Source organism: Pygocentrus nattereri, chromosome 12 (assembly GCF_015220715.1).
Source record: "Pygocentrus nattereri isolate fPygNat1 chromosome 12, fPygNat1.pri, whole genome shotgun sequence".
Classification (NCBI taxonomy): Eukaryota; Metazoa; Chordata; class Actinopteri; order Characiformes; family Serrasalmidae; genus Pygocentrus; species Pygocentrus nattereri.
The window spans coordinates 7020086-7092174 of record NC_051222.1 but is presented as its reverse complement, the minus strand read 5'-3'; the positions used below and the strand labels follow the sequence as shown (position 1 = coordinate 7092174).

The 72089-nt window shown below is 41.0% G+C and overlaps 2 protein-coding genes across 4 annotated transcripts in view; one reads left to right on the top strand and one right to left on the bottom strand.

Annotated features, from left to right (window-relative positions):
- The window catches only part of LOC108414747 (GDP-L-fucose synthase-like), a 38077-nt gene extending 12253 nt beyond the window's left edge, over positions 1-25824 (bottom strand). Inside the window, exons 1-9 of the mRNA XM_037543769.1 lie at positions 25783-25824; positions 13283-13452; positions 8787-8901; positions 8575-8703; positions 8412-8485; positions 7069-7202; positions 6541-6672; positions 3844-3923; positions 1623-1816 (exon numbers count right to left, since the gene is read on the bottom strand). Of these exons, the coding sequence (XP_037399666.1) occupies positions 1623-1816; positions 3844-3923; positions 6541-6672; positions 7069-7202; positions 8412-8485; positions 8575-8703; positions 8787-8901; positions 13283-13431 (1007 nt within the window). The 5' untranslated portion in view covers positions 13432-13452; positions 25783-25824. The remainder of the gene's footprint in view (positions 1-1622; positions 1817-3843; positions 3924-6540; positions 6673-7068; positions 7203-8411; positions 8486-8574; positions 8704-8786; positions 8902-13282; positions 13453-25782) is intronic.
- Positions 25825-31226: 5402 nt separating this feature from the next.
- Positions 31227-70046, top strand: LOC108414980 (NACHT, LRR and PYD domains-containing protein 12-like). Of its 3 annotated transcripts, none has more exons than XM_017687920.2 (11): positions 31227-31338; positions 39947-40041; positions 40183-40290; positions 43827-43940; positions 46028-47944; positions 49060-49233; positions 53537-53710; positions 54520-54693; positions 55954-56127; positions 68515-68561; positions 68647-70046. In XM_017687920.2, exons 2-11 carry the CDS (start codon positions 39998-40000, stop codon positions 69174-69176), a joined length of 3456 nt encoding a protein of 1151 aa, XP_017543409.1. In that variant the 5' UTR covers positions 31227-31338; positions 39947-39997; the 3' UTR covers positions 69177-70046. The 3 variants fall into 3 exon arrangements, with proteins under 3 accessions (XP_017543409.1, XP_017543408.1, XP_017543410.1); XM_017687919.2 differs by having other exon boundaries at positions 43824-43940; XM_017687921.2 differs by lacking the exons at positions 31227-31338; positions 39947-40041; positions 40183-40290 and adding an exon at positions 40320-43145 and having other exon boundaries at positions 43824-43940.
- The last annotated feature ends 2043 nt before the right edge of the window (positions 70047-72089 follow it).

Here is a 72089-nt window from a genome sequence, read left to right as displayed (position 1 = left end):
ATGAACAGCCACATGACCCACACAAAGTGGAAGCTCTATGAAGGCAGATGTTTTGTTACTTGCCTAAACAGACAGTCTATGTGGCTCCTTATTTAATACCAGTGAAGAGGCTTTCAAGCAGAATTTTCATGGCCACTTTATTAGTTTTTCAATGCAGAAATCCCAAAAAAACTTCTAAAGGATCCTTGGCATGGGATCAAAAAGAAATGACCCCTCCCTGTTGAAAAGCTTTCGCTCAGACTCGTTGCTGGTTGAGCAGTTTCACTGATCTTCAACTCATCTCCCCGAGTACCGCTAGACCTGCTTGTTCTACAGATCAGCTCTTCTGCTTCTGTGGTAATAGACCCGTTTTAAATGAGGAGATTGAGGCATTCGAGCCGTTTTTAAACAGTGAAATGTAAAATAATGACTGTTACGCTGCTTGTAGATGACTGTGCTCCAATAAAGCCTGACGTTTAGATTTACAGGCCTCGGAAATTTAACTAGGCCCCATTTTCCACAGCCAGCTGCACTCGATAAACTCCCGGCTGAAACACACTGGATGCACTTCAAGTCTCATGTCGACATTATTTCGACGTCGTGTTCTCAAGCAGAACCTCGGGTTCCTCTTTGATGGTTAAAAACGGGGTTCGGCCGCTCGTTTGACGCCACGACACACCAACAAAAGGTTTTCTTCATTTATTCATGAAAACAAACCGAGTCTGGCTGGAAAGTGAGGCTCCCGCAGCTACTCGCTCAAACAAACCCGTTTAACGGATAAACAGCATGTTTACATCGACGTGTTGGCACAGGACGTCATTCTGTGGCTCGGCCGGGAAGTTACATGAAACATCGAGCGTGGAGTTTAACACCATTAAACACCAGTTCTGTCGCCGTGTGTGGACATAAGCTGGTGTTTTTAAGCTACAGCGCCAGAATCGCCTGTTTAGGGTGTTAATTCTCTCACCAAACTCGAGCCCGTGGTCCTCCCTCCGCTTCCTCAGCAGCTGGAGGCGCTGTTTCTCGCTGAGCTCCTTTCAGTTTAACTTTCATGAACCCCTCCGGCTCCCACCGCAGAGCGGGTTTGGCCTATATGGAGCTGTACGGAGCCCCGCTGGCGACTTCCTGGAGAAATAAAAATAATACGCGGCCACGACTTAGTAAGGCGTGGGAACGAGATCGTTAAGTCGCGGGCACGCCTTATCAACGCGTGGGAACGAGATCCTAATCCGTCGCCATGACTCAGTAAGCCGCGATCTCGTTCCCATGCCTTACTAAGTCACGGCCACGACTTAGCAATCTCGTCCCCACGCGTTAATAAGGCGTGGCCGCGCATTAGGGTCTCACAGTCGTGTGGATAAGAAATGCCGTCATGACTCTATTAAAGTCTGTCGTTTCAGGACATGTCCGCCCCCCTGGGCTCCTTCTGTAGGACGGAGGATGAAACGGGTCCGCACTGATCTTAAAGACCCGCTCACTCACATTTGAACGGACCTCGCCGTTTTCTCAGTTTACTGTTTGAATAAACCACACAAAGAGTTCCTCCTCGTTTCAGTCTCGGGCTCATCACTTTTCACTATGAAAACCTCGTATCTCCGCCGTGGCCGTGTGAAGGTGCCGGTTGCCGTTTACATTGTGTGAACGTTTCATAACGAATGGACCAGAAGAAGCGGCCTCGAGCTGCTTGGAAAGCCGTCTGGTTCCACTGACTTACACGGTTTTCCTCCTCCTGTAAAGACGTCGCCATTGTGGAGATACGAGGTTTTGCTCCGACGGTCCGGAACAGATGAGACAGGCTGGTGTCGAACCGCCCGTGGGAGAATAAACCGGTGCGATTCTGAAAAGCAGAAAAACTCCGTCAGAATTAAATCAGTCTCAGTAGTTTATGGGTTACGGGTCCGGGTCCGGACAGGGCAACGTCTGGGTCCAGACCCGGACCGCGGTCCGCCTGTTAGGGACCTCTGCTCTACAGCCTTTACCGAGTCCCAGGGTCGACCTTCACAGCGGCTCAGGCGGAGCACTTTTTAGACGCTCCCTTAAACAGTGACGCCTCAGTGTTTCTCTGTTCGGAGCTTTTATGGCCAGTAAATTTCACTGAAGGACACTTTAGAAATATTTCTGTTTGTAATTTGAGCTGTGTCATCCATCAGTGCTATGACATCACTGTCAATCTACAGAGAAGAAGAAAGAAAAGAATACTTTTCTTCAAAGTTCACATTGCAAAACAATTCAATTCTATTTATACACCACCAAATCACAACAAAAAGTCACCTCAAGCTGTGTCAGTGTCTCCAATTAACAGGAAAACCATGTATTCTGGGACAAATACAATAATGGGATAAGAGAGCTACAGTATGGCCTTTAAGCAAACAAAAGAAAGTATAAATCAAACTCTCTCACTGCATCCAGCAGTAAATAGTCATGTGTACACAGAATTCCATTGAGCGAATGGTTTAGTGTTTGCTGGCCGGTGTTATTCTGTTATTTATTTATTTATATTTGTCTTCATGTGTACAATACGCCCGGTAACAGTCATTCTACATTTCCATTGGTCGTGCGGTCAAAGTTCAGGGTGCTTAAAACAGCCAACATCAAGCTTGTTTTTTAGTTGTAGTGCAGCGAGAGTGTAGCCTCCTATTTCCATCTTCTACAGAACTGACACAGAATTCTAGCTAGAAGAAGTTCACGCCCCGGTGGTACAACGATCGGCTGATGAAGGACGGGATACAACCGCTTGCTAACCGCTAGGTCCCCGCTTGCTAACTGTGGTCATAGCGATCACTTCCAATAGCGAACCAGTGAAATTCTCAGCCCGGGTCTAGTCAGCAGCCTGGCGCTGCACCGGGCTGAGAATTAGTTCGGCTAGCATAGAGCAGAAATTGTGATTTCAGTCTCGAACAGTCTTAAACTGATATTAGCAGGCGGCTAGCGCTCATAACGTGCTGCTGAACTGCCGTAGTAAACATACTCAGTTCAAACTGAAAAGAAGTACAATAATACTCGAAAACCCATCAATTCACCGACTTTGATGTAATGTGAGACGTGGCCTATTTGCCTAACATTATAAGATAACAAACATGCTAACAAGTAACGGTAACTTGCTGAGAAAAAGGTGCCAGACGACAAACTGTCTTAGTTACTCACCTAATGCTCTTCCACTACTGAAATGGGGTCTTCTGGCGCCCCTCGCCCACGTAGAAACTCACTTAAATCAGACATTTTCCATCCACAGGTTGGTTCACCAACTGCTCGCCTCTACATGTCTCTGTCATTAATATGATGACTTCCAAGTACCCACAATTCCGAGAAAAAACTCAGAATTGTGAGATTAAAGTCAGAATTGTGAGATTAAAGTCAGAATTGTGAGAAAAAAGTCAGAATTGTGAGATTAAAGTCAGAATTGTGAGAAAAAAGTCAGAATTCTGACTTTAATCTCAGAATTCTGGCTGCCCTTTTTTTCCCAATGCCCCATTTTTATTTTTTTTTTTATAGTGGCCCTAATCCTCTTCCGTAGTTTAGAACATTAAAAAAGAGTGAAAGAAATCTTAGTGCTGGCCTAGGCTACATTAGAATGTTCATTTCAGATGTGCGAAGCTATTTTATTGTTGTGTATGTGTTTTGTTGTTTTGTTTGTTTATTGTTGTTGGTTTTGTTTGTTGTTCACATGTTTCCCATTTTAAGTTGAAATTTACTGTGTATGCAGCAAACTTTTAGAACTGACATCAACACCCCAAATTCCCAGTAAAAGGCAATATCAGTTGCTATTGCTCCTTTTCGTTTAATACTTGGCCATGAATAGATCAATTTAAAATTAATTAATAGTTAATAATACATCTTTATGTGGGAGTAAGGCTAAAAGGATACAATCACAGGTCCTGTGAATCCAAAGGCTTCAACTATGGCATCAACAACATCCTTAATTGTTATCTCCTCCTCCTGTCCAACTGGAATAAAATGTATAGGTGTATAAGAGAGGGAGAGAGAGAGAGAGAGAGAGAGAAACATACAAAGCACTTATGATTTCATTCCATGACCATTGTGGCAAAAGTGTCAAACAGGATTAATTCCAGGCCAAGTAAAAAAATAAAGAATAGAATTTTACCAGGTCTAAAGTTCTGACATGAGTTCATGAAGTTCATGCTAAATAGCTTATGAGTTGAAATACATGTGTTTAATGAGGTAGAATGCTGAAGTCTGCTGCTGTGGCCCAGAAGGGGCACATCAACATTAACTGTCACACTTAGTTGCCTCAGATCTTTAAAACAAATTTGATATATGACAAAGACAATAAGCCTCATTCACCAACCATTCTTAAGAAATGTCAGTAACACTTTCGATGAATGCCTTGTCTATAACAATAACGCATTCATAAGGCATCTTAAAAATGTAAATATTTATAAAAAAAACCCGTTACACTTTATAGCCATGCTTATTATGCATTATGCATTGTTAACATAATGCATTTTAAGTAGTGATGATAAAATGATATATGAGATATATTGGGAAGTCAAGGTACAGCACTTTTAGCTTGACCCTAATGTAACACTGAATATCCAATAACTGCTAGCAGAAATTAGCATTACTGTAGCGTAGTGATGTTACAAAGTGAAGGTTTCTGGTGGTTAATGTTGGAACAAGTGAGGGAGCAAATTACAATGAAAGCAATCTACTAACATGTTTCTCACTCTTCATACCTTCACTCCACAGTAACTTCATGCTCAGTGTGATGTTTCAGGGAAGTGGGCTGATGGGTACTTGGATTGCTGGGATGTGAATAGTATTTAAAGTAAGAGTGATGGTTAATAAAAGTGCATTGTAAAGATTCTGGGCTGGACAACTTGTATGGGGCTAGCGTATATAAATATATATATATATATATATATATATATATATATATATATATATACACATATATATATATATTCGGGACCTAGGCACCAAAGGTCCAGCCCCAACAACACCCATGGTTTGAATTCAGATATTGGAAAAGCCTTGGTCATGCTACATTGCCCCTAGGTGTGAGTGAGTGTGTGAGTGACTGTCTGTGTCTGTCTGTCTGCCCTGCGATGGACTGGCGACCTGTCCAGGGTGTATCCTGCCTTCTGCCCGAAGACTGCTGGGATAGGAACCAGCACCCCCTGTGACCCTGACGGAGAAGCGGCTTAGAAATGGATGGATGCATGGATGGATGGAAAAGCCTTGGCATAAAATAGTGGCAATATAACATGTTATTAACAGGACCTATAATGCATTATGACAACAACTCATAATGCACAGGAAATGGCTATAATTTTTATGAATATTTATAATAATATCTTTAATGCCCTATGAATGCATTATAACATCTTATTAACAAGCGTATAGTTGCTCATAGACATAGTATTCATATAAAGTGTTATTGAAATATCTTCTTAAAACCCACTTATTTCATGAAGATTCTCACACTGACTAATAATAGAATCTGTGCACACTCAAGAGTACAAAGGTGTAAACAGCAGTTCATTAATCTGATGTAGACTTTTTCTTAGGATTTTCTCAAGAACTAATTTAAGGAAAAATTTAAGAAGATATGAGTGAATGAGGCCCAGTGACGACAGGAGTAAATGAAGCTGGACATATCCAGGCTTGATTACTGCCAGCACAGTTGAAACCAAAAATCACTTAGAGACAACCTTTCCAGCAATGTGAAGTAGGCTAAATAACATCAACAAGCAGTATATTATAACACTGCTAAACTAAATTCTTGAAGAAATGAAAAAGAAACAAAGAATGACAGAATGAATGTTTTAGAATAACAGTGGAAAGGCCTGATTGAACCCCATTCAGATGCTGTGGTAGAACCTTAAAAGGGTGCCCTCCAGTATTACTTAATTAAAGCAAGAATTGAACAAGTTTGTGTTTATTGGAACAGAAACTGAAACTAGGGACTGATGGCACTCTGAGAAACAGCAGGGGGCACTGTCACAATAGTCCAAACCATATTTTAGTTTTGTTTTGATCTTTTTTACATCGGTAACAATAGCTGTCTAAACAACCTTTGCTTGGACAGTTGACTGTCGACTAGTAATTAAAAGTTTAGGATTTCTGAACTTAAGATGCTGTAAGACAAGATAAAGCTTCCAATAAAAAATAAGATCTGGTTCTGTAATACAAATTTGAGGAAAAGTCTTATCTAGACCTTGTCAGGTCTTAATTTAATACAAAAGAAAGGAAGTTTCTGTAATTCAGCTCTTGAATTACACTTACAGGAAGGTGTTTGGTTGTAGTTGTTGCTGCTAAAGTTGTTGCTGCTAAAGGCACAAGTAATTAAATATAGGGGGCAAATACCTTTTCACATGGGCGATACAGATGTTGCAAAATTATTCTTTCAACAAATATAATTTAAAAGTTGAGTTTCCTCATGGTCTTCTTGTCTTATATTACACTGTATATGAGGAGCTTAAACCACTTATTTTGAAAAATAATCAAAAATAGAGAAAATCAGGATGGGGCAGTTAATTCACAGCACTGTATGCGTTGTTAAGCAAAGATTCATTCCTAAATTTTGGAAAAAGTGAGTACCTGATAATATTATAGGCTCCACCTCATCATATTCTCTCAAGACCCACAGATAGAGACGAGCCAGGTCTAGAGAGTAGATGAATTCCCGCAGTGCATGTCCAGAACCCCAAACCTCCAGAGCTGTGCCATCTCCTTACACATATATTTAGACATGTCAAATAGAGAAAATGAGAACTAGTACTTTGAAATGGGGCTATTCAAAAGACAGAATCTCAAACAGTTTAAATATGCAAGACCGCTCAAGGATATAGAAGCATTCTGTGAGGAGAAGTGGGTGAAAACTGAATAAACTGAAATAACTGAATGGTAATGAACAGGAACAAGTCAACTGAACAAGTTCAGTTCAGCTGAAATCATGCCACTCGCAATTCATATAAATATATATATTGTTAAGCTACTATATGAATATATATTTTTTGGCTGTAAAACTTAATGTGTGTATTTGACTGTTTAAAGACAAGAAAATGTAGGGAGATCAAACAAAAGTCTAAGGTAGCTGTGTGAGAATTTTTTTTCATTATTCCTTACTCTTTGCCTTGTAGGTCTTGTGAACCAGTGCTGGTAGAACATGAGCATCCTCTATGTTAAAGTTATCATGGGGACCAAAGATATTTGTGGGGATAACAGCTGTGTATCTCCGTCCATACTGCGTCCAACAGGCACTATTCAAACACACATTCTAGTTTTTATAACTATAAACCATTACCATTACCAACGGAAACACAGTCCTGGCAGAAGAGCTCAACAGAATTTAACCTTTTCCTTTTCTAAAGTTACTGAACACCAGAAAGAATTACTAGATTTGTTCATTAAATGGAGAAACTGAGTAAATCAGAACTCTAAGGAGTGTTGTTTTGTGGTCCTTTAACTCGATAGTAACTGTGCTAAGCCAGACAAATTGTGTCTTATTCATAAAGCCACCTTGGTGCATAATTTACCTTGCATGCATTTTCAGTTTTTATTAATGCATTTGAAATTGCTTTATCAAAGAGAACTCCAAGCTAGAAAGAGTTTGCATCGACATTCTTGCCTGTTGCACTCATTCTCTGCTAAGATGCCTTTAAAAAGGTAATTAACCTGGTAGAGTTAAAATTTTTGTGGTCTTCCCAACCTGCCAGTCATCCTGTCAGGACAGGGCCAACAGCACTGCTCAGTGGATAAGACTATGAATAAAATCGAAACGATTGAAGAGTTAACAGCTATTCTTATTGTAGCAGATGAGGTGAAGAAGTGCATATGACGCTTACTGTCTTTATAAATGACCCGATGAAAGCATTTCATCAAAAGTGTGGCCAAGTTCTCTAGTTTTTCAGTCTGGTTGATGAACATGCACATCCAGTTCACCAGCTAAAATATTCATGTCCAGGTTCTTTTTCAAAATTTTTATCCACCTTAACCAGCGCTATGCTAAGTTCCCAAAAAGGACTGATCTACGGTTTTTAACAGCTGGCTAACATGAAACAGCTCATATTATTTTTTTAACGAAAGCAGAGCGTTCAAGACTAGTGGAATTTGTCTGATATACAACACTGTACCCTCACAATACAGTGACTGTTATCATCAATTTACTAGGTGGTTGTGTGACTTGCATGTGTACCATTACACCTACAAGTACAATTACAACTGAAAAGCAATTTGATGTGCACATTTTTGGTATTAGTAATATATCCACATCTGAGGAAAGCAATGTTTCTCAGGAAGAACAAACGGATGTTAATCCAGCAAACTTTCTTGAGAAAATCACATTCATTGTGTACCTCCTATGCTTCCTGCTTAAAATATCATAAACTCTGGCTCAAACTGTTTCCTGTTTCCCATTTTATATAAGGTACAAAGATAGTCAGTACAGCCAGTACATAGTGATTTCTAACCTGTTGTGGACATCAACCATTCGTTTGGCATACGCATATCCAGAGTTAGACTCATGAGGGGGACCATTATGGATCTGAGAAAGAATACTGAAAACGGTTAATTTTATAACAATGATTTTAAATGTGTGTGTGTGTATGTGTGCATAAAGATGTCACTGTGTACCATAGTCTCATCAATAGGATAGGTGGTCTTGTCTGGGAAGATGCAGGTAGACAGACAGGAGACCACTTTCACCACACCAAACTCATGTGCTGTTTGCAGCACGTTGTCATTGATACACACATTATTCCTCTGAAAGGTAATGCAGGCAGTGTTTACATTCGCTAACAAAACAAAGACTTACTTACATGTGTAAGCGTGTTTGTGTGCATTACCCAGAAATCCAAGTTCTGTCTCAAGTGTCGGAAGAGGCCTCCCACCATTGCCGCAACATGAACAACGCGTGTTGGACGATGTTTCTCAAAGATTGCCCTCGTCTCAGCTGCGTTTCTAAAACAGCAACATTAATGCATATGAAACACAACTACCATCAGAAAGACACTAAAGTTCCACCCAAGAGATACAAATCATGTAGTGTGGGCCAGATGTAATGTATAATTACATGCTTAATGCAACCACAGTATGAGGCCACGCCCACGACCCCCAAGGACAAGTGGCTTAGATGATGAATGAATCAATATTCTCTGACAAATAAAACAGAGTTTTTTGAACCCAAAGATGGAATTTTCTTGTTAAATGACCTTTCACTCTGCATTTCCTGCTTTACGCAAACTACTCATTACTTTGTTATTGGCAAAAAATGTCACAGCCATTGTTTGATCTACAGTCAAAGCCATATAGCCTAGTTCTTAAACACCCGGTGTACACTCAAATAATTGAAACAGAAATGTAAACAATTTCACACGGTTTCCAAATGCACTCGGTACGGAACTCAACTCAGACATTCAGGTCACCCCCACTAGCTGTAAATGACCACATTTCAAAACAGGGAGTGAAAAGTAATGACTTGATTTCTGACAAATTAAGATTTCCCCAAAATAAGTCATTACTCAGAAATAGTCACTTGCTTTCTTAGCTAATAATAATTAATTGTCTTCATATTCGTCATTATTTCTAAGCTCTTTACTAAGTTAAAATCAGTAGTTATTTCAATCTAATCAGTAAAGGTTTTCATCTCCATCCATCCATCCATCCATCCATTATCTTCCGCTTCTCCGGGGTTCGGGTCGCGGGGGCAGCATCCTAAGCAGTGAAGCCCAGACCTCCCTTTCCCCAGCCACTTCCACCAGCTCTCCAAGGGGGATTCCGAGGCGCTCCCAGGCCAGCTGGGCGATATAGTCACGCCAGCGTGTCCTGGGTCTTCCCCGGGGTCTCCTCCCAGGTGGACTTGCCTGTGACACCTCCCGAGGGAGGCGTCCAGGAGGCATCCTAACCAGATGCCCGAACCACCTCAGCTGGCTCCTCTCGACATGAAGAAGCAGCGGCTCTACTCCGAGTCCCTCCCGAATGACTGAACTTCTCATCCTATCTCTAAGCGAGAGTCCAGACACCCTGCGGAGGAAACTCATTTCGGCCGCTTGTATTCGCGATCTTATTCTTTCGGTCATTACCCAAAGCTCATGACCATAGGTGAGGGTGGGAACGTAGATTGACCGGTAAATCGAGAGCTTTGCCTTATGGCTCAGCTCTTTCTTTACCACAACAGACCGGTAAAGAGCCCACATCACTGCTGACCCAGCATCAATCCGCCTGTCAATCTCCCGCTCCCTTGTACCATCACTCGTGAACTCGAGCCTATCCCCGACCCAGAGAGGGCTCTCCACCCTTTTCCGCCTGAGAACCATGGTCTCGGATTTAGAGGTACTGATTCTCATCCCAGCCGCTTCACACTCGACTGCAAACCAATCCAGCGAAAGCTGAAGTTCGCGGCCTGATGTCCCCAATAGGACCACATCATCTGCAAACAGCAGCGATGTGACCCTGAGGTCACCAAACCGGACACCCTCCATCCCCTGACTGCGCCTAGAAATTCTATCCATAAAAATTATGAATAGAATCGGTGACAAAGGGCAGCCCTGACGGAGTCCAACTCTCACTGGGAATGAGTCTGACTTACTGCCGGCTATGCGAACCAAACTCCAGCTTTGTTTGTACAGGGCCTGAATGGCTCGTAGTAAAGAGCCATGTACCCCATACTCCCGAAGCACCTCCCACAGAATACCCCGGGGAACACAGTCGAATGCCTTCTCCAGATCCACAAAGCACATGTGGACTGGTTGGGCAAACTCCCATGAACCCTCCAGAATCCTGGAGAGGGTGAAGAGTTGGTCCAGTGTTCCACGACCAGGGCGGAACCCGCACTGTTCCTCCTGGATCCGAGGTTCGACTATAAGCCGGACTCTCTTCTCCAGTACCCCTGCATAGACCTTGCCAGGGAGGCTGAGGAGTGTGATTCCCCTGTAGTTGGAACACACCCTCCGGTCCCCTTTTTTAAAAAGAGGCACCACCACCCCAGTCTGCCAATCCAGTGGCACCGCCCCCGATGTCCACGCAATGTTGAAAAGGCGTGTCAGCCAAGACAGCCCCACAACATCCAGAGCCTTGAGGAACTCAGGGCGGATCTCATCCACCCCTGGAGCCTTGCCACCAAGGAGCTTCTTAACTACCTTAGCGACTTCGGCCTCAGTAATGGACAAGCCTATTCCCATGTCCCCAGACTCAGCCTCCTCACTGGAGAACGTGTCGGTGGGATTGAGAAGGTCCTCAAAGTATGCCTTCCACCGCCCAATGACGTCTTCAGTCGAAGTCAGCAGCACACCATCTCCACTATATACAGTGCTAGTGGCACACTGCTTTCCCCTTCTGAGTCGCCTGACGGTTTGCCAGAATCTTTTCAGAGCCGACTTAAAGTCAGTTTCCAAGGCCTCACCAAACTCCTCCCATACATGGGTTTTTGCCTTGGCGACGACTGAAGCCGCAGATCGCTTGGCCTGTCGATACCTGCCAGCTGCCTCTGGTGTCCCACAGGCCAACCATGCCCGGTAGGACTTCTTCTTCAGCTTGACGGCATCTCTCACCTGGGGTGTCCACCACCGGGTTCGAGGATTACCGCCCCGACAGGCACCAACTACCTTACGGCCACAGCTACAGTCAGCCGCTTCAGCAATGGAGGAACGGAACATGGCCCATTCTGAGTCAATGTCCCCCACCTCCCCCGATATCTGGTCAAAGTTCTGACGGAGGTGTGAGTTGAAGATCAATCTGACAGGTTCTTCTGCTAGACGTTCCCAGCAAACCCTCACTATACGCTTGGGCTTGCCTGGTCTGACCGGCATCTTCCCCCACCACCTGATCCAACTCACCACCAGGTGGTGATCAGTTGACAGCTCAGCTCCTCTCTTTACCCGAGTGTCCAAAACACATGGCCGCAAGTCCGATGACACGACTACAAAGTCAGTCATTGAACTGCGGCCTAGGGTGTCTTGGTGCCATGTGCACTTATGGACATCCTTGTGTTCAAACATGGTGTTCGTGATGGACAAACTGTGGTTTGCACAGAAGTCCAAAAACTGAACACCACTCAGGTTCAGATCAGAGAGGCCATTCCTCCCAATCACACCCCTCCAGGTCTCACTGTCATTGCCCACGTGAGCGTTAAAGTCCCCCAGTAGGACAATAGAGTCTCCAGGAGGAGCACTTTCAAGCACCATTTCCAAGGACTCTAAGAAGGCTGGGTACTCTGAACTGCTGTTCGTTGCATAAGCACAGACAACAGTCAGGACCCGTTCCCCAACCCGAAGGCGTAGGGAAGCTACCCTCTCGTCCACCGGAGAAAACCCCAACATACAGGCACCGAGTCTAGGGGCTATGAGAAAGCCCACGCCTGCCCGCCGCCTCTCACCATGGGCAACTCCAGAAAAGAATAAAGTCCAGCCCCTCTCAAGGAGATTGGACCCAGAGCCCAAGCTGTGTGTTGAGGTGAGCCCGACTATATCTAGCCGGTATCTCTCAACCTCGCGCACCAACTCAGGCTCCTTCCCCGCCAGTGAGGTAACGTTCCAAGTTCCAAAAGCCAGTTTCAGCAACCGAGGATCAGAACGCCAAGGCCCACTCCTTCGGACACTGCCCGATCCACAACGCACCGAAGGTTTTCTTCTATCAGGTGGAAATAGTCTTTCATACATAAAGCTGTTGCACCTGTGTTCATTTGCATGGAAGTTCATAACCCACTCAACAGACCACCGAAAGCATAAAGTGTCAGTAGACTGTGCTACTTAATGCCTCTCTTACTACATCTGCATGCATACTGAACTTGTTTATGGCGACATTATTTCAGTGCACCATTTACATTCTGTGACTATTGAGCACACACAGCTAATAGACTATCTTGCATGCCACCTTAGCTAATTTAAATCTGTGCTTGTGCATACGTCTAGACCACTGTGTTATTAGGGCATGCAGACTGACAGTTACTGGATTTGAAATAAGTCAATTCACTCCTCACTCCAATCGCAACTTACTGGAGCAAAGCTACATTTGATTTTAAGTTCCATTTGTTTGTAGGTGGGGGTTAAATTCTTATAATACTAAATGCTTGATGCTTTTCTCCATCAAGTCAGCCTGAGTGGGTGAGGCCAATAGTTAAACATCAGTCATTTATCATCAGAGCCAGTCAACTGGAACAACTTTTATCTTTTGATTGTTGCCATAGCAAATTCCACACCAACTCACCTTGGCATGACCTTCCAGGGTCTAGATTAGCTAATGTGGAAGAACAGCATTCAAAGGCATATGGGCAACATCACTTTCTGTTCAAACTAGATGTGAGTGACCTCATGTAATTGACAGTGAGATGGACAGCGTGACTTACGTTAGGTCAGCATCTTTAGATGAAAGGAAGATCCATTCTTCTCCTTCCCTCGCACCTCCTTCCTCCTTCACCACATGCTGTATGGCTTTCCCCACCAGGCCACTGCCCCCTGTCACCAGTACACGCATTGTCCCAATCTGCTTCTCCATCTGACAGGAAAAAGGTAGCAACTGCAACACAGTGAATAATGGCAAATGGTGGCTTCAACCAGCAAACATTAGCTTAATTCCAGGAGATGAACTGTAAACACTGCTTTACGTTTTTCTGACATGGCATAGTTGAATTACTTCTCAAAGAAGAGAGAGGAGACTGCTAACTTTTGACGTCAGCAAGTACAAAATGTAAACAGAGAAATCCCAAGCTTAAATGCAAGCTGTAACTTTTTTTAAACAATGTTTTATTCTGTTTTATCTGCTGAACCATTCCTTGTGGAAAATGTAGACAACTTAATGGAAAAGGAAGAAAAGTCCTGTAGAGTAAAATAAAAAAGGGGAAAAAAAAGAATAATGAGAATAATCTCAGTAATAATGAGATGTCTCAGATGGTTAACATATTAAAAAAATAAATAAATGGCATGTTACACCTGCTTTGATTAGCAGGGGTGGCTGTTTTTCTCCCTACCCTTCAGGGACCTGGTGACCATGTTCTACAGGGGGACTGTGGAGAGCTTCTTGAGCATTATCGCCTGGTTTGAGAATTTTAATGCCTCTGAGCGCAAGACCCTACAGTGAAAAGTGAGAACAGCTGAGAAGAACATCAGGGGTTCTCCCCCCTCCATCATGGATTTTTACACCACCAGCATTGTGGATGACCCCATCCATTCTTCACACAGACTTTTTTGATTGCTGCCATCTGGCAGAAGGTACCAGAGCATCCGTGCCACCATTGCCAGACTCTGCAACAGCTTTGTTCCTAAAGTGATCAGATTTTTAAACTCACAAGGACTGAACTAACAGCCCCCCCCACCCCCACCCCCACCCCCACCCCCACCCCCAAACCCCAAACCCCCCCACACACATACTCTACACACACACCTCTTTAGAAGCTCTACTTACAATACCTGGAACTTTGCTGCTAATACTTACATTTTTTTTTGCATTTACGGCATTTTGCTGACGCTCTTATCCAGAGCGACTTACAACTTGATCATTTTACACAGGGGGGGGCCAAGGTGGTGTTAGGAGTCTTGCCCAAGAGCCCTTAATGGTATAGTGTAGGGTGTTTGCCAAGGTGGGGATTGAACCCCAGTCTGCAGTGTAGAAGGCAAAGGTGTTAACCACTACACTAACCAACCAACAATACTGTGTTCCATCTCAGTAACTGATGTTGTAATCTGACCATATCACAGCATGTTTAATATCTCTGCACCTTATTCTCACTTCTTCATGCTCAGAAATGTGTGCTGTGTCGGTGCTGCACTGTCCTGTCTTTTTTCTGTGTCTAATGTCTGTTTAATTTATTGTATTGTTTCTAGTTTAAGGTTTTGCACACTTACATCTGCATGTTTGCACTTTGTCTGTATTGTCTATTTTGTTCCATGTTGCACCATGTTGATCCTGGAGGAACGTAATTTTGCTCCACTGTGTACTTGCACATAGATGAAATGACAATAAAAGCCTCTTGACTTGAAAAGATGACACTATATTTTGAGTGGTCCTTTTTAAATGAAACACCCAACGGACTATTAGTAACACGTCAAAAACATATGAGGGTTGGGATTAGGTTTCGGGTAAGGTTTGGTAACATTAGGTTTTACATAATGAAAGTAACATATGAACAATACAATACAATAATATATCAACAGAACATCTACAAGATATTTTCTTCAGTGTATTCAGATGCTTCACTACTGCTACTTACTGATATGATGTTGATGTGTTACTGATAATCCATTAAGAGTTTATTAATCATCTACAAAGGACCACTCCAAATAAAGTGTTATCAAAAAAAAATGTGGAGCTATCTGGGTAACTAAAATGCTAAAGCTTTTTTTCACCTGGTCTCCTAGAAGTAGCAGTGAAAACAAAAACATCCATGCCCTACTGATTAACACTGGTATAGCACGTTAATTGCTGTATGTTAAATCACTATGTTATGTACGGTATTTGACTAAAAATTAAAAGTGCACTATGTCAGATTTGTTTGTTAAAACTGAAAGAATTTGCATTACTATGTCAAGTAACTGTCTACTGCCATCAAGTTTTCTCTGTCATTCCAACCCTGATTGATTCTGGAGCAGAGAGAAACTTCATCCATGCTCAACTTATTGAACAGCTGTAGATTCTTGTGGAACCTCTGAAGACCCCATTGCGAATGACCGTTTTAGATGGAGATCCAGTAGGAGCTAAATACATAAACCAAAAGACTAAATGTCACGATTAGCTCCTCCCAATCCTCTCCATGTGTTAGTGTTTTGGTTTAGCCCATATGCGTTTGTTTTGGTTTAGCCCCCTTGTTTTGGTTTAGCCCCTGATTGTCTCCACCTGTTTTCCACCTGTTCCTCATTTTCCCTGTTTATTTAAGCCTTGTGTTTGCCCCTTGTGTTTGCTGGTCTTTGTTGGTGTTATCTGCTGTTGTTTGTACTGATCTATGTACTGTTGCTTGTTCTGTTGGATTCTGGTGTCTGTAATATCTACCCCCCGATCTATCCATGTTGGCTCTATGACCCTGGACTGTTACGGCTATGACCCTGGATTTGCCCTTAATAAATCTCGCTTATCTCCGCATATGCGTCCGCCTCCTCGCCCCCTGTTACACTAAAGCAGCTGGATTAAGTACTAGTGCTTTACGCTCTGAATCTCCTTTTTGGCCCTAGACTATTGTGTGTCTTATGTACAAAATATTATATATATATACGACCACAAGGTTGATGCTGTGGTGAAATGGCCCACTCCCGCTTCAGTCAGAGTTATAACTTTTTCTACGATTTGCCAACTTCTACTGATGCCTTATTTGAAGCTTCAGCTGCATTGCTGCGCCTCTCACTGCCCTTCTCAAAGGTCCCCCTAGAAAACAGGTACTTACTTACTTTTTAGTCACACAAACTCACAACCATGCAAAATAATAACAGAGATTGTGAACTCTTGGCCATTGTGCTTAATGCTCAAAAGATTCTAGAGTACCTGCATACAGCTAAACATCTCAATCCTCGACAAGCACACTGGTCATTATTCTTTTCTAAGTTCATCTCAACACAAATGCTTTGTCTAGAGTTTATCAAGATAACAAGGAATGAAAGAAAAGTCAGAACCTGGAGAAAATCCCTCCCTCAATTTTAGCATTTCTTCTATTTGTTGGGAGATTAATAAGGAAAGTCTGCTTGTTTGGTCTGCTTTCTTTGAGCACATAGGAGTTTCAGGTAGTCTAGCTTTGGGGTATCACCTGCAATCTAATGGCCAGTGTGAACGTGTGAATGAAGAATCTCAGTTCTGAATCTCAAATGTGATATAGGCAGAAATGTCTCAGAAGTCTTTGATAAGCTCAGCTACTGGTATTACCCCATATCAGTGTTTTCAACTCCAGTGGCTTCTTGGACAGGAATCTTGTTGGATGTTTCCACTGTGGACAAGTGCATGCAATGTAGTGAGGCAGTTTGGGAGAAAACTCACCAAGAATTGAGACTGTCCTTTAACGAAAGTCAGGCAGATTGTCACTGTGGAGACCAGGTTTGTCCACTAGGGGGTGTGCAGAAGGAAGTAGGACATTGAACCATAAATATGAGGTCATGTACGTCTAGGTTGTTGATGACAAACACGCATACAGACACCTGACAAGACAAGGTGTTTACTGTTTCAATATCTCAATCTCGATCTTGTAAAGACAAGATGTTGTTTCATGACGTGCACCCATTGGCTGCATGCCTTCAACTTGGACTGATATACGCACTGTGCCTAAACTTGTCCAGGTGCATGAACAGCACTTTTAATTCCTCTTAGGAAAGGCTTAAATGTCTGTTTGTTAAGCCATTATTTTTCCTTGTTTTAATGGGAAAAATAGGATTAGCACCTACATTTATGAAGTCATTGACTGCATGATTATAAACGATCACCTGTTGAGCTTTTTCATTTGAATGCTTTACAGCTGTTTAGTTTCTGTAAGTAAGTAACAAAGTACTTAAGTACATAGAAAACCTAGAAGATGAAGTCAAAAATGTGATCACTTCCCAAATACACAGTCTGAATAAAGGTACTGTGCAGGTACAGTTCTGTTCGCCAAGATACAAACAATGTTAATGTTTCTTCAAAGGTATTTTTTGTGGTTTTAAGGTCCAATTGTGTAACTTCAATACTTTTTTTTCAAGAAGAAGTACATATTTGTACCTTTTTATGAACTAATTTCTTAAAACAAAACAACAAAAAACTTGGAGACATGACAAGGGTGTGTGGCAATAACACAGTAAAAAATCTAACAGCAAATTAATGCGGCACAATTATGTTCCCTACTTAAAGGCACTGAAGACGTATGACGAGTGATAGAAAACAATGTCTTAAAACTGAATAGTAATTATTTTGAAGCATGATAAGATGAACTATTAGTTTACATCGATGGACTTGAATGTGTAAACGGTCAGTTTATCTCTTTCTCAGAAGAGGCAGTTATAGCAGTTACAGCCAGTCATACAGAATTACGTGTTCCCGAAAGCCTGAGGATCACTCAGTATGAAACCTCTAAGCTTTCACATTGCTTTCTCATTGAAAAGGTTACAACTGCTCAACTTGGATAGCAGCCTAGGCAAACTTGAAGTGGCTTGGGTACTAAAACATTGACCTGGGATCATCATATGTTATAATCTAATTGTACATGTTTTAATTTAATCTTTAATCCTAACCTATTAAAACAGTGTGAAACAATCAATCAGTTCCTGTTGCAGTTACAAATTGCAGAAAATATTTGGGATCATATCTGGGGAAAAAAATTTAATAATAATCAGTCTAAAAATACACACAAATAAGTACAATTACAATATATTTGCATGCAGCCCCTGAAACAATTTGTGATCTAGAACTGACCATCCAGCATCAGACCTTACCTGTCCTCGCTTATGCCCTTGTGTCTGAATTTCATCAAATCCTCACAGCAATGTTCCAACATCTACTATAAAGGTTTTGTGATTTTAACCTTGGAACACAATTTTAGACATGTACACTACCAGTAATCTTGTTGGTGATTACTTGATGCGTGAAAACCTTCACAAACACACGTTGGTATTTTTTTTTTTTGATTGACGCACTCAGTGCTACTCACAATTTTATATGCAATAATACTGTACTTCTGCTTTTGGGGCAAATATAGAAAATAAATGCATATAACTCCTCTCCATGGATCACCACCTTATCGTGGTGGAGGGGTTTGCGTGCTTGAATGATCCTAGGAGCTATGTTGTCTGGAGCAAAAGCTCCTGGTAGGGTCTCCCATGGCAAACTGGTCCTAGGTGACAGGTCAGACAAAGTGTGATCCATAATAACCCCTATGAGAAGACAAGAACAGGATTTGTGTACCCTGCCCGGATCAGGGTTACCGGGGCCCCACCCTGGAGCCAGGCCTGGGGGAGGGGCTCACCAGCGAGCGTCTGGTGGCCGGGCATTTACTCATGGTGCCCGGCCGGGCCCAGCCCGAAGGAGTTACATGAGTCCCCCCTCCCATCGACCCACCACCAATGGGAGGGGCAGTAGTAGGGGTTCGGTGCGTTGTGGATCGGGCAGTGTCCGAAGGCGTGGGCCTTGGCGTTCTGATCCTCGGTTGCTGAAACTGGCTTTTGGAACTTGGAACGTTACCTCACTGGCAGGGAAGGAGCCTGAGTTGGTGCGCGAGGTTGAGAGATACCGGCTAGATATAGTCGGGCTCACCTCAACACACAGCTTGGGCTCTGGGTCCAATCTCCTTGAGAGGGGCTGGACTTTATTCTTTTCTGGAGTTGCCCATGGTGAGAGGCAGCGGGCAGGTGTGGGCTTTCTCATAGCCCCTCGACTCGGTGCCTGTATGTTGGGGTTTTCTCCGGTGGACGAGAGGGTAGCTTCCCTACGCCTTCGGGTTGGGGAACGGGTCCTGACTGCTGTCTGTGTTTATGCACCAAACAGCAGTTCAGAGTACCCAGCCTTCTTAGAGTCCTTGGAAATGGTGCTTGAAAGTGCTCCTCCTGGAGACTCTATTGTCCTACTGGGGGACTTTAACGCTCATGTGGGCAATGACAGTGAGACCTGGAGGGGTGTGATTGGGAGGAATGGCCTCTCTGATCTGAACCCGAGTGGTGTTCAGTTTTTGGACTTCTGTGCAAACCACAGTTTGTCCATCACGAACACCATGTTTGAACACAAGGATGTCCATAAGTGCATATGGCACCAAGACACCCTAGGCCGCAGTTCAATGATTGACTTTGTAGTCGTGTCATCGGACTTGCGGTCATGTGTTTTGGACACTCGGGTAAAGAGAGGAGCTGAGCTGTCAACTGATCACCACTTGGTGGTGAGTTGGTTCAGGTGGTGGGGGAAGATGCCGGTCAGACCAGGCAAGCCCAAACGTATAGTGAGGGTTTGCTGGGAACGTCTGGCAGAAGAACCTGTCAGATTGATCTTCAACTCACACCTCCGTTAGAACTTTGACCAGATATCGGGGGAGGTGGGGGACATTGACTCAGAATGGGCCATGTTCCGTTCCTCCATTGTTGAAGCGGCTGACTGTAGCTGTGGCCGTAAGGTAGTTGGTGCCTGTCGGGGCGGTAATCCTCGAACCCGGTGGTGGACACTCCACGTGAGAAATGCCATCAAGCTGAAGAAGTAGTCCTACTGGGTATGGTTGGCCTGTGGGACACCAGAGGCAGCTGGCAGGTATCGACAGGCCAAGCGATCTGCGGCTTCAGTCGTCGCCAAGGCAAAAACCCGTGTATGGGCTCCGAAAAGATTCTGGCAAACCGTCAGGCGACTCAGAAGGGGAAAGCAGTGTGCCAATAGCACTGTATATAGTGGAGATGGTGTGCTGCTGACTTCGACTGAAGACGTCATTGGGCAGTGGAAGGAATACTTTGAGGACCTTCTCAATCCCACCGACACGTTCTCCAGTGAGGAGGCAGAGTCTGGGGACATGGGAATAGGCTTGTCCATTACTGAGGCCGAAGTCGCTAAGGTAGTTAAGAAGCTCCTTGGTGGCAAGGCTCCAGGGGTGGATGAGATCCGCCCTGAGTTCCTCAAGGCTCTGGATGTTGTGGGGCTGTCTTGGCTGACACGCCTTTTCAACATTGCCTGGACATCGGGGGCGGTGCCACTGGATTGGCAGACTGGGGTGGTGGTGCCTCTTTTTAAAAAAGGGGACCGGAGGGTGTGTTCCAACTACAGGGGAATCACACTCCTCAGCCTCCCTGGTAAGGTCTATGCAGGGGTACTGGAGAAGAGAGTCCGGCTTATAGTCGAACTTCGGATCCAGGAGGAGCAGTGCGGTGGTAGGAGCAGTCCCTGGTCATGGAACACTGGACCAACTCTTCACCCTGGAGGGTTCATGGGAGTTTGCCCAACCAGTCCACATGTGCTTTGTGGATCTGGAGAAGGCATTCGACTGTGTTCCCCGGGGTATTCTGTGGGAGGTGCTTCGGGAGTACGGGGTACATGGCTCTTTGCTACGAGCCATTCAGGCCCTGTACAAACAAAGCAGGAGTTTGGTTTGCTTGGCCGGCAGTAAGTCAAACTCGTTCCCAGTTAGAGTTGGACTCCGTCAGGGCTGCCCTTTGTCACTGATTCTATTCATAATTTTTATGGATAGAATTTCTAGGCGCAGTCAGGGGATGGAGGGTGTCCGGTTTGGTGACCTCAGGGTCACATCGCTGCTGTTTGCAGATGATGTGGTCCTATTGGGGACATCAGGCCGCGAACTTCAGCTTTCGCTGGATCGGTTTGCAGCCGAGTGTGAAGCGGCCGGGATGAGAATCAGTACCTCCAAATCCGAGACCATGGTTTTCAGGCAGAAAAGGGTGGAGAGCCCTTTCTGGGTCGGGGATAGGCTCTTGCCTCAAGTGGAGGAGTTCAAGTATCTCGGGGTCTTGTTCACGAGTGATGGTACATGGGAGCGGGAGATTGACAGGTGGATTGGTGCTGGGTCAGCAGTGATGCAGGCTCTTTACCGGTCTGTTGTGGTAAAGAAAGAGCTGAGCCATAAGGCAAAGCTCTCGATTTACCGGTCGATCTACGTTCCCACCCTCACCTATGGTCATGAGCTTTGGGTAATGACCGAAAGAATAAGATCGCGAATACAAGCGGCTGAAATGAGTTTCCTCCGCAGGGTGTCTGGACTCTCCCTTAGAGATAGGGTGAGAAGTTCGGTCATCCAGGAGGGACTCGGAGTAGAGCCACTGATTCTTCACATCGAGAGGAGTCAGCTGAGGTGGTTCGGGCATCTGGTTAGGATGCCTCCTGGACGCCTCCCTCGGGAGGTGTCACAGGCAAGTCCACCTGGGAGGAGACCCCGGGGAAGACCCAGGACACGCTGGCGTGACTATATCGCCCAGCTGGCCTGGGAGCGCCTCGGAATCCCCCTTGGAGAGCTAGTGGAGTGGCTGGGGAAAGGGAGGTCTGGGCCTCATTGCTTAGGATGCTGCCCCCGCGACCCGAACCCTGGAGAAGCGGAAGCTAATGGATGGATGGAACTTTAATAACTGTTCATGTATAGCAATAATAGTAGACACAAATTAAGATTTGCCTGATTTACCTATGTTCTGTTTTCCTTTATGAGTTTGACCCTGTGTCAACGTCATATCTAACTGATTTAATTATGCGTACAAGGCCAACCGCTTGCTCCCTGGATGCGCTTTCCACAGCGGTTCTTAAAGATGTGCTGCTGTCTGTAATAAATAGCAGTCTCGTTAGTCGTTTCAAAGTACTTCCTCATTTTTTAAAACATGCTGTTATTCCGCCTCTTTTTTAAAAAGCCTGGTTTAGATCTTTCAGTCCTCACCAATTTTAGGCCAGTTTCTAAGTTGGGTTGTCTAAGGTTGTCTTTTTTCAACTTTCTTCATTTTTAAGCATACATAATATGTAAGATACACTATATTACCTAAAGTTCTTTTGAATTCAGGTGTTCCAGTCACTTCCATGGCCACAGGTGTATAAAACCAGGCCCCTTGGCCTGCAGACTGCTTCTACAGACATTAGAGAAAGAATGGGTCGCTCTCAGGAGCTCAATGAATTCCAGCATGGTACCGTGATCGGACGCCACCTACGCAACAAGTCCAGTCGTAAAATTTCCTCAATACTAAATATTCCACAGTCAACTGTCAGTGAGATTATTACAAAGTGGAAGCGATTGGGAACGACAGCAACTCGGCCACGAAGTGGTCGGCCACGTAAAATGACAGCCCCACAAAACACCATTGGGATGAATTAGAGCGGAGACGAGCCCTCTCAGTACCTTTCTGCTTTCTGGCTGATGTTTTGGTCACTTTTGAATGTTGGTGGTGCTTTCACACTCGTGGTAGCATGAGACAGACTCTACAACCCACACAAATGGCTCAGGTAGGGCAGCTCATCCAGGATGGCACATCAATGCGAGCTGTGGCAAGAAGGTTTGCTGTGTCTGTCAGCGTCGTGTCCAGAGGCTGGAGGTGCTACCAGGAGACAGGCCCGTACAACAGGAGACGTGGAGTGACCGTAGGTGGGCAACAACCCAGCAGCAGGACCGCTACCTCCGCCTTTGTGCAAGGAGGAACAGGAGGAGCACTGCCAGAGCCCTGCAAAATGACCTCCAGCAGGCCACAAATGTGCATGTGTCTGCACAAACAGTTAGAAACCGACTCCATGAGGATGGTATGAGGGCCCGACGTCCACAGATGGGGGTTGTGCTCACAGCCCAACACCGTGCAGGACGCTTGGCATTTGCCAGAGAACACCAAGATTGGCAAAATTCGCCACTGGCGCCCTGTGCTCTTCACAGATGAAAGCAGGTTCACATTGAGCACATGCGACAGACGTGACAGAGTCTGGAGACGCCGTGGAGAGCGTCCTGCTGCCTGCAACATCCTTCAGCATGACTGGTTTGGCAGTGGGTCAGTAAAGGTGTGGCATTTCTTAGGAGGGCCGCACAGCCCTCCATGTGCTCGCCAGAGGTAGCCTGACTGCCATTGGGTACTGAGATGAGATCCTCAGACCCCTTGTGAGACCATATGCTGGTGTGGTTGGAGGTCATACAGGCACGTGGAGGTCACACACAATACTGAGCCTCATTTTAAGGACATTACATCATACATAAGTTGGATCAGCCTGTCGTGTGTTTTTCCACTTTAATTTTGTGTGTGACTCCAAAACCTCCATTGGTTAATAAATTTGATTTCCACTGATGATTTTTGTGTGGTTTTGTTGTCAGCACATTCAACTTTGTACAGAACAAAGTATTCAATGAGAATTGCTGAGTGTTTTGTCTCGTTGTGATCTCTCGGCGTTTTCTCTCTCTCTCTGTCGGCGAGTTCTCTCTCTCTCTCTCTCTCTCTCTCTCTCTCTCGGCGCGGTCTCTCTCTCTCTCGGCGCGTTCTTTCTCTCTCTCTCGGCGCGTTTTCTCTCACTCTCTCGGCGAGTTCTCTCTCTCTCGGCGCGTTCTCTCTCACTCTCTCTGCGCGTTCTCTCTCACTCTCTCGGCGTTTTCTCTCTCTCGGCGAGTTCTCTCTCTCTCGGCGCGTTCTCTCTCTCTCTCTCTCTCTCTCTCTCTCTCTCTCTCTCTCTCGGCGCGGTCTCTCTCTCTCTCGGCGCGTTCTCTCTCTCTCTCTCGGCGCGTTTTCTCTCACTCTCTCGGCGAGTTCTCTCTCTCTCGGCGCGTTCTCTCTCACTCTCTCGGCGTTTTCTCTCTCTCTTGGCGCGTTCTCTCTCTCTCTCGGCGCGCTCTCTCGGCGCGTTCTCTCTCTCTCTCTCTCTCTCTCTCTCGGCGCGTTCTCTCTCTCTCTCTCTCTCTCTCTCTCTCTCTCTCTCACCCCTGCACTGACCAGTGCTCAGGAGTCACAACCCTTCGGGTAGCACGGGGTGGTCAGTATTGTGGAGAATGACTCCAGACATCATCACGCCAGACTTACAGGACTGTGAATGGCCCCTTCCGAAGTTTGAGGGGGTGTCTGGAATGAACTTGGGGACAGAGTCTGGTAAGCCGCTGTGCACAGCCTGTGTGAAGGTGCTGAATAAGAGAAGACTGCGCTGCAGAACTGACACACTCTGGTGTGATGGTTTTAATCTGAGTGATGATGTGAAGCCAGAGTGGAGAGCACTATATAAACCACCATTACCTGAAAATGTTGCTGACCTGCAGTGGAGGATTTTACACGCTGGTGTCTCAGTCAACACATTTATTTCTGTTTTAAACCCTGAGATTTTACCACAGTGTACGGTTTGTCTTCAAAGAGAAACTGTATTTCATGCTGTTATGCATTGTTTTAGACTTTTTTGTTATAAGTACAACAAGAAAGAGAAGTCTAAGTGCCAACTGATCAAATTCATCCTTGGGCAGGGCTCTCTTCTCTCTCTGCCTCTCTCTCTGTCTCTAGCTCTCTTTCTTTCTTTTTTAATTTCTCTCTCTCTCTCTCTGAGTTTGAGGAGTGGGTGAATGAGCTCCTGTGTAACTAAAAGGTTCGAGCTGGTTAAAAAGGCTACAGCCCAGGCCAGGCGACACCTCCAGGGTAATAAGTGACCCCCCTCTTAAAGTTCTGCCGCTTCTTTATCCTCAAATCTTTTTACTTTTTTTTAAATTATTTTTTTTATTTTACTAGCCTCAAGCCTGTTGGTGTTGGTGTCTATGATGTCTGTGTTGCACAAAGGCAGTCAGTCATAGTTAAAGTAACACTCGTTAGTGAGTTTCATAAGTGTCTCTAACAGTTGAACTGAAATTGTAAGCCAAAATCTGGCATAGCTTGCAAATTCATCACATCTTACATATGTGTTATAGACATACTGGACACATTGTAATGATTTCACTTCAAAGCATGTCAAATCTAAACTGAACATAATGCTTTGCACATGCAACATTAGTTTTCCTTACTAACATGCAGAATATGTGCCAAAATGCAAGGTCTCTCCATTACACTTTATCATTTCGTTTTCATTTCATTTCATGCAAATGCATTTGAGAACACATTTGAATTTAAAACAAAACATGTGATAAAAGGAACGGCTGTACTGTGCCTTCATTGCACTCACATAACACTTTCATTACATGACTAATATACTTGCAGTACTTCAAACTGTGCCAGTTTGGCACAAACTCCCCTCCATTAAACGCATTATGTGAACACAATAATTGCTAAAACAAGATGATATAAAGAAAGCAACTGGATTTATGTGACGTTTTCTTGGCGTGCAACTGCTTAGAACAAAAACATCATAAGCATGTCTTTACATTTTTCTCTCATATGAGCTGGACTGTTGCTGTGATACTATGTTTTATTTTCAGCCAAATTTAGCTGTGACTTCCCTAAATGTGGCATTAAGATATGCTGAATTATAAAGAAAATCACTAAAAATATTTATTATAGAATTGTTATTTACCTTTATTTAACAGGTGACTCCAATGGGCTTCGACTGTCTCAGATTTCAAAGGTTTATCAAAAATGTTCTACTCCTAAAAGATATGCCGTAAATAATGAGACGATCTTCAACCAAAGGCTTCCCAGTCACAAAACTTTATCGGTTTCTAGATCACAATGATCAGCCTTGGGTTACTGAGCAAAAATATATATGTGTCCAGAAAATTAACATGCAAACATACGAACATAAAGTTGCTACCAGCCTCTGTGCAGCCTCTGACTTGAGTGAATTAATTGAGACAAGAAGGTGTGAAGCATTCGTTTTACCAGTAGACTTGTGTAACTCCGCCTATTTTGAGTAGCACCAATGATAGCCATAACCACAGCTGGAGAACCAAACAGTGACTTGCCAATTACAGGAAATGTATATAGAAGGGGAAAAAAACCTTAGTGATCTTCATAATCTGATTTTTTTCTTATTAAGTTGGCTTGAAAAACATACAAGAGTGGAGGGAGGTGCACACAGGTGGATTATATCCTTAGCAGGAGATGCCACCTAAAGGAGATTGGAGATTGTAAAGTGGGATTGTAAAAAGGGAGTAAAGGACTTGTATCGTTTGGCTAAACAGAGAGATAGAGCTGGAAAGGATGTACAGCAGGTTAGGCTGATAAAGGATACAGAGGGAAATGTACTAGTGAGTGAACAGAGAGTGTTGAGTAGATGGAAGGAGTACTTTGAAGAACTAATGAATGAGGAAAACGAGAGAGAGAGGAGGACAACAGGGGGAGAGATAGTGGATCAGGAAGTGCAGAGAATTAGTAAGGTGGAAGTGAGGGCAGCTTTAAAAAGGATGAAGAATGGAAAGGCAGTTGGTCCAGATGACATACCTGTGGAGGTATGGAGATGTTTAGGAGAGAAGGCAGTGGACAGTGAGAGGATGCCTGATGAGTGGAGAAGCAGTGTATTGGTCCCCATTTTTAAGAACAAGGGTGATGTGCAGAGCTGCAGTAACTACAGAGGTATAAAGTTGATGAGCCACACCATGAAGGTATGGGAAAGAGTTGTTGAAGCAAGGCTAAGGTGAGAGGTTCAGATCAGTGAGCAGCAGTTTGGTTTCATGCCCAGAAAGAGTACCACAGATGCAATTTTTGCATTGAGAGTGTTGGTAGAGAAGTACAGAGAAGGTCAGAAGGAGCTGCATTGTGTCTTTGTGGATCTAGAGAAGGCATATGATAGGGTGCCAAGACAGGAACTGTGTTACTGTATGAGGAAGTCAGGTGTAGCTGAAAAGTATGTTAGGGTGGTGCAGGACATGTATGAGGAAAGTGAGACAGTGGTGAGGTGTGCAGTTGGAGTGACAAAAAGGTGAAGGTAGGGTTACATCAGGGATCAGCTTTGAGCCCCTTCTTGTTTGCAATGGTGATGGACAGGTTGACAGATGAGGTCAGGCAGGAGGCTCCATGGATCATGATGTTTGCAGATGACATTGTAATCTGTGGTGAGAGTAGAGAGCAGGTGGAAGAGAATCTGGAGAGGTGGAGGTTTGCACTGGAGAGGAGAGGAATGAAGTAGAGATAAGATGGAATACATGTGTGTGAATGATAGGGAGGCAGGTGGAAAGGTGAAGATGCAAGGAGTAGAGGTCGTAAAGGTGGATGACTTCAAATATCTTGGGTCAACCATCCAGAGCAATGGACAGTGTAGAAAAGAGGTAAAGAAAAGGGTGCAGGCAGGATGGAGTGGGTGGAGACGGATGTCAGGGCTGATGTGTGACAGAACGATAGCAGCAAGAGTGAAAGGGAAGGTTTATAAGACAGTAGTGCATCCTGCTATGATGTATGGTTTGGAGACTGTGGCTCTGTCTAAAAGACTGGAGGCTGAGCTGGAGGTGGCGGAGATGAAGATGCTAAAATTTTCGTTGGGAGTGACAAGACTGGACAAGATTAGAAATGAGCAGATCAGAGGGACAGTGAAGGTGGAGCAGTTTGGAGATAAAGCCAGAGAGGCCAGGTTGAGATAGTTTGGACATGTGTTGAGGAGGAATAGTGGATATATTGGGCAAAGAATGTTGGAGATGGAGCTGCCAGGTAGAAGGAGAAGAGGTAGACCTCAGAGAAGGTTTATGGATTAAGTGAAGGTGGACATGGAGATAGTTGGTGTGAAAGTAGAGGAGGCAATGGATAGGGCAAGATGGAGGCAGATGATCCGCTGTGGCGACCCCTAAAGGGAGCAGCCGAAAGAAGAAGAAGAAGAACAACAAGTTGGCTTGAAAAAACCTATTTACTGTTCTTCATAAAGTTATTATTATTATAATCTCAAAAAAATCCTTAAATCTAAAATGCTCCATCCTTAAACTGACAGTGACATTAAGGCAGCATTGAATTGAAGGTGGCACTCAGTTTAAGGTAGCACTAAATTTAAAGTGGCAATAAATTTAAGGTGGCATTGAATTTAAAGTGGCATTAAGTTTAAGGTATCAGATTTAGAGATAAGATAAGATAAGATAATCCTTTATTAGTCCCACAGCGGGGAAATTCACAGTATTACAGCAGCAGCAGAGTAACAGGAGTAAGGCACTCAGTAGTAGAAACAGGAAACAGTATAAACATTATTAACATTATAAATAATAAAAATTAAAGCTAACTCTCTAGACTATTTACAACAAAATAAGGATAATAATAAAATAAAATAAAATAAGAGTTGCATATAAATCTGTATTGCACATAAAAAAAGAGTTGCATATAAATCTGTATTGCACAGATTTAGAGTAGATTTAGAGTAGCATTCAATTTAAGGTGGCAGTGAATTTCAGGGATCAATAAATTAAGATGGCAGTTTATTTGAGGTAGCACTGAATTTAAGGTGGGACTACATTTAACATATGGACATATGGTCTGTTAAATGCTTAGAGACACATCCTCTTGCTGGTTGGCGTTGATGAACTTGAACTATGCAGCAGCGAACAACCAGATGTCCATGTATGGCAGTAACAGAATGTGTCATGTTGCAGTGCAGTGCTCAGATTTAACACTGGAAGGCACACTGATTTGGAGATGCAATATTTGATAAATGTGTCTTTCTCCATTTGGAGTGAGAATCAAAGTGGATTGATTTCTTTCATCTTAAAACTAAATAATATTAATCATATATAATCTTATAATATATACAACAAGGACGACTTAATTCGAAACACATTTTACACTCACTGGTGTTATATGAATATGGTGTAACACCAGTGACATTTTGGTTAAAATTTAGGATTTTGTAAATTGACTCAGTGGCAATAAGGTAAGCTTGTGCAACTATGTAAAGTCAGTAATGAAAATCATATATGGCATTATTTTGACAACATTTTAATCACCCAGCCATTAATGCTCATAGCACTGGTGACACATGGAATTATGTGCTGCCTCATAAACAATATTATTAATACATTAATGAAATATAGTGAGCAAGTGTAGAATGTCCTTCTCATGCCTCGAGATGCTTCCTCTCTGATGAGCCTTGACTCAAGGAAGCAGTTTAACAGTTGTGAATAGAGTTAAAAATGCAATGTTAAAATGTAACATAAGAGTCCTGATAACACCAGTGACCATAATCTCAAAATGTAGTCTAGTGAAATGCAGTATAATGTTAATGAAATGAATTGTAAACATTATTCTGTTTAATAAAAAATCTTAATATAAACCGCTTAAAAATATTGTTTTGTATTAAAAATGGTTCTGATAAAAAAAAGAAAAAAGAAGAAACCACAAGGGAAAAATATTTGATTTTAGATCAACTTTGTAAACATGCATACCGACTTTTTGAGCTGTGCCTAATTGTGTAAGCATCCTTTTAAGCCCTGCAACCTTTGCATTAAGTTTTAATTGATTTTTTTAATTTTGCAATTTTTAAATTTAAAACAATGTAGACAATATAATAATGGGCTGTTATAGGACTCAGAACTGGCCTTTAACTTTGCACATTTCATCTTTGCACCCTAACCTTGTAACCTTGTAAATACCTTGTGTTTTAGTGACATGCCACCAAGTAGCCAACAGTTTTTGAAGGAACCAATTCAGCATATACTTTAGCTTCTCCAACTTTAGCCTAGGCTATGGCCACACATGATCACAAGGCCTGACACTCACATTCATGAAGCTTCTCAGAGTGGAATGCTGATCTGAATCAGGTTTCTCCCTTATGTATCAAGTAAGAAGAATAGATCCCAGATCAGCCCTCCTACTCTGAAAAGTTTTATCAACACATATCCTAGTCTTCAGTGAATGATTAGGAAAATAAAGACTGAAAGTAATGGAGAATGCTTCAATTACAGAAGGGTAATGTGTTCATTCCATCAACTGACTGATAAATGGCCTTCTGAACTTTTCTAAACTAGAAGCAAATTACAAATTGAAGTGCATATCCAAAACATTTTCAGATTTGTAAAAATCTACATTATGGAACAAGGAAAAAAAAACAAATAAAAAAAAACAGACATTGGCAGTGCTTCAAAAAAAAAAAAGAAGATTTTGCGTGCCTGACTACTTCCTTATAAAGGTGACTTGATGATTTTATCAACTAAAAAATGCTGGGGCAACGTCATTAGAGTTGAGATAAGTTGCAGTAATGAAACTGAAGTCTAGCAGAGGGAAATAAACTTAACTGTCTTAAGATCTGCCAACATGTAATGCACGTTTTTGTGGATGAACTGTTCACAGGCAGTGGCTCTCCATACATGATGGATCCTCGATACTCCAGCAGTAGAGGAGAAACCTCTGAAACAATGTCAGTATCTTAAGTCAGTATGTTGGTCCTCCGTGAGGACCAACAATAGACCGTGGAGATGATCTTACCGTGTAAATGTAGGAGGACGAATCTTCTCAGAGGCGAAGTGCAGAGAAACTGTTCCTGCACATACGCATTTTAGACCCCAAGACCAAACATAATTCCTCCTAATGGTCTTTAAGCTTGTTTCATATGCTGAGTTTAAAGCTGATCAGAACTGCTTATTATTATGAAGCTGAAGCAGAAACACATTTAAAGAGAGAAAACAGAGCGCAGTGTTAACGTGTTCAGTTCCCTAAGGTGGTTTCTCAGTGTGAGCAGGGAGAAAGATTAGGAGGGGAACAGGTCACATGACTGAGGGTCACAGAAGAACTCAGTTTAAACAGCTTCTCTAAAGGTGGAGGTCCTGCAGGACGAATGCAGGTCGGTAACCTGTCCCACCAATGAGGACTTTGAGCTGCTGTGATGATGAGCTCCAGGTGGCCTTCCTGGTCAGACTGTAGTGGACGAAGCTCTGTTTCCATCTTCAGCTGCAGTGAATGTCCTGCTGAGCTGGTCAGCCTTGGTATCTTGAAGAGGTGGTGAAGGTCTCGTGTGTGAGTGACGTTTCTGGGAGTTCACACTTCTTACACTAGAGGGCGACATGCGCTGTGTGGTGAGTCAGGAGACACAGGGGAGATTGTTTATATCCACCAGTCAGAGACGCAGGAGGAGCCGCAGTCTCAGCGAGACGAACTGAAAGTAAGCTGGACATGAAGACGCCTTTAGAGGAGCGGAGAAGATCTCAGATGTAGAGGATTTCAGACGGTAGGCTTTAAGATCATTACTAAACTGGTGGTGCTGGAGATGATCTGGGAGTTTAAAGAGAGAAAAGCCGTGTTTTTAGTCGATGTGTGGATCTTTGTTAAACTCGGTGGAGTGAAGGTTTTAGCTGGTCTACTAAGATGGCGGACGCTGAAACTGCGCAGCTCGTAAAAACTTTAATGTGAATATTTTTAGTCCGGATTCTTACAAACTGCTGCTTTCTGTACTTTCTAAACTCTTTACAGAAGTATTTTAGCTTTCTGTGAGTTCAAGTCTCTGAGTCTTTTATTAGTCCAGTCAGGGAAAACAGCGGTTTGGCTGCAGTTCTGAACTTCTTCTTAGTCGAAATGTCCGTTTTCAGCTCCACCTTAAAACCCGCTGCAGAGACGATGTGCCGCCTGCAGGTGGCGGTGATGAGTCCGCTTTCAGTATTAATCTATAATCTTGTGAAACGGCTAAAATCTAAAATCTCACCATAACATGAAAGAGTAGATGTTCCTAATATAATATAACTCAGTTTCATACCGACACAAACTGATCTTCACTTTAAAATGATCATGATTACATTGTGTAAAAGGCCTGATTCTCTCTAAACACCTCAATACAGACCACAGTTTGGCCTTTTCTCTTATGTTAAGCTGAGTTTTATTTGGCCTATAATAATTCAGACATATGACATTGTTGTTTTCATGAATAGTGATGATGACGACCATTAAATGCAGTAAAATGTTTTTAGACCGACACTTTTAGAGGAGCAAAGAAGATATCAGATGTAGAGGATTTCAGACGGTAGGCTTTAAGATCATCACTAAACTGGTGTTGTTGGAGATGATCTGGGAGTTTAAAGAGAGAAAAGTCGTGTTTTTAGTCGATGTGTGGATCTTTGTTAAACTCAGTGGAGTGAAGGTTTTAGCTGGTCTACTCAGACGGCGGACGCTGACACCACAGAGCCTGTAAATGCTTTCATATGAATATTAAACAAATACTGTAAATCAGGTCGAGCCAAGGTTTATACACACTGCTGCTTTCTTGGACTTTGATCTTCTTTGTTACAACTGTTAATGTTAAAGCTGTAATTTTCTATAATGTAAAATCTCTCGAATGTCATGTATGATGGTCATCTAGAAACAGCTTGTTGGCAAAAGTCTTGTCTCCCATGTGAGTTCAAGTGGTTCTTGAGTCTTTCATTCGTTGAGTCTTTCATGAGTCCAGGGAAAACTGGTTTGGCTGAAATTCCAGAGTTCTTATTCTGAGCTTTCCTTTCCACCTTAAATGCTGCTGCAGAGGCGATATTTCGCCTGTATGTGGCACCGATGAATCAGTTTTCACCATGCATCTGATGAATCTGTGTAATTCTTGTAAAGCGGCACTGAATTGGCCTCCAGTGCTCTTCACTGATCTGAGTGTCTCGGGGCTAATTCCCCAGAATATTTTCATATTATCCATGTTTATATGTATACTTCCCATCACATTTACAGTGTCACAGTTGGCTCCTCTCACTACTCCATGTGCTTTTTCTGTTTTACTTTTTGATCGTCCACGTGCATTTGTTTTTCTGTCTAGTCCGACCCCCTGTTTCGTGACTCTGCCCCTGATTGTTTCCACCTGTCCCTCATCATCCCTGTTGTACAGTGGTATGCAAAAGTTTGGGCACCCCTGATAATTTTCATGATTTGCCTTTATAAATCATTGGTTGTTTGGATCTGCAATTTCAGTTAAATATATCTTATAGCAGACAAACACAGTGATACTTGAGAAGTGAAATGAAGTTTATAGGATTTACAGAAAATCTGCAATAATTATTTAGACAAAATTAGGCAGGTGCATAAGTTTGAGCACCCCAACAGAAAAATTACTTCAATATTTAGTAGATCCTCCTTTTGCAGAAATAACAGCCTCTTAACACTTCCTATAGCTTCCAATGAGAGTCTGGATTCTGGTTGAAGGTATTTTGGACCATTTTTCTTTATAGAACATCTCCAGTTCAGTCGGGTTTGATGGAGTCATGGACAGCACACTTTAAATCACACCACAGATTTTCAATAATATTCAGGTCTTGGGACTGAGATGGCCATTCCAGAACACTGTACTTGCCCCTCTGCATGAATAACTTTTTTCAGGATTTTGAGCAGTGTTTAGGGTCGTTGTCTTGTTGAAGTATTCAGCCCCGGCGCAACTTCAACTTTGTCACTGATTCTTGAACATTGTTCTCAAGAATCTGCTGATATTGACTGGAATCCATGTGACCCTCAATTTTAACAAGATTCCCAGTACCTGCACTGGCCACACAGCCCCACAGCATGATGGAACCACCACCAAATTATCCTGTGGGTAGCAAGTGTTTGTTTTAGAATGCTGTTTTCTTTTCCACCATGCATACCGCCCCTTGTTATGTCCAAATAACTCAATTTTAGTTTCATCAGCCCACAGCACCTTATTCCAAAATGAAGCTGGCTTGTCCAAATGTGTTTTAGCATACCCCAAGCAACTCTGTTTGTGGCATGTGCGCAGAAAAGGCTTCTTCTGCATTACTCTCCCATACAGCCTCTCCTTGTGCAAAGTACGCTCGATAGTTGAACGATGCACAGTGACACCACAGTGACAGGTCTTTGGAGCTGGTCTGTGGGTTGACTATGGCTGTTCTTACCATCCTTCGCCTCTGCCAATCTGAGATTTTTCTTGGCCCACTTCGGGCCTTAACTAGAACTGTGCCTGTGGTCTTCCATTTCCTCGCTATGTTCCTCACACTGGAAACTGACAGCTGAAATCTCTGAGATAGCTTTTTGTATCCTTCCCCTAAACCATTATATTGAACATTCTTTGTTTTCAGGTCATTTGAGAGTTGTTTTGAGGCTCCCATGTTGCCACTTTTCAGAGAAGATGCAAAGAGGAAAAACACTTGCAGTTGGCCGCCTTAACCCTCTCTCATAATTGGATTCAACTGTGTATGTAGGTCAAGGGTCACTGAGCTTACAAAACAAATTTTGTGTTCCAATAATTAGAGCTAAATGTATTCAAATCAATAAAACGACAAGGGTGCCCAAACGTATGCACCTGCCTAATTTTGTTTAAATAATTATTACACACTTTCTGTAAATCCTATAAACTTCATTTCACTTCTCAAATATCACTGTGTTTGTCTGCTATATGATGTATTTAACTGAAATTGCTGATCCAAACAACCAATGATTTATAAAGGCAAATCATGAAAATGATCAGGGGTACCCAAACTTTTGCATACCACTGTATTTAAACCCTGTGTTTGCCCCTTGTCTTTGCTGGTCTTTGTTGTTTGGGATGTTGTTTGTTGTTTAATGTTTGAATTGTTGTTTGGGATGTTGTTTGTCATTTGAGGTTTGATGTATGTTGTTTTTCTTCTGGGTCTGTTGTTTGTGTACCTGTTTATTTTCATTATGTCTGTCCCTCCTGCTCTACGTATTGGTCACTTGAACCTGGTCTTGACCATGACCCTGGATTTGACCTTAATAAAAGTCGCTTATCTCAGCATATGCATCCTCCTCCTCACTCTGCATTACATACAGACTACAGACATACAGAGTCCAACCTGCTGTGTGTCAATGAAGAGCAACTCTTTAATATGCAGCAATAAATAATCCATCTATCCATCCATTTTCTAAGCCGCTTCTCTGTCAGGGTCGCGGGGGCAATAAATAATAATACTCAATATTTCTTCTCCTTATTTCAGTAATGATAGAAGCAGTACTGACCTGAGGTCAGTCACACACAGAACAAAATTACATTTGTCAGGAAGCATTCTTTTGTTTTTTTTTTCTAACACTTGGACATCTCTACTTCTTACTACCACAGATAGTGACATTGTTTTACATGCACACCTGATATACCTAGTGTGTCTGGCTCTATTATCTGAATTTAAGGAATATGCACTGAAAAAACTGATCATCAAAATTTATAATCTTTCTGAACAACTAATGAGGATATTGTGTGGATATTGGGTGTCATGCCTCACTCACAGGAGTCAGGGCCGAAGGCCTCTGGCATGCCAAGCACCATTTCCCTGCTGGAGGTCACTGAGGTAGTAGGCAAGCTCTTCAGTGGCAAGGCACAGGGGGTGGATGAGATTTGTGTGGAGATGTTTAAGGCTCTGGATACTGTGAGACTGTCATGGCTGACACTCCTCTGCAATATTGCATGGACCTCAGGAACAGTACCCTCGGACTGGCAGACCAGGGTGGTGGTCCCCATTTTTAAAAAAGGGGACTGGAGGGCGTATGCCAACTATCAGGGTATCACACTGCTCAGTCTCCCTGGGAAAGTCTATGCCAAGGTGCTGGAAAGGAGACTCCGACTGATAGTTGAACCTCAGGTTGAGGAGGAACAATGCGGATTCCGTCCCGGCTGTGGAAAAATGGACCAGATTTTCACCCTCTCGTGGATTGTTGAGGGGGCATGGGAGTTTGCCAACCCAGTCTACATGTGTTTTGTGGATTTGGAGAAGGCTTACGACTGGGTTCCCTGAGATATCTTGTGGGAGGTCCTCCGGAAGTATGGGATACCGAGTCTACTATTCCGGGCCATTCGATCTTTGTACTCCCAGAGTGAGAGCTGTGTTCGTATACTCAGCATTTAGTCGGACCCTTTCAGTGTTGGCGTTGGGCTCTGGCAGGGTTGTGCCCTGTCTCCTCTCCTGTTCGTGATATTCATGGACAGGGTGTCAAGGCGTAGCCAAGGTCAGGAGGGCCTTAGGCCAGAGGCCTAAAGGTGGTGTCTCTGCTACTTGCAGATGATGTTGTTCTGTTGGCTGAATCACATGGATGGTTCCAGCGCTCACTGGAGCTGTTTTCATCTGAGTGTGAAGCGGATGGTATGTGGATCAGCACCTCCAAATCTGAGTCCAGGTAAGAGGAAAGGACTTGCCCCAGGTGGAGGAGTTTAAGTATCTCGGGGTCTTGTTCACGAGTGATGGGAAGAGGGATCATGAGATTGGCCACAGGCTGGGACAGGTGGCAGCAGTAATGTGATCACTGTACCGGACTGTAGTGGTGAAGAGGGAGCTGAGCCATAAGGCATTCTCTGAATGAGCTGGAAGAAGTTGCAGGGGACAGGGTCATCTGGGATTATCTGGATTAAGCAGTTAACGATGATGATGATGATGAATAACTAATAACTTCATGACTAAACACAGCTTCCCTGGCAATTATAAGAAACTCAGATTATCTTATAAAATCCCAAAAGGGGTTATTTAGTTCATGAAGAGTCACATATGATCAGTCATATGAAGATTGTTGAGGGATGAGTACCAGTTGTTGGTGTAAACTGTTAGTATTTATGATCTAATATGTAGTAATAAATCAGTGGACTGTATTTCACTCAACTTTTCAGGCCAGAGGAAAATTCTGTATTTTCTCTACCTCATTTTTTGTTAACTATCATTTTGTTCTGTCTTTTATTTAGACTTTTACGTTCTGCATGTTTTTACTTGATGCAAGTTACATGATGTAATATGCTACTTCATATATAGATCAGGACAGAGTGCATTGTCAGTACCGTGATATTGATGGATGAATACTGGACGCAAGTGCACATTTTTTCATTATCTTTTCTTAGTGGCCTTTGCCTTTTACTATTGATATTACTATCACAATCAGTATTAAAGACTGTAAGATTGGTAAATATCAAGACAACTTTAAAAAGATTTCTTTTGTTTCTCTTTGCTTGTGAATTCTATATCATTTATGTCAGTGTTACATATTTATTCTGTCTTTGTCATTTATTGGAGTTTTTAGCTCCATTTTGATTTTTTTTTACTATGGTTACTGATCATTAAGTCACACATCTGTAGAGTTTTGATATTTACAGTCAAGGTGACAGCCCCTTTAACAAGCTGACAAGCTAGCTGCAAATAACAATGGGAAAAGATGCACAGTTTTCTTTTGCTGGACACCAACAACAACAATATCAATAATAATAATAATAATAATAACAATAATAATAATAATAGTAGCAATAATACTGAAGAGCCAAATATCAACATAGAATAATCAACTGAATAAAGTTTTAAAATGTTACATCGTAATTGTATTTATTTAATAGGACATTTATTACTGTGAGGTCTATTGTTGGTTCTTTCAAGAACTTGAATATACATTACATTTGTATAATTAAATCTGCATATGGTATATCAGAAACTTATAATAATAATATAATAATAATAAAGCATCTCTGAAGGTATTTCCACATTCTGAAAAATCATAATATGAACTTATCCAAAAGAGCCTCCACAGAATGCCCTTCTGAAACAGCCCCACCTTTGCCAAAGTCTGTGTGTGCCACTATTTTAGAGTAAAGCTTATTAACATTAATACCCTACATTCTCATTCAGCTGCACTAGTTACCAGTAACCTCACTCATCTAGTATAACATTTCTTACCTTGCTAGTTCACGTGCCTGGTCATGATGAGCATGATTCATTATGTCACACAAAATTCTTGTTTTATTATAAAGTTTGATCGAAGCTACTTACCTCTAAAATGTACTGCCCCGTTTCTTAAAAAATATTGTGACATTGGGCAAAATGTGAATAATAACAAAATGCAATGATGTACAAATCACTTAAACCCTATATTTCATTGAAAATAGTTCAAAAACATAAAAAATGTTGAAATTCGTAAACTGTATTGTGTTTTAAAAAAAATAGCCAACTTTTAATTTCATGCCAGTAACACATTTTTAAAAAGTTGGAATTGAGGAAAAAATGAAGTGGTGCAAAAACAAAATCAAAGGCGGATGATGAAGAAGACAGCCTGGATGGAGCTGCATAAATAGCGGACAGTGAAGAAAACAAAGTCCAGAGGAAGTGCCTGACCCCTCTTGGGTGGGGAAGACGGCGAAGAACACAATGGGTCTGGACCAGCAGTGGAGCCATGTGTAGCTTGCCAAACCAGCCAGCCTTAAAGCTGCCTCCAACCAGGCAGATAGGGTGGAACTCTGCGCAAATACACTCAGACAAGTAACACAATACTTTGAGGCAGAGGAGCTGCAGGTGCTGGCAATGTGCAGAATGGCCCCCAAGCTAGCATAGCAGGTGGTGTGCTGGTGGAGCACGAAAAGGGGACACCATGCCAGTCAATGCTGTGTCGAGTGCATAGTTTTGGTTCACACTTATACAGGATGCATGTGCTTGATTTGGATTACCATGCTCAAGGAAACGCTGGGTCTGGTGAACTGACGAGTGAAGCTTTTTGTTAAAGGCAGTAGCAGAGCTGAGGTGTACTGTTTGGGCTCCCTGGCATTGTGGCTTTTATTTCCTGTGGGGGGAGCTGCACACGTCAAAGGAGCTGAACAAGCATCAGAGCCAGTGGATAGATCCACAAGGGCAAGGTGTGCTTTCAGGTCGAAGGCACCATGCAGAGCTGAACATGCAGTGACCGTGACAATAAATGAATCCTCAAGGGTCATGGGAAGCACATATGAGCACCACCCTCGTTGACATTGATGATGCAGCGCATGGTGGAAGAAGTGGAAGGTGCTGAGGAGGTTTGCCCAATTTTGGAAGTGGTGCATGAGCTGTGGTAGAGGAGCCGGTCGGGCTTTATGGAAGAGCGGAAACAGCTGCCATGGAGGAAGGGATGTGCACAGACATACTTTGTACAGCAAAGCATCAACGCTGGCGATGCTGTTTCTAGTGTTGCCCAGATACCGATACTGTATTGGTGCTGATGTTGGCACTTAAATACAGTAGTGGTATTGTTGATGGGGATACTGATACCTGTGACCGATACCACAGAGCAGTTTCTGACGCGTGCATGCATGCCAGTAGACAGAACTTAACACTTTGACCATGTGGCACAACAAGCAGCAGTAAAAATGGTCATGGCAGAATCTGTAATGGCAGCTTTTGGTGTTAATAACACGCTAACTGAGCTGATTCTTTCAGTAATCACTCCTCTGCCGCTGTATGATCACTTAAAGTCTGAGTTTATGTTATTGAGAGAGCAGAAGGAACCGCCAGACTCTCAGCATAAGTTAGCTTTAGCCTCAATTTAGCCCTTAGCTTATCGACCCACTATACAATAGCACTGCCTGCAATGTGGCTCTATCGGCTAGCTGTATCACTCAGCAGCAGGGTTTCACAGCCTGCTGGTTCAACCAAGCCAGAAGAATCACTGAAAGTCACTAATACTGACAGCCTGAATGACAGTGATATTTACTGAATGGATGCTCAGAGAGCACAAGTAAACAAGACACATGCATGAGACAAATGACTTGAGAAATATGGTTGTTAAGCAACGTTCAACTAAATTTTTGAGCCAGAAAAGCTGTTATGTGCTGATGTGTTAACAGGTATCTTCACAGGTGAAGAGATTTTATTTACTGTGTATATAGTGTGTGTGTGTGTGTGTGTGTGTATATATATATATATATATATATATATATATATATATATATATATATATATATATATATATATATATATATATATAATTTTTTAAAGCAATCTAACAATGCCAAAAAGACTACATTATATAATACTGCCATTACTTTCATACCATATTTTACTGACAATAAACTCACTAGCCTGCAGTAAATTTTAGCATCATACTCATTTTATTTATGGATGAACTGTTCACAGGGAGCAGAGAGCAAGTTTCTTATTGTGTGAATTAAGAGTGACCCTTCCATTATGGAACCTCATGACTCTGGCATTGGAGGAACCGCTCATAAAAAGTGAGTAAATTTGAAATTTTACCATTTTAGTGTTCATTTAGCTTCACTTAACGGCAGGGACATTTGTTTCTCCTCATTTTTGTTCATATTAAGTGCTGATGTGTTCTCTCAAAACTTTATTTTCATCATGGATGTTCTCAGGATAAAGAGAGCAGCATCTCCAGCACCCAGCTCTGTCTCTGGGAAGAGGTACCGGCCCATAATGGAGCTTAAGGATGTCAGCACTGGAGGAGAAACCTCGAATGCATGGTGCGTCTCTAGAACCAGTAATCAGTTGTTCTGAGAATGAAGAATGTAAAATGTATTTCTGAAACTTTACATTAATCCCACTCTACATTAATCCCACTTAATAATTTAGCAAACTTTATGGATTGTTTTGTATATGATGAATATATGTTGGTAATAGTAGCATAATAGCAACATTATCATCATGTACCAGAGATTATTTTGTTTATTTGGGTATTAAACCAGGAGACATATGGGGTGATATTTCAGAATTTCCGACTGATTTTAATCCCTCTACCTCTTCATACTTTGCTTATGTACAGCTTATTTTCTCATTGGGCTTATGAAAGTACCATGCGGTCTTGCCCCTAAGGCTTATACAGTGGCTGTAATGCTGGGTTGATAAATTAGACACTTGCAGGTAAAAGATAAACTGTAAGGTTTATTAAAATGAGAGTGAACTGAAGTAACAGGGTTAACACCAGATCAGGTCACCTACCAGATTAACCCACCACAATACATAAACCAAGACAATGACAGAGTCAGATAAACAAGCAAGTGTCATAACCAAAAAGCCATCACACAAGTAGAAATAGCCAAAAGGACAATTCCAAGAATCTGCAACGAGAGCACAAATCAAGGTCATAAACGAGACAGCAGTCAAAGAAAGAACGGCTCGGTATGCGCTGACAGATCAGGACAACACTTCACAGAGACTTAGTGTACACAGACAGGCTTATATACATGGAAACAGGTGATGGTAATCAATATTCATGTGACTGAGATCTGCTGGGTGGTTTGTAATTGGCTGATGGAGTCACATGACAGACGGAAGGATTCTGAGAAGTGGAGTCCATAAAAGAACAAGAGTCCAGAAAGAGTCCATAAGAACCAGGAAGCGTGACAATGGTAGATTGAATACGACAGTCTATGGGCAGGTTATCACTCTCATACATATTTGTATGTATGGATAAATAATATTAAATTCAATAACACTGCTAGATAAATGGAACATCATTGAATGAATAACAATGATTATTAATAACTGTAATCAGTTATTCCATAAACAGCTAAGTAGTGTTATCTGAAAAATGCAGGAACCAAAAAGAGAAACATAGAAGAATTTCTGTATACACACAATAGATCATAAGTTAACAGTAAAGGAGGAGAACTCTGAGAAAGCATTATTCATTGAAGGAACTTGTGCTAATTATAGACACTAAACAATTCATTCATTGCGTCCCCCCTTCAAAAGCCTAACGAAGGTTTGATCCACTTCCTACCATCCAGGAATCACAGATATACATAGATGCTGTCACGCATTCAGCGGAGGAGCTGGACTTCATCTCCCAGAGTGCTAGGGCAGACCACGTGATCGATCACGTGCTAGGGGACTCGGTCTTAGAAAACTCCAACCCCCAGGATTCACAGACTGATCACGTGGTTTCCCCATGCACCTATCAGCGCTCTCAGTCACCTGATTATTGAACTCCTTTCACCTGATGCTCGTCCTCTACTAATATTTAAGCAGGGAATCAGGTTGAGAACTTTGCGAAAGTATTGTTTAGACAATCACTGAGCGTTCCCTGATTCTGTTGTTTTGTGTATTTCGTGTATCGACCCTTGGACGAGTTTACCCGTGTATGATTTGTGTTTTGCCCCTTGGATACTGTTGCCCTTTTTTCAGATGGTTTCATGTTTTCGATTACTGGACTGGACCTTTCACTGTGAGTTGTGTTTTACTCTTTGGACTGAGTGGATCATTAAAATCACCACATCTTATTTGTGAGCGTCTGCGAATCTGTCTGACCGTCACAGATGCCCTGTTGCGTTCAGCCGGACACGCCGATGATGCTGCCCAGCTGCATTCAGTACCAATATAGAGTGTCAGTTTAAGACAGGTACTTTCCAAAATGATACTATCTGAAGAATACTGCGCTCAGAAAGTGTGAGAGGATTATATGAAGAGAATGCAGCGGTCCATACTCATGATAGCCTGAGGTTTATATATAGATAGGGCCGTGTGGTTGGTGATGTAGGTAGAACATGTTGGTGTGATTGTTTTTCCCTTGGTCTTGTATAGATGTTTTATTTAATGGCCTGTTCAGGGCTCTTCACTTGATGTAGTACTTTATTCATTTATTTACAATGATTGTTAATGCTGAGTAAGCACTGTAAGTAAGGCTTTTACTCACCAACTATTTAATTGAATTTTGCCATTCCACCTTAAATGGTGCAGGCTCAATTGCCACAATGTAGCTACTGCACTATCTAGTGAGAAACTAGAAAATTCGAACAGGAAGCTGACGATTAAGAACCAGACTTTAGCTCTGTCCTTCAAACTGGGTTTTAGGGGTTTCATTAGATTTTTATGTGCATGGAGATTAAAAGTGTGTCACACTTTGCTGATCTGTTTCTACAGGAGTTTACGCACAACCAGCACAATGACAATTATTAAAAAGAAATAAAAGCTAGTTCAGTCCATGTAATCTTGAATAATCTATCTCTGACAATAACTTTAAATATTTATATATAACTTTATAATTATGATTTCTTTCTGTCTGTTGTCCCTCACTAACAGTGACATGAAAAATGGTCACTACCAGTCAGGATTCATTGTTGTAGGGATTCTCAATGCTTATGTAATATATTTGTTTAATGCACAGATGTATAATAAGAGTAATTTTTTTCTGAGGGTTCTTTTGGTGGAACAACAACTGATCCACATGTTCTGCTGTTAGTGCACTTCTCTGTGCAGGGATTATGTTGCTTGCTGTGGAGAACACAGCTATGCGTGTCCCCCTGTATTCCACATTTGAGTTTTCTTTAGTTGCCGTGGTCTCATCATGTGTTGGAGCCCCAAATATCCTCCTTAGCAAGTAAGTCAATGCAGAGTTATGAAAGTCTAATTTTCATTTCTTAATAATTGAAAACAAAACTTCAACAATTTGGGCTTACTTGTCTGCAAATTCCAGACTCTCCCTGTTGGATTGTGATTCTGTAAGGTTCTCCTGGAAAATAATATAATCACAAAAAACTGAAACAAGCCATGTCTCATGGTTTTATAGTGTTATCATAACACAGGAATGAGTTGTTCCTGATGTCCAGGAATCACATGTTAATAAAACTGTATATGATATCTAATTGTGTCTTCAGCTTTTAGCTCTTTTCAGCACAACAGTGTGTGATGGTGGAACAACTAGGTTCATATGAATTCATTAAACATCAAAATGGGACTGTGCTATTTTCCTGTCACTATTACACCTGGAGTCTGTAGATTTTGAAAGCAATCTGAAATCATAGAATATTCATGACTATAAGACATGATTATTTCAGATAAATAGTCCATAAAGCGTAGAGCATTATGAACATACACAAATGAAGTGATTTCACTGCAGAATATTAAAGTAACAAAGCCAAATCATCAGGAAGGTCAAAGAATATTACCACAAGATAAAGTTAAACAACCACAAATGGTCATGTTAAAATGGTACAACGAGAAACACACAACAAAAGTGGTAAATGTAGAATATAAAGTTTTTTTTGTTGAATGTTAGCAGGACTGAAACACAGAGAGCTGCTTCACCTGTGTCCAGCTGTGTGTCTATGAAGAGTGACATGTCTATTAGAATTCCACCTCAATTCAGCAGGGGACCTGTGCCCTCTGAACAAAGGTGAGTGAAACATAATGACTCAGACTCCTTTATCATAAAGTATATGTAGATATACATTCATCTAAATATTGTTTTCCTTTTCCTCTTTCATCTCTTCCACTCCAGCTACCAACGGTAAAATATTACTCCAGTAAAAGTAGAAGCTCCTCCCTTTAGACCTCCACTTGAGTAAAAGAACAAAAGTATTTACCTTCAAATGTACTTAAGTATAAAGTAAAAGTACTAAAAGAGTAATTCTGGCTCTGATGTCCTGTTATCGTTTTTGTAACAAGACTCATGTTTTCATGAACTCATTTTAGGTGAAAATACTCCAGTGTCTGTCTTGGTAAACCAGTCTTTTAATAGAATGTCATTAATTAGTGACGTTGACGTCTATTAAAATGATCATAAGCACAAAACACTGAAGGCAAACCGTTTCCATCAGGGAGAACCGAGTGGCTCTGAAATCACTTTTTACACACATGCAACAACAAACTGTTTTCACAGACAGCGGTTTTCTGAAGTGTGTCTACAGATTTCTCTGAATCTTTTTTTGGAAATGGAATTGTAATTAAAAAATAAGGAACCTAAAATTGTTAATCCCCTACCACATTTAGCTGTTGTTGTTGTTATTTATAATGTTATTTAGTGTGATGATCACTGCATCGCACCCAAAATGAGTGAAACATTAAGAACACAGAGAATATATCTAACATGTAGCCACATACGCATTCACCTAAACCCTTTATTACTTTTCCACTTTCTTTTCCTCCTCTCTCTTTTTTCTGTGTGGATGAGAGTGATTTGATTCCCATTTGTACAGTGGAAAAGTGTTCATGGAAATGTGTGTGGTTTTCCACATATTTGCATGTTTAGGTAATTGATCTTCATTTGAGCAGTTGTCTTTTATGAGTAGTGTTAAAGTTATTCTATGTGATTGCTGAAAGGTAAAACTGATACAATTTAACAGAAAATCATGGAAAATTACACTTTGCAGGAATTTATTCAACAAAATTTTTCATACAACTGACTGCTGCTGAAAAAATGAAGCAGCCTACTTGCTATAGCTGATGTCAGTTCCTTTATAGTTTTCCTGTAGTTGTATCATCGTCTGCCTTTGTCTTGCAAAACATTTGCCCACTTTTTTCTTATAGAGCTTTATAAACTGAAGGTTGTTTTTGTTGTTTTTTGCATTTAACGCCCACTTTAAGTTCCCCCACACCATTTCTGTTTGAAGATCCGGGCTTTGACTTGGCTGTTTCATAGCCCCAAATTAGTTTTGCATTAGCCATTCCTTTGTGAATTTGTTTGAGTTTCTGGATCATTCACATCTATAAAGGACTAATGGGCTCACATTCTCCTCAGTTTCTTGCTGGTTTTATGTAGAATTTTTGCTTGACTCTGTGACTCCAAGCTGAACAGCCTTTAGGCAGAAAAGTAAAACCATAATGACCCATTAGGTCTCAAACCATATTACTTTCACCCAAATGCTTTACACTTGGTATAAGTTTCTTTTGGTCACGGGCAGTTTTTGGCTTTCAGGAAATTGGTGTTACCCACCAATTAGCGATATAGTAATATAAATTTCTACATTTATAAAATATAATGTTAATATTTATTTGTTAATGCTGTATTCTATATTTCTGGGAAAATTCTAATAGACACAATACCTAATGAATATAGCACAAAGTCATGCATTAACATAACATTTGACAGAATTGAACTGACAGATTTACACAGTGGCTAGATCCCCTGTTCTGCATGACTTGGAACTGTCCCACTGCAGCTTCTCACATGAAAACACATGAAAACTTTCTTTATCACATGACATGCTATGAAGCAGCTTTTCCAGATGAACCAGCAGTACCTGAATGCATACCATTTCAATCTTCAGCATTTAAGACCTTTTGTTATCAAGCGAGACAGTAAATTTCTTTTAGGAACCCTGAGAATTCAATTAAGATCTACTAAATTAAATATAATGCAATTAAAAATGACTTTGAAAATATTACATTTGTCAAGTAGATTAATCATTCTGTGCCATTGTGAACAGTTTATTATGGCATTTTTGTTATTGATGTTGTGATCCTGTGTTTGAACTCTATTAGGCAGCACATCACAAAAGCAGAACTGCAGACAAACACAACGGTGGAGGTGAGTGGAGATCTGCAGCAGGATTCATACCAACCAGCAGATGATATCCTGCATAGAGTTGTGCAGACACACAAAAACAGCATGAAGAACAGATATGAGAGCTTATTTGAGGGACTCAAAACACAAGAGAATAAAACCCTCCTGAACAGGATTTATACTCAGCTCTACATCATAGAGGGAGAGAGTGAAGGAGTGAATGAAGAGCACGAAGTTTTACAGATTGAAAAAAAACTCTGGGACCAACACTTGCAGGATACACCAATTAACTGTTTAGATATATTTAAACTAAAAGACAGAATCAGAACTGTGATGACTGAAAATAAAGGTTCACAAGTGCAGAAACTCAGGGCTGTACTGACTAAAGGCATTGCTGGCATTGGAAAAACAGTCTCTGTGCAGAAGTTCATTCTGGACTGGGCTGAAGGAAAAGCCAATCAGGATGTAGATTTGATGTTTGTGCTTCCATTCCGAGAGCTGAACCTGATTGAAGATCACCAGTACAGTCTTCATAGACTTCTGTGTGACTTCCATCCTGAGCTCAGAGACCTGGACACAAAGAAATATGATGAGTATAAAATAGTGTTTATATTTGATGGCCTGGATGAAAACAGAATTCCACTGAACTTCTTACAGTGTGAGAACCTGTCAGACATAACCAAGGTATCATCATTGGATGTGATAATGGTGAACCTCATCAAAGGAGAGCTGCTTCCATCTGCTCGCATCTGGATAACCTCTCGACCGGCAGCAGCCAATCAGATCCCTCGTCAGTACATCAACCGTGTGACAGAAATTCAGGGATTCAATGACCCACAGAAGGAGGAGTACTTCAGAAAGAGAATCAGTGACCAAGACCAAGCCAACTTCATCATCTCACACATTAAGCAAACAAGGAGCCTCCACATCATGTGCCACATTCCAGTCTTCTGTTGGATTTCAGCCACTGTGCTTCAGCACATAATGAAACAGGGTATTACAGAAATCCCTAAAACTCTGACTGCAATGTATTCACACTTCCTGAACATTCAGACCATCATGAGGAATGAGAAGTATGAGGAAAATTCTAAAATGAATCCAAATTATCTTTCGGGATCCAACAGAAAGTTGCTTCTGAAACTGGCTGAACTGGCTTTCAAACAGCTGATGAAGGGCAATGTGATGTTCTATGAAGAAGAAGTGAGAGAGTGCGGCATTGATGTCACTGAAGCCTCAGTGTACTCTGGCATTTGTACTGAGATCTTTAGAGAAGAATCTTTGCTTTATCAGAAGAAGGTCTACTGCTTTGTTCATCTGAGCTTTCAGGAGTTCCTGGCTGCTCTCTATGTGTTTTACTGCTATGTGAGCCAGAACATGGAGGAACTGCGAGTTTTTAAGATACAGAACACAAAGCAGTCTGACAGCATTTTATTGGAAGATCTGCTAAGAGGGGCTTTACAAAAAAATGTAGACAGTGAAAATGGAAACTTCGATCTATTTCTCCGCTTTCTGCTGGGAATTTCAATGGAGTCCAATCAACAGCTCTTAAAACACCTTCTGACTCAAACAGTGAGCAGTTCAGAGAGCATCAACAAAACAGTTCAGTACATTAAAGACCTAATACCACAAGAGAATCTTTCTTCAGAGAAGTCCATCAACCTGTTCCTCTGTCTCACTGAAATGAATGACCAGTCTTTATCCAGACACATTGAGGAATATCTAAAATCCAATAAAGGCTTGGAAAAGACACTCTCTCCTGAAGAGTGTTCAGCACTAGCCTACATGCTTGTGACTGCTGAGGAGGTGTTTGATGAGCTGAACCTGAAGAATTACAACACATCCTGGAGTGGTCATTTGAGATTGATCCCAGCTGTGAGCAACTGCAGAAAGGCTATGTAAGTGCTACATCTGAATTAATGTATTTTAATATTTAAATTTTGAAGGCTGAGAAGGTCGAGTTACCTAATATTTCCTTTTAACAATGGGATAAAATGGCTAACAAATTGTTTATACAAGGAACAAGGCACCTGTTTCAGTGAGTATTTTAGGGATATTCAGTTTAGATGCACCACCACCTGTATTTCACCTCAGTTACTCTGACCTGTAACAGATGCACATATCTCCATAGTGCCTGAAATCCTACCAAAACCTTAAAGATTTATATAGCTATAACAAGCTGTAATTGCACACAACATGTGGAAGATCATTTTGTAACGTCAGTGGTGCTTCGGATCCCCACAAGCAGATGAATTTGAAAGTGTAGTCAGAAAGAACTCTGTCAAAACTTGGTGAAGGACGTGTCTTCTGACGTTGTGAGTAAATTATCCACTATTGTCATCATATCGTCATCAGTGTAATGCTGATTTTGCATCTGAGACCTAAACATGGAGTCAGACTTTTAGTATGAGCCACGTGATATGGTCTGAAAACTCACGCAAAACTGCCCCAGTACCTCTTTAAATGATTATTTCAGCCTTTACAGGACAACTCAGAGTGGTGAATGCTCACTATATTTTAGTGGGTTCTATTTTCTACATACTCAGTAATGCTAAGTCCAGCTCAGCAGTGGGAATTAATGTATATGCAGAAATGAAAAACAGCTAGAACGTGGAGCTAGAACGGAACTGAGACAGAGCATGGTTGAGACAGGAGGGCAGAGTCTGGCCATGGGTACTGTGTCATCCACTTTACCACAACACAGTAGTTTGCAAATATGATCTATGAAGTAAAAAGGTTAATATGGTGTGTCCACTCTTTCTCCTTCTCCCTTTCTCTCTAAAAAAGTGAAAAAGAGGCAAAAAGTGGAAAAATATGTGCAAGTAGTTTTGGAAACTAGAACACAGAACAAATATTCAGATTGAGCCCATTATTTATACTTTCTGAGACTGTAAATACCCCTACTATACAAAAGTACAGTTTTACACATGAATCTCATTATTTATGATTCATGGGAGCTTCAATTCCACATTCTCTGTTGTAACTGTAACACTGTTAACTGTTTGTCTTGTAGACTAGCTGACTGTAAACTCAAAAAACATTCCTGTGAAACTCTCTGCTCTGCTCTGAAATCAACAAAGTCACTCCTGAAAGAACTTGACCTCAGTAACACTGGCCTGCAGGATTCAGAGGGGAAGATGGTCACTGCTGGATTGAGGAGTTCAAACTGTGTACTTGAGATCCTCAGGTGAGCCCTCCATGAATTGATTCCTACATGGAAAAAGTTAGGCTGTGAAAGCACAGTGAACAGTACACTCGGAATACTCAAACCATTATTTAACGCTTGTGGCATAAGCCAGATGGAATACAGCCACTGCCTTCAGTGCTCCCTACAAAGCTTCATTCCCAAACCATGTATGTATGTTACGTAGGCTAAAATGTAGTTTTAAATTGTAAATGATTTTAAAAATAAAATGACACAAGCAGATATTAACAAAGCTAATTAGGTAGCTAATGTCAATGAACACAGAACATTGTTACATTGTGGACTGACTTCTCCTGATCCCAGAATCCATTTTTCTTGCTTTAGATAGGCTAATATAACTAATTGTTAAAAACTTATGCTGCAGCAGAGGACATCACCTCCACAGTTCAGAGTATTTTCTCTGTTATTCTTTCTTTAAAAAACTAACAGCTTTTGTAGTGGGTCTCATCAGAAAATCAGTTTGTATCTCCTCATTTTTTTTTTCTATTTAAAGAACATCTGGGGTAGCTGCAGAGAGCACTTTTAATGTTTCCTCTGAGCTTAAACCAATAAGACATGACATTAAAACCACCTCATTTTGACATTCATAGTCCATTTTATCAGCTTTACTTATGCACTCTGTAGTTCTGCTATTTCTCTGGACACTTTGTTAGCCCCCTTTTACCGTGTTCATCACTGGTCATGATCCCAGCAGGACCACCACAGAGCAGGTATTATTTGGGTGGTTATTCTCAGCACTGCAGTGACACTGATGTGGTGTGTTAGTGTTATGTTGGCATGAGTGGGTCAGACGCAGCAGTGCTGCTGGAGTTTTTAAACTCTGTCCCCACTGCTGTGTGATTTTACACTGAACTATATTCTCCAAATGTATGACCAATTGTGACCACTAAATGTGATTCAAACAGTTGACGCATAATTTTTTAAAACCATGTAGTTAATGTGAAGGGTGGAGCAAATATAGAGAACAGTAGCTAAGCGAACAAATTGCAGCCCTGCCAAAATCTTAATCAATTAAAAGTGAAAATTTAGAACCATAGTTCATTTTATGAAAGCGTTAATTTAGAAGCCTTCACTTTGTAAGTAGTTTACATTCATTTTCCTGCTCTATGGTTAATGCCATAGCAATTCTAGCTTAAATGCTACCATTTGATGCTTGTAAATATACAAGAAACATCCTTTGATTGTTGCAGTTCAGCGAATCTTCTAGTAAATTATTCAACTTAAAATCTAATTATAATAAGAAATGTACTGTTGCCAAGTTGGCTGGTAGAAAAGGAATGCGTTCTTTACAAGAATTCAACATTAAAGGATAATTATTTGCTAAAACTATTAAATATTAATAAGTAATTAAATATTTATATATTGCTTTACTGTAGCACTTAGTAATTAATTATAATTATTTTAGTATTATAATTGACTACTTTGCACATATGGTTAGTATAGATTAATTCATTAATTAGTACCCATCAATTAATAACTGTCAGTGATGGTTTAGTTTGTTATTAGTTCATAGATTTGTTTATTAACTGAGCACTAATTGCTGATTTTTACAGCATTTTTTACTTTTTTTACTCATAGAAATAATTAACATATGAACTTACTAGTACTTATGAGTTAGTCCCATTAATTATCTGTAAATTAATCTATTGAATTATTGTTACTAATCAATTACTAGTTTGTGTCCCCAGTGAAATGATCATTTTTATTAATATATACTACAAGCTCATGATTAAGACTTGGCTAGTTACTGACATCTTAATTTCTCACAACTTGTTTTTTTGTCCCCTTAAGTGGAAAAATGTGTTGACATGAACAATTACTGTTTTTTCTAAATGATTCTACACAATAAACCAAACACAATTCAAGAACATTTTTTTCTTTAAGCTAAACTATGTCCTAAAATGTAAGATAACAGTATGATAGATACTGCCAATATGTTAATATAGCTCTGCTGGTTATCACCAGAACTGTCTACATACATCTTTGAAGAAGCGCCCTGTGTTTTAGGCCTAACTAGTCCAGTTAAGTTTCTACTGTGATTTACAGTAATGTGCATCAGCTTAATCGGTACATTAATTAACATAGTTAACTTGACTAACTCATAAGTTAGTTATATTCTCTAGATGAGTAAAGTTACTTTTCCGTCCATTAGTAGTGTAATAAGCAGAAGTTAATGGAGGATATGAATGCTTAATAAACACTTTATAATAAATAAATAGTAGTTAATGACTTATTCAGACAAATATTGTTTACAACCCTTAATGTAAAGCATTCCTGAAAAATCAGAAATGGAAAAACAAAAAAAGTCATTATCTGTGATTCTCAAATAGTGGATCTTTGTTCAACAACACATCAGACATCCCTGTACAGATTTCCCTGTCTGTCCTACTTAACAGCCCACGTTCGTCTCCAGTTCTTTTTTTGATCAGTTACCTCATTAAAAGTGACACATGATGAGCAGAGCTATTCAGCTGAAGTTAAACATTGCTAAACTTGGATCAAGTGGAATATTTAGTGCACTAAGGAATGCAGCAGTGATTTTGGGCAGTATCAGCTGTTTTTACAGCAGGACCAGAAGCTGTTTAACGCTACTATTTATGCTTCCGCCTTAACGGATGTGGCAGTGTGAGAATGGTCTGGTGAGTACTGTTGGGTCAATAATCTGCTTTGTGATCACAGCTGGGAAACTGCATATTGACGGTTTTAAACACTGCTTTAAATGAAGAATATTGAGGAATCTTCTAGTATGGAAAATGGTGGGAAAAGTTACAGGATTGAAAGGAAGGAAAAAAGACAGGCTAAAATATAAGACTCAAATCTGTGATTAATTCTGGAGGGTCATAGGCATGGAGAGCTTGTTCAGTCTTATTACAAAGAAGTGTAGAACATAATTCTGGGGTTAAATACAATATTTACTATTTACCTAAACTTTAGGCTTGACAGTTTCTCACAGGATATTATACGTGTGTGTGTGTTTGCTCTAGTTGTTTTAACAGAAATCTAGTACTTAGTCTAGCTGTCTCTCAAAAAAAGTAGTCAGTAGTAAGTAGTCCCTTATTAGCATATAACCCCAAAATATGATGTAGATAGATCTTCATCAAGACGCAAAGTGCTTGCATTAGTTTAACATATTAGTGATCATTAGCTAGAAATAGGTGAATTTTTTTGCTATCTTGCTGGAGTTATGTTAAAAACCAAAAATAATTGTGAATATTTTGCCAGTAGTGTTATCTAGCTTGGAAACGGTATTGCTAGTGTTATTAGCATATATGCTGGCAACTAGAGAACAAGTGGTTTTGCTTGTATTTTTACACAAAAAAAAGTTTAAAATGAATTTTACATTACACGTGATTCTTGGTGTCTGTCAGTGTGTGAGATTTAGTGCTCAGTGCTCACCTAGCTAAATCTGTCTTAATGGATTCATTAACAGCAGTGCTTAGAGCATATCAGTACTTTTCAAACAAATCCACAAGAAGGCAGATTTTTTGGTCTCCTTTGCTTTTCATTTGGTATACTGATAGCACAGTGGATAACTTTTTCTTAGAACATCTAGGCTACAGCCTAACTGCTATCACAATAAGGGTCCTTTATAATTTTACAGTTTAAATTGTAAGGTAAATTGATTTACTCTAAATATTTACTAAACATCCTGTATCTTTTCATTATTAGTATAAATATCAAAACATTTTATCATGGAACATTTCTGGTTGGTAGAATTTTTGGCATTTTTGACACTGAGGGCAGGTTGAGCACCCTGTGCATAATGCCAGGCAGCTAAAGGTGATCCAACAAAAGTACGCTTGTCTTTTTTTTTTTTTTTTAAACTTGTTTACCAGGAATCTACAAATCCATTGGAAAGCTGTAGAAAACAGCAATGAAAGCGTTCACTCTACCAAACCCTCAGTGCTGTGTTTCCTGATCCTGAAACTGAAATAACACTGGAATTCATAGAGATAAATATTAAATTAACTAACAAAGTAGCAAATTATATTGGACTAGTGAACCCTTCTACATTTTTTTTAACAGGTAAATAAGCTGTTATGCCGCATATACATGGTAAGAAAGATGAAACCATGAGTTCAACAAATATAGCTGATTATACTGTCACTTTAATGAAGGAATATTATAAGCAAACTTTAAGAAGTTTGTGAGAAAAGAAAAAATGCTGCTGACTTTATTGCCTTTATTCCACTGTAACTCAGTGGAGCCAAGCTACAGATATGCAGGATAAGTTGTAAATGTGTTGTCTAACATTATGATATATTTTCTAATTTGCTTTTATAAGATTATCGTCATGTAATATTGGGAGAAATTCCTGCGAAAATCTGGTATCAGCTTTACAGCTGGTAAACTCCTCCCTGAAAGAGCTGCACCTCAACAATAATGACCTTCAGGATTCAGGAGCAGAGCTGCTCTCTGCTGGAATGAAGAGTCCACACTGTAAACTGGAGATACTCCGGTGAGACTTCATTTAATTGATATTCAGTACTTCACCAACACATGTTTTTACATTAAAGGATATGGTTTATTGAACATAAAGTATCATACAAAATTGTCTGCTTAAAAGAGAATTCATCAATAAAAAATATGAAAAAAGTGTATGGAAGTGAAGCATGTGGAACTCAAACAGGTGAAAAGGCTAAAGACAAAGCTAAATAAAAGTATCCCTACCGACATGTCTGGTTTAGGATATTAGTCAAACTTGGCTCAAGTCTTGTGCTGACCAATGCACCTACTAAAACAAAGCACTGAACTTTATAATTTAAAAAAATGATATTGATTGATCGCACTGTTACTTCTTAATTCTGTTGTTTGAAATGTAAGTTAAAGTAAGTTAAAGCAGAAATACTTTTTTCTTACTACTGTCAGAAATTCTGCTTTGGCTCTTAATTATCCAAAGTGTATGATGTTAAGGAAAAGATTTTCTTAAGGAAAATGTATCCCCCCAAAACATGGACAGAATATAGATAAAATAAAACACAGGCATTGCTTCTTTATTAAAAAAAATTCTGTAAATAAGCTTCTATGCTAAAAATATATGGTAACAAAGACGAGAACACAAGCTAAACAGCTATTGCTCATTAAAGTGCCATTTATATTCATAAGCAACTTTTTATATATAAGTAAACCATTTTTTGAGAAAAGGAAACACACATTTCTCCTTTTGTCACTTAGCAAAACCATCCTAGGTTGTAGTAAGCTACAAATATGCAAATATGTGGTCAGTGTATTTGACTTTTATAAGATACTAGATGTGTTCCTTTGCAGACTAGATTCATGTAATGTTGAGGAAAAATCTTGTGAAATTCTGGGATCAGTACTGCAACTGATAAACTCCTCCCTGAAAGATCTGGACCTCAGTAACAATGACCTTCAGGATTCAGGAACAGAGCTGCTCTCTGCTGGACTGAAGAGTCCACACTGTAAACTGGAGATACTCAGGTAAGACTTCTGGTAATTAATTCTTGATATGCAATGCTATATTGATTATTATTATTCATTATTGCTTTTTCATTTCATTGATTTATCTTAGTGACATATTAGTGAACTGACAACTACTGGTAACTGTGGTTTAATTTTTTCTATCAGATATTTGAGCTGTTCCACTTGTAGTGATATTTAAATGAAATAGTAACAATAATAGGCCAATAAAAATACGAACAAAAATAAGCTATAATAATAATAATAAAACTAAATGGTAAAATAATAAGACAAGTTGATCATACCTAACTACACCTTTTGATGTATTCAGTCCAACTCTGCCCCTGTCTACAATTGCACTGCTCTGTGCTCCATAAGTTAGAGCTTCTTGGCAGCTACACATGCTTTCAGATTCATAGTGTTGAGTTGTCTTCTCACAGTGGAAGGATGGAGAAAAACCTATGGATGTTTTCAAATCGGAAGTAAGAGTGGAGCTTGATTTTCTCCTCACTCTCAAATATGAAGGCTATAAGATCTGTGTATCTGACAGGGACAGTTCTAGTGGTCTAATAGGGTTGTACAGTTTTTAGGATTTTTTTAAAACTCTAGCTTTAGAACATTTTCCTTGGACTTTATGCGAGTGTAATATCTTCCAGATTTATCTCCTTTAGCCATGTTAGATGTACATGAGGAAAAATACCTGAAACATTTTATATATTAGTATGTATGTGTATGCATTACATCACTGTTGTTTAATTTCTAGTATCACCCACTATAATCCCATACACTCTAACCCTCCTGAAATTATTAAACAATTAGCAAACACAAAGTTGGACATCTTTATGAAGACTTACAAAAATAAATAAATAAAACACCCTCCCTTGTCATCAACTATAAATCCCAATTCAAGATGTCTTTTCCTTTTTCTTTTTGAGATCCACCAGAATTAGTTTTTTAAAATAGGTTTTGTGTTTTTGTTTTCATTTTCATTTTTGAGAAGCTGTTGTGTAAATGTTATTTTGTCTATTTGACATACATCTTTATATAGTACACAGAATGTTTTGTTTTGTAGAATAAAAAAGTGCCACAACTTTCGCAGAAGCAATATTTTATGATACATTTAACAAATAAATAGTACATATGCATTTAAATATGCAGAAGTATGTTTGCATTAGAGGATATGTGCTTAATTTCACTTTGAAAATCAAGAAAATGTGTAATTTGACCAGGGGTGCCCAAACTTTTGCATACAATCTGTACAGTCTCCCCTCTCCTCTGCAGGTTATCTGGTTGTATGATTACAGAGGAAGGCTGTTCTGCTCTGGGTTCAGCTCTGCGTTCAAACCCCTCACACCTGAAAGAACTGGATCTGACCTACAACCACCCAGGAGATACAGGAGTGAAGCTGCTCTCTGCCAGACTGGAGGATCCACACTGCAGACTGGAGACTCTCAGGTACAGACAGCTTTCTGTGTGCGTGTGTATTGGAGTCAATTATTATCATTATTATTATTTGTTGTAGTAGTAGTAGTAGTAGTAGTAGTAGTAGTAGTAGTAGTAGTAGTAGTATCTAACAAAATCATTGGATAGAAGATTGGGCTGTTAAACTCTTGAAAAGTTTTTTCCGCTGTAATACTTGCATAACCTAAAAAGAAGTCATTTATATTGACACAGGCGTTATTTACTCAGCACTGTCTAACCTAGCTTTTATTTGTTTTTGTTTAACACCATTAAAAAAAAAAAAAAGTCAGGATGCGGTGCAAAATAAGAACACAATTCAATAATGTGCAGATAATTTAAACCCTATATTTAATTGGAAAAAAAAAACTATAAACGTTATATATGAAATGTTGACATTTTATTGGCTATTTAAAAAAATATTTGCATTTTGAATTTGATGCCAACAACACGTTCCACACAGTTGGGACAACGCTTAAAAAAAAAAAAAACACCCGGTGGTTGATTTGACAACAGGTCAGTAACATGATTGGGTATAAAAAGAGCATCTCAGAGAGGCGGAGACTTTCACAAGTAAAGATGAGGAGGGTTGTGGAAATCACTGCATGGGCTCAGATACACTTTTGAAAACCACTGTTTGTAAATACAGTTTGTTGCTGCATCCACAAATGCAAGTTAAAACTCTAAAATGCAAATAAATTATATACAAATAGGATCAAGAAATGCTGCCATCTTCTCTGGGCCCGAGCTCATTTAAAATGAAATGAGGGAAAGTGGAGTGTTGTTTTTTTTTTTTTTTTTTTTTTTTTGCAAGCAAGCAAGCAAAATTTATTTATATAGCGCTTTTTACAACAGGTGTTGTCACAAAGCAGCTTTACAGAACAATCAGTATTACAGAGAGAAGAGAAAAGAAGAAAGGAAATCCGGGTCCGAGCCCCCATGAGCAAGCCAGCGGCGACGGTGGCAAGGAAAAACTCCCTAAAAGAGGAAGAAACCTTGAGAGGAACCAAGACTCAGAAGGGGAACCCATCCTCCTCTGGTCGACACCGGATAGCAAACATTATTAGTTTGAAGTATTATAGTAAAGTGGGAAAAGAAAGATCTGAGGGTGAGGACTGCACAGCGCTGTACAGCAAGAAGCTCAGTGGTGGTCAAACCGGTCCAGAAGGCTGGTGAGCAGCGGCACCAATCAAGGCAGTAGAGGCAACAGCATCAGACGCACAGGATGGGCAGCTGATCAGCTCGGCAGAGAAAGGAAAGAAAAAAAAACAGAGTTAGTACTGTAAAGAGTGGCTGACCACAGATTACAGTAAAACAGAGCAGTGCAGACTCCAACAGGTCCAGACCTGACAGGGAAGACTAGTCACCAAATGCTTGACTGTACAAATAAGTTTTTAGCCTAGACTTAAAGATTGAGGCTGTGTCTGATTCCCGAACATTAGCAGGAAGATTATTCCAGAGCTGGGGGGCTTTGTATGAGAAAGCTCTCCCCCCTGATGTAACTTTATTAATTCTAGGTACCAGTAGTAAGCCAGCACCTTGTGATCTAAGTAGGCGTGATGGTTCATAGTGGGAGAGGAGCTCACTCAGGTACTGAGGGGCGAGCCCGTTTAGAGCTTTATATGTCAGTAATATAGTTTTATAATCAATGCGAAATTTAACTGGTAACCAGTGCAGGGCTGATAAAACTGGACTAATATGGTCAAACTTCCTAGTTCTTGTGAGGACTCTGGCTGCAGCGTTCTGGACTAGCTGAAGCTTGTTAAGGCTTTTGCTGGGACATCCAGACAGCAGGGCATTACAATAATCTAGCCTTGAAGTGATAAATGCATGAACTAGCTTTTCTGCATCCTGTAGAGATAATGAATTTCTTAATTTAGCAATATTGTGGAGATGCAGGAAGGCTGTTCTAGTGATATTAGTTATGTGTGTTGAAGGAGAGATCAGCGTCTATCATGACACCAAGATTTTTAACAGATAAGCTTGATGAAACTGAGAGATTGTTAAGTTTTAGTGTTGAGTTAGACAGTCTGTTTCTGGCTAATTTTGAACCAAGAAGCAGGACTTCTGTTTTATGTGTGTTAAGTAGCAGAAAATTATTTGACATCTAATCTTTTATGTCTTTTATACAGTCCTCAATCTTGCCAAGTTTAATTTTATCATCCGGTTTGCTTGATATATATAACTGGGTGTCATCGGCATAACAGTGGAAATTTACGCCGTGTTTACTGATAATGGTGCCTAGTGGTAGCATATATATTGTAAATAATATAGGTCCTAAAACAGAGCCTTGTGGAACACCATACATTACTTTTGCACGAACAGATGATTCACCCTTTACATTAACTAACTGATATCGATCGGTGAGGTAGGACCTGAACCAGGAAAGAGCTGTTCCTGTTACCCCTACAAGGTTTTCTAGTCTATCTAGTAGGATAGAGTGGTCTATTGTGTCAAATGCTGCACTAAGGTCAAGGAGGACTAACAACGACACATTTCCTTGGTCCGTGAATAATAGAAGATCATTTATAATTTTTACTAATGCTGTTTCTGTACTATGATGTGGCCTAAAACCAGACTGAAATTTTTCATGTAGATTATTCCTATGCAAATAAGGGCTTAATTGTTTTGCTACCACTTTTTCCAGGATCTTAGATATAAAGGGGAGATTTGAGATAGGTTGTATAAGTTGTATAAATAAATTTGTATAAGTTCACAGGGATCGAGGTTAGCTTTCTTAATCAGCGGTCTAATTACTGCAAGTTTAAAAGTTTTTGGGATATATCTGAGGCTAAGAGAGGAGTTTATTATTGACAGAATAGGCTTAGTTATTTCTGGTAAGATTTCCTTGAGTAGACCTGTAGGAATTGGGTCCAGAATACAGGTCGATGGTTTTGCAGAAGAGACTATTTTGACTAGTTCATTTTCTTGGAGTAATGTAAACAATTCTAGCCTATCTAGAGTGACTCTAATATTCTCAGGGTCTAGACTGGAATTATAAGCCAGCAGGTTTGTGGAGTTTAACTGTGTGTTCAGAATTTTCTGTCTAATTTTTTCGATTTTATCACTAAAGAAATTCATAAAATCATTGCTGCTATAGGCTGATGGCATCTGGGGTTCAGCGACTCTTTTGTTCTCTGTTAGTTTAGAAATTGTGCTAAATAGTAGTCTGGGATTGTTCTTATTGTTTTCTATGAGAGAGGAGAGATAGGCTGAACGTGCTGAAGTAAGGGCTCTTCTATAGTCTATAAGGCTCTCCTTCCAGGCGGACTGGAACACTTCTAATTTAGTCAGACGCCATTTTCGCTCTGGCAGTCTGGCAGTCTGTTTTAAAGTTCGAGTGTGATCATTATACCACGGGGCGAGTTTTTTCTGCCGTACTATTTTGCTTTTTAATGGAGCTACACTGTCTAACGTAGATCGAACAGTATCCTCTAGGAATTTGGTCATAATATCTAATTCAGTAGGATCAGATGGACAGCTGACTGAAGTTGATAACTGCAGGAGGTTTCTGATAAAGCTGCCAGCTGTGGAGGAAGTTATAGTCCTCTTAACCTGATAGCATGGTGATGAGCGCACATTACCACTAAACTGGATTTTGTATGAGATTAAGTAATGGTCTGAGACGGCTGCGCTCTGGGGGAGAATGGCTAAGTTATCTATGTCTACACCAAAGGTCAGTATTAAGTCTAGAGTGTGGTTGAGGTGGTGTGTGGGCCCTTTTATAATTTGGGTGAATCCCATGGAGTCTATGATGATATGATATGATATGATATGATATATGTTCATATCTATGATATGAATGCCTTACTTAGTGTGTCGTGAGGGTTGTCGATGTGGATATTAATATCTCCATTTCACATTCAAAACTACAGCAGTGTCTCCTCAGTTCCCAAATGCTTACAGAGTGATGTTAAAAGAAGAGGTGATGAAACACAGTGGTAAACATGCCCCCATCCCAACTTTTTTGGAACATGTTCCTGGCATCAAATTCAAAATGGGCATATATTTTTCAAAAAAACACTACGTTTTCTCAGTTTTAACATTTGATATGTTGTATGTATAGTATTTTCCTTCAATAATATGGTTCTACACATTCTACAGAGTGTCCCAACTTTTTTGGAAATAGGGTTGTACATATATAACTTTGTCCTGTAGCTTGCCTTTTCTGTTCTGACTTAAGCACCAAAATCCATCCTGTCCATGTGTGTATATGTGTGTGAGAGAGTGTATTTCAAAGTAACTCTTGATTGTGCAGGTTTGAACATGGAAGTCTCAAGTTCCCTACACAGTAAAATCAGGACTGTCGTATTTTGTTAAAGAGTAAAACAGCAGTTACTGTGCTGTATTAAGTGCAGGTGTAGTAAATGATGCAGTACTAAAATCTGTATTACTGGATATTATACTGTTTTTAATAGTAATTACAGTATGTGTTATTATAAGCTCTGAATAATAACTGCTATTATTAAGATTTCAGAAACATTACTTTTGTACTGTGTCAATTTTACTGTGTTTGTACTGCACTGTTAAAAAAATGGCAACAATACTAAACACTGTACTGCAGATTTTAACACTCCAGGATTACTGCAGTTGTATCCTGTCCATTTTAATTAACTGGTATTGCTGTACTGAATTTGATAAAGCAAAAATATAGTAATGCAGTAATACGTAGTAATACCACACAGCTTCTAGACTTCTGTATAAAGTGTGGTATTACTATGTATTACTGCATAGTGGTTGGTATAGTGTAGTGGGTGACACCTCTGCCTTCTATGCTGTAGACTGGGGTTCAATCCCTGCCTGGGTAAACACCCTACACTATACCAATAATAGTCCTTGGGCAAGACATATAACACCACCTTCGCCTACCTGTGTAAAATGATCAAATTATAAGTCGCTGTGGATAAGAGCATCAGCCAAACGCTGTAAATGCATAATTTCAAACTGCGTTTTTGAAAAATACTTTATTATTGCACCAGCCAATCACCATGACCCTCTAAATTCACTCATTTTTGTACATTTTTAATGCAGCAGCCAGCAAAAAACACGGTGAAACTAAACGTTGTGTTTGCTGTGTCTTTTGCTATTCCTGCACAATATAAAAGGCTACATTGATTAGTATAGTAGAGTTTGAACGCATCACTCTGTACTGGCTGCATTATAACGAAGCTCTGTATGATGTAAGAAACAGATTTTCTAACAGGTGGAAGTTTTGTGATCTGCTTTAATTGTGCCACTTATGTTGATTCAGTACTGAGTAATGTGGCTCATTAGCTTTTTTCTTGTACCGTGTGATTTTTTTTTTTTTTTTTTTTTTTTTTTTTAAAGAAAGAAATGATGTTACTTTTACACCAGCTTTGACCAGATGGGGCAGCTGTTTTTTGTTTTTGTTTTTTTTCCTTACCATTTGGGCACCAGGTAAATGTAATAGCATCATACAATGTAACAGCAAACCACAGCATAGTTTTCATACATTAATGACAACAGTGAAAGATGGATTCATGTTGTTTAATCCAAGTTCTTATGACACTAATAAGGACAATGCCATGTGTGTGGTGTAGGAGTATCACACCACTGACATAACAAGCCAGCTAACGCTCAATGTTCATACTAAGTTGATGTTTCTACTGAAAACAGTTTAGCACCTGTAGCCAGCTAGCTTAACGCTAATTACCAGATAAGTAAAAATCTTCTGTTTTCTATAAAAATGTGAAATATTACTAAAATGACTGGCGTCCTGTACGTGAAACACACCGTGGCTTTATGTTAGACAACTATAAACAGCTAGGAAAGTTTGGGATCTTTGTCTCAGTATCGTGTGCTACGTAAACAATGTGTAATTAGATTTGTTTAAATTAGTGCTTTGACAAGTGAGAACCCAATTCCTCCTTTCACTTTTGCCACTTAGAAATACATGAAAAACCTTTGAAGTGTGACTCTCTGTGAGAAAAGTCTATCGAAGAAAAACAAAAGAAAAAATGTAAATAATAAAGCAAACAAAACCAGGCTCAGTAGAAGAGTGAGTAGATCTGATGTATTAATTTGTTAGCCTATTATTATTATTATTAGTTTATTCAGTTTAGATTATTTCATTAACCTGATTCACTGACAAGTTGCAGGCAGTGTGGCATTGATTAGTGACCATAAACTTGTTCTTTGACGAGTGGGCCATGAAAAAAACTGCATCTGTACATTTTATTTTGTTTGTTTGTTTTTTGTTTGTTTTTTTAATTGCCACCTTTGAAATTACTTTCAGGCTTAGATAATACTGTATTTTTACAAAACTTTAATAGTCAATGCCTTGGAGTCAAAAATGCATGGAATTTGATCAATTTTTAAAAAGTTGTACATGATTTAAATTTCAGAGAGCTGAGCAAATTGTTCACAGCTGTGATCAGAGGAACCTGAAAGCCAGGATGTTTAATGTCCTTCTGTCCATCCATCCATTCATCCATTTTCTAAGCCGCTTGTCCCTCAGAGTCATGGGGGGGTGCTGTCATCAGCTGGAAGGCAGGATGTTTAATGTCTCTAAGAGCCGTTTCACAAAAAGCTATTACACATAAAATAGGTAAGAATTTATTGCCTGGTGCCGGGAACATTGTTTTACAAAAGTTGTGAGAAGGTTTGAGCCTAAAAAGTTTTTTTTTGTTTTTGTTTTTTTTATACATTTTTAGTGAAGAGATATATTCGGGATGTTATAAGGTCAAATAGTCCCAAAGAAACCTTTTCAAATTTATAACTATTTTACCATCATAAACACTACATATAAACATTCTGAGGACGTGTGTAAGGGCACTGATCATTTTACATTATAAATGAACGGAGTACATCTGTGTTGTTGACATCGTGAACTCCCACCACTTTTGTAAAGATTTCACTGCAGTAAACCATTTCACATTAAACCAGTCTAACTGAATTATGCAGAAATGTAGAAAAATCAGTGGAATTCCCTTTAAAGCCAGTCGTTTAACAGAACTCCTAGAAGCCCTGAGGGTTCCTTATGGATTGAACGTTCTCTCATTAAATTCACAGCATTGTCATGTCACAACCAAGCGCTCTCTTTTTGCCCAGGGTCTGGACATTTATAAATAACTCTATTATCCATACTATTGCTCTTATAACTATCAGGAATATAATATCTTCAAAAAGAATGAAAAGAATCAAAGAACATCAACAAAAATGCAAAAGGATAAAAAAGTAATGAAAAAGATTTCAGCTCCTGAGTTCTTGTGGAAGGAAGGAAAAGCCCCTCGCTTTATTGAGCATCAAATGGCATAAGATATCTCAAATTGTTCCCGCTCAACCACAATGCATAGAACATCTCAAAACATGCCTTTTTATTCCCCTCTGGGGTGATGAGATGATCTCCCCACCCCTTTTACACAGTGGACATGTGGTGCAGAGTCAAGGCCAAGGCATGTCTGATGGTCAAGGTGACCATAGCGATCTGGAGATTAATGTGGAGAATAGTGATGCTTGTCTGTACCTCTGTCCATCTCAGACCAATCAGGTGAATAGTGTCTTGTTTCTATGCACACATGTGGATGGAGGGCTGAGACAGGCAGAACGATCACGCTGTTGCTTTAGCTGATTAACTTCAAGCCTGAGGGCCTTCAGCTCGGTAGACAGTTCTTTTACCACTTGCACTAATTCTGGAGATGTGCCCTGCTTTGTAGACACCATGGCTGTGGTGGTCTCAACTGGGGAGCTGGAATTAACCACTGTCTGAACACTGGAAGGGTCCGCTACTCTCAGGGCCTCCTCCGCACGCTCCCACTTGCATGCAATGGAAAGGGCTGATGAAGGGCCTTTAGATGATAAAGTAATAGCTCCATGTTCATGACACTTAGACTGAAAAACTGGGTCCAGACCAGCTACAAAGCGTCTAAAACGTTCCATGGCAATGGCAGGCTCACCATAGTTAGGAAAAGCTTTGAGTACAAATCGTGTGATTTCAGCTGCATAGACTTCCAATGGCTCTTTGGACATACGAGGTCTTGCATTCACAAAAGTTTGAAAATGGAGCAAAAACTGTTTTCTCCAAAAAACATCACTGAGCCTTGCAGTGCTTTGCTCATAATTATGTTGTACTGATGGTGGTAAGGATAGCCAGTAAGCTAAAGCGTCACCGCTAAGCCCAGTGGGGAGAATCATGGCTAAAGTCTGAGTAGCCTGGTCAGCTGACTACGCATCATGTTCGTCAACCTCATTAACTAGGACATCCGCGGGAAAATCCTCTCTTCCATCAGCGTCCGACATATTCCTCCACTAGCTACTGTAGCTTAGCACTGTCCAACTTAGACAAAAGAGCAGAAATTTGCCAGTAAACGTCGTTTCAGTAATTGCATGCAGCTGCAGTCCACCGGTTCCCTCACCAATTGGCTTAGCTCTGTGATGTGACGCTGAGGGCAATCTACCATCGTAGTAAAGCCTCGGCTGCATGAAAGTTTTTTTTAACCACTTGGTTTTCTTGAAAACACCGCTGCCACCAGTCTGTAACCCTCAAAGTTGCATGTAGTTCCTAGTAACTCCAAGTCTCTTGTTCAGAGGGGTGGAAAAATATAGTCGGGTTACAAGATTGAGGTAGAACTTCTCTTTTATTGCCCACCGAACGGCTATGGACAGTACAACAACAGCACTGCTAACACACCTTCTCTCTCCCTCTATGCGTCTCAAAGGGGTGTCCCTGTGTCCGTGTGAGAGTGTGTGTCCCTCTTAACTGGTCCCCACCCCCCCAGTGAGTCAGTACATAGGGACTAAATATCAGAGTTGTAATATTAACTACTTAGGAATTGTTTTTAACAGATTCACAAGAATATGCATCATCTCACATTTTTAAACTATACATATTTTAAACTATAATTTTTAAACTATACAATGAACAATGAATAATAATGAATGAAACCGATAAACAACTTCTTGCCCTCTTACATTATTAATATTTCTTAATTAATTTACTTTCATTATTATTTTCATTACTGTTAAAACCAATAAACAATGGAAAGAAAAAATGAATGGCTTCCTCTCTCATAAATACGGCCCCCTGCTCACCTGTTGTCCTGCTGTGTCAATGTTACCCAGCCTGGGTGCAGGACAGTGCAGAGGATTTCATCTTCCTTCAGCTCCAGAGCAGCACACACTGTCTGCCTGAAAGACAGAGGCAGATCCACCATCACTGAAGCGGAGCTTGGCTTCAGAAACATGTTCCATGCAGTCGGGGCAGATTTAGTGATTCTGGGGCCCAAGGCAAAAGGCAGGAAGATGACACATGTAATATTTCTGATTTGTAGACTGTTGTAACAATATTATAAGATTATTTAATATATTTGAAAAACATTTTGCTTAATTATTTTTATTGTATTGGCAAAAAAATTGCTTGTTCTACAAAAAATGCTGGAAACAATGAAAATGTCCACTATTAAAGTGAGTCAGTTTGGTGCAGAGTAACACAGAAGTACTGAGTTGGGTGACTTTTTAAAATGTGTTAAGTAAATTTTCCCACTGCAGTTTGAGAAAATCGTCGTTAACTTGTAACAAGTTCCTGTTTTGAGTAATTATACCCGGTACAGCACTAAAATTACCACCAGCATTGCGTACAGTCGACTGAGCCTGTGCAGCAGAGCCGTAACTAGGATAACAGATTTAATGATGTCCGTCTGTAGAAAAGTGACCAACATCACACAGTGAGTGACACCAACTACACCAACTGTCAGTTTCTGCTTCAGGATTTTAAAATCAAATCACTGCTCTTTGTTTACCTTCCAGGATCGTTATGTACTCCTTTCCCATCCCTCCATTCTTCCATAAACTGATATTACTGTTCCAGATACTAACTTACCCTCCAGTTACCCTGTTTACGTTTATTTAATTAATCATTTAACTGTTTATTTACATCTTTAGTTTCAGCTTAAAATACATGGTGACATCTACAGTAAATCAGGGGATAGTTTCACAGGGATTTTAGTTCATTTACCCGTCTCACTCTCTCTCTCTGTTTTTTCTCTCTCTCTCTCTCTGTTTTCTCTCTCGCTGTCTCTGTCTTGATGTTTTGTTTCTCTCTCTTTTTCACATTAAACATGTTATAAAAGACTGTCTCTACCAAACTCCAGATAACAAGAAGGACCGGCTACTCCTTCAGTTAAAAAGATGAAACACAGCCCAATGTTCCTGCTATTTCTGGGATTATCTTACATGATACTTTTCCATCAATATGCTGGTTTACAGTAAACCCTCCTGCTGGTTGTAGTGTTATGAATGGGTAACAATACACCTTACGTTTTTAATCTAATCACTAATATTTGTTGGCCTGTAGTTTGTGTGCTGCGTACCTGAAAATCCTCTGATGGTCTAAATGGGGTCCAAGTGGGACAGTATAGCCAAACAAGTCTAACATGGCTACCAGTAAATTAAACCAGTGGACGCTACTGGTTAGTGATACTAACTGGAAATGCTGACAGAACCGACTCCTGCTTTCCTCACTTCCTTCGTCTCTGTTCTGAAGCTGTTTTGGGGAAATTAACCACTGAGAACGTATTAAATTAGAACCACTGCTAGATGCAGATAACGACTAGAACAGAGCTAATACTGTTAGCTGCTCTTCCTTCTAAGTTATTTTAAACTTTCTCTGTCCCACCAAATAGATTCATGAGAAGTTGTGCAGTTAGTAGACGATTCAGCAGGTTTTCCCCTGGAAATTGAAACAGTTCCATGTCCAGCCCTTCCCACTAATTCTTAAAGGGGGTCTCAGGCTGGGCTTTTATGGAGGCGCTGCTCTAGTGAAATGTTCACCTCTTCAGCAACAATGATCTGAACAAGAAACAATTTGGGACTGTATTAATTTTAGCAATAACACAGGACGTTCTACAAACGCTGGAACTCGAGGGTGGAGATAACCGTTCTCTCTGGGGCTGTTTTAGACACACAGAGCTAAAGATACTCTGATCTGCTGATGGAGAAAAATCTACATCAAACCTGAAGGAACGATTTCGTCTCTGTTCAAGTTCACACTGAAAATGAGCTCATAATGTGAACCAAACAGAATGATTAGCTCTATTTCCAAAGAAATTCTCTTATACAAACATCTCTCAAACAGGTTTCAAAGCTCTTCTGTGTGGTGATGTATTTATGGTTTGTCTCTGTATTTTTCTCAGTAATTTGTACTAAACCACCAAAGTAAACGGAGAAAAAAAGCCTAAAAAGAAAGAGAACCGAACTCAGGTGTTTTATTAATCTAGACTCATTCATTCAGTTATTTATTTATTTATTAGCGTGTTTCAGTTTTTTAAATGTGTTTTTATGATACAATCGTGTTTCTTTGATGCTACAAATGCAGTTCTTTTTTCTGTGCACTGTTAATTTCACACTGACTGAGCTTATTTCCAGGGATTTATCAGAGCTGACAGTAATGTGACGGAGTGAAAAGTGAACCTGTAAAACAGTCAGTGAACACAGTTTGTAGAGGAGCTGGAACGTCCCATTTAAAAAGGAGTCCTGGTAGAACAAACTTCACTGTCCAAACTCACCAAACAGATCACCTCTAACTTTCTCAGTATTATAGCTCAGGCTGTTCTACTGTACCTCTGTATTCACAGAGAATGGAAGACTTTTCAGAGACTCTTCTGGTCCTCTGTAACACGGCCGTTTACCGACTGAGAGCAGCTCGACCACTCTGACATCACAGAGGTCAGATGGCGTGAAGCAGAACGTTCTAAAAGCCCAGATCAGCGCCGCTTACCGACTGTGAGCTGAGTGATAATGACTTACTGCCAACTCCGTCCCAGAGCTGTCGGCTGCCTGGGAGGATGTTGTGGTAGCTGTGATCTAACGAGCTGCTGTGACCCAAACCGACGGCCGATGCCAAAGTCCCTTAATGTCCTTTCACCATCAGAACCTGCTGGATGGGAGTCAACATGCTAGTCATCATCTAACCTGCTAGACATCGACAGAGTCCTCAAGCTAACATGCTAAATGCAGCCTGTCCTTACAGTCAAGACCAAAATCCTTTTTAAGGTCTTTTCCTCAACATAACCTGCTAGCAGGGCTAACATGGTTCCCGCAGCCTAACGCACCAGCTAAGTCCTTAAGAGCCACGGCCAAAATCCTCAAGCCAGCCACAAGTTCGTCTCTCCCATGACAGCTTGCTAGCAGTGGGCTAACACAGTTGCTGCTACCTAAAGCTGTGAATCTGACACAGACAAACCTGCCAGCTGAGCCCAAAGTCCTTTAGAACTTTTCTTCCAGGGCTGAACCTGCTGACAATGGGCCACGACTCAAGTCCTTTATAACACATCAGTCCCGATCTAACTTAATCTTATTCCCTCTAATGATGATAAACATGCTAACATGCTAACTCTCTCTGTCTCTCTCTGTCTCTCTCTCTCTCAGAGTGGATTATGGGGGGGAGGTGTGGATGAAACCAGGACTAAAGAAATGTAAGTTCACACTCGCGCATACCCACACATATACACACACACACACACACACACACACTGTGTTAACGTCTCTTCCTATGTTCAGATTCCTGTGATGTCACTCTGGACCCAAACACAGCAAACACACGTCTCTCTCTGAGTGAGGAGAACAGAAAGGCGGTGCGTGTGGAGGAGAGACAGACGTATCCTGATCATCCAGAGAGATTTGATTACTGGGAGCAGGTTCTGTGTAGAGAGAGTCTGACTGGACGCTGTTACTGGGAGGCTGAGTGGAGCGGAGATGTTTATATAGCAGTGACTTATAAAGGAATTGGGAGGAAAGGAGGCAGTGACTGTCAGTTTGGATGGAATGAAAAGTCCTGGAGTCTCAGCTGCTCTAATATCAGATATTCTGTCTGCCACAATAACATCAGCACTGCTGTCTCTGCTCCCTCCTCTCAGTCTAACAGAGTAGGAGTGTATCTGGACTGTCCGGCCGGCTCTCTGTCCTTCTACAGCGTCTCCAGGGAAACACACAGACTGACCCTCTTACACACTTTCAGCTGCTCCTTCACTGAACCGCTTTACGCTGGATTTGGACTTTATAGTTCTGACTCTTCAGTGTGTGTGAGATAGAATATAGATGTGAGCTGGAGTTTGTAGGACCGACACTCACATACTGAGATATTTCACAGTCACTGCCTGGAGATTTTGTTGTTCTCCATGTTTTATTATTTGTAGCTACATCGACTTTCTGTCCACTTTCTGCTCAAATTACAGAGATTAAATGAAGCTGCATGAAAATATTCTCTTCTAATGGGGAATAAACTGCTTCATGTATTGATGGAATAATCTTTACCTTACATTACATTACATTTAGCAGACGCTTTTATCCAAAGCGACTTACAAATAATGAGGTACATAGAACAAACATAGTCAGGCCTTAAAGGACCTGTTCCGGACCTGTTCCGTTTGTCTGCCGGCTGTGTTTGTCTTATTGTACTTGTGAGGACAAGGGCATGGACTGAAATTCACCCCCGACTGAGATTCTCAGTCATTGGTGAGTCTCACAGAATGGAATTGACTCTGTTGATTCAATTGAGTCGTTTCCATCCAGCCTATCCGCTCTGTACCGAGTCAAACTCCTTTTAGTGATTAATATGAGTCTTTATATAAATTATATCTATTTGTCTAAACATATACATATATAAAATACCATGTAGCGTAACATGTTTCCTAAGAGAGACTCAGTTGTTCGCGCTCTTCTACTGTATTAATGAGGAATAAAGCGAGGGGCCGAGATTCTGTTCATGTATTTGATGTGTTATTTACCTATAAGATACACATGTGTACTTACAAAACCTTTCTTCCACCTGAGCTCAGGACATTCCCTCATCAGCATAACCAGAGATTTATCCTCAGATTAATGATCCTGTTTGATCAATGTCACTTCTGTTCTGTGATGTTTTGGCTACCGTGTGATTTAATAAATGGGAAAATGCTTCACTTGTATCTTTCATTAATAAGCTACTTAAAATGCAAATCACAGCTGCTTTACAAAAACCACACTGTAAGCCAGCCTGCATGAAGAACACAAGTGGTGCACAAAGTACAAAACGCTCTTGGTAAAGTGTTATTGGATTAAAAGTCGTGTTCTCATTACAAGACGTGGGCTCATTACTGAAGTTAAAGGGGTTCTGTTTAATCAGCACATTTCATTTTGCGTATATAATATTTACCTAAAATTATAATTAAATTTATCATAAATGTTTCTTCCTCTTCACGGATCTCCACCTTATCGTGGTGGACGGGTTTGCGTGCTTGAATGATCCTAGGAGCTATGTTGTCTGGAGCAAAAGCTCCTGGTAGCTCCTGGTCTCCGAGGGCAAACTGGTCCTAGCCAGGCCAGACAGAGTGCGATCCATAATTACCCCTATGATAACAAAAAGAAAATAGGACTTGTGTACCCTGCTCAGATCAGGGTTATCAGGGCCCCACCCTGGAGCCAGGCCTGGGGGAGGGGCTCGCCAGCGAACGTCTGGTGTCTGGGCGTTTACTCATGGTGCCCGGCCGGGCCCAGCCCGAAGGAGCTACATGAGTCCTCCCTCCCATCGACCCACCACCAATGCTAGGGGCAGTAGTAGGGGTTCCGTGCTTTGTGAATCGGGCAGTGTACGAAGGCATGGGCCTTGGCGTTTTGATCCTCGGTTGCTGAAACTGGCTTTTGGAACTTGGACTGTTACCTCACTGGCGGGGAAGTAGCCTGAGTTGCAAGTGCGCAAGGATGAGAGATACCGGCTAGATATAGTCGGGCTCACCTCAACACACAGCTGGGTCCAATTTCCTTGAGAGGGGCTGGACTTCATTCTTTTCTGGAGTTGCCCACGGTGTGGGCTTTCTCGTAGCCTGTCGACTCGGTGCCTGTACGTTCGGGTTTTCTCCAGTGGACGAAAGTGCTCCTACTGGAGATTCTATTGTCCTACTGGGGGACTTCAACGCTCACAAAGGCAATGACAGTGAGACCTGGAGGGGTGTGATTGGGAGGAATGGCCTCTCTGATCTGAACCCGAGTGGTGTTCAGTTTTTGGACTTCTGTGCAAACCACAGTTTGTCCATCACGAACACCATGTTTGAACACAAGGATGTCCATAAGTGCACATGGCACCAGGACACCCTAGGCTGCAGTTCAATGATTGACTTTGTAGTCATGTCATCGGACTTGCGGCCATGTGTTTTGGACACTCGGGTAAAGAGAGGAGCTGAGCTGTCAACTGATCACCACCTGGTGGTGAGTTGGATCAGGTGGTGGGGGAAGATGCTGGACAGACCAGGCAAACACAAACGTATAGTGAGGGTTTACTGGGAACGTCTGGCAGAAGAACCTGTCAGATTGATCTTCAACTCACACCTCTGTCAGAACTTTGAGAGATGCCGTCAAGCTGAAGAAGGAGTCCTACCGGGCATGGTTGGCCTGAAGGACACCGGAGGCAGCTGGCAGGTATCAAAAGGCCAAGCGATCTGCGGCTTCAGTCGTTGCCAAGGCAAAAACCCGGGTGTGGGATGAGTTTGGTGATGCCTTGGTGACTTTAAGTCAGCTCCGAAAAGATTCTGGCAAACCGTCAGACGACTCAGAAGGGGAATGCAGTGTGCCACTAGCACTGTATATAGTGGAGATGGTGTGCTGCTGGCTTCAACTGAAGATGTCATTGGGTGGTGGAAAGAATACTTTGAGGACCTTCGCTTAGGTAGTTAAAAAGCTCCTTGGTGGCAAGGCTCCAGGGGTGGATGAGATCCGTCCGGAGTTCCTCAAGGCTCTGGATGTTGTGGGGCTGTCTTGGCTGACACGCCTTTTCAACATTGCATGAACATCGGGGTTGGTGCCACTGGATTGGCAGACTGGGGTGGTGGCGCCTCTTTTTAAAAAGGGGGACCGGAGGGTGTGTTCCAACTACAGGGGAATCACACTCCTCAGCTTCCGTGATAAGGTCTATGCAGGGGTGCTGGAGAAGAGAGTCTGGCTTATAGTCGAACCGCAGATTCAGGAGGAGC

Coding starts and splice junctions, on each gene's coding strand:
- LOC108414980 (XM_017687919.2), top strand. CDS start 39,998: ATGGAACCTCATGACTCTGGCATTGGAGGAACCGCTCATAAAAA. Junction 43,941..46,027: donor CCTGTGCCCTCTGAACAAAG/GTGAGTGAAACA, acceptor GAACTCTATTAG/GCAGCACATCACAAAAGCAG. Junction 68,562..68,646: donor GAAACCAGGACTAAAGAAAT/GTAAGTTCACAC, acceptor TCCTATGTTCAG/ATTCCTGTGATGTCACTCTG.